General features: G+C 39.6%; 1 protein-coding gene across 1 annotated transcript; it reads right to left on the bottom strand.

Annotated features, from left to right (window-relative positions):
• Positions 1-17,244: 17,244 nt before the first annotated feature.
• LOC149209329 (uncharacterized) lies at positions 17,245-22,543 on the bottom strand. Its single transcript, XM_089398580.1, has 2 exons — positions 18,101-22,543; positions 17,245-17,994 (listed from the first exon to the last, which is right to left on the bottom strand). Exons 1-2 carry the CDS (start codon positions 22,541-22,543, stop codon positions 17,245-17,247), a joined length of 5,193 nt encoding a protein of 1,730 aa, XP_089254706.1.
• Positions 22,544-72,089: the final 49,546 nt, after the last annotated feature.

The raw sequence follows: 72,089 nt of genomic DNA, 5'->3' as shown, positions 1-72,089 counted from the left end.
CATAAAATATATTATGTTACTTCCCTTGGCCTAGGAGGGGCCAAGACCCGAGGCCCAAAAAGACTCTCATATCTAGATAAATTTTGATGATGCACACTAATATATTGTATTGTATATTCACATCAAATAAGGTTACATATAACTATATTTATTGTTGTCTCAAGATAGGTAGACTATCTTGGACACAAAATAACTTGGTTGAGAGAATATCTCAACGACACACCAATCTACGAAACATCTAGATATAACAACCCTAAGGAATAAGAGCAGAATCTTATATATAGAATGAACCAAAACTATGACAAGTAGGAATTACAATTTCCAAGTGGAATGTAGCACCACTCTACCCTCCCATCTTGTCGATGTGGTGAAGACTCTGCATCAGGAGATAGTACAACTCCAAAATAGTAATGTGAGGCTTTTGAAAGCTAGCTCAGAACATGAAAAGCTAATTAGGGATTGGACTAAGAATTCTAGCCATAAAAATGTGGACATAGAAGGAATGAAGAAGATAGAATCTGAAAAGTTGGAGAGTGGAGAATATTTTGATCGTGAGTCACTAAAAGTAAGTAAGAGAAGGATGAAAGCGGAGTTACAAGGAGAATTTAGGAAGATCAAACCCCCTGTGTTTGATGGAGAAAAAGAGGAAGATGTTGAAGCATGGTTGCTAAACATGATTAAGTACATTCAAGTATATGAATACGAAAGTAACTTAAAGGCACATTTGACAATCTATCAATTGCAGGGAAAAGCTACCGTGTGGTGGGAAGAGAGGAAAAGTGTTCATATGTTAGAAGAAAATCGATTTCATGGGAAGAATTCTAGAAGCAATTAATGCCGCGCTACCTTAGTGAACATTACTATGATGATCAGGCTAAGGAATTCCACGAATTGAAATTGGGACAGTTGACCATGGACAAGTTCATGAATAAATTCATGAAATTATTGAGGTATGTGCCCTACCTTAAGGAGGAGAAAGCCAAAATTGAATGGTTTTTAGACTGCCCACCAGTCTCCTATAAGGAGAGAATTGAGTTTGATAACCCAAAGACCATGGAGGAGGTGGTAAGGAAGGTCAAATTATGCTATCAACAACTTAAAATTAAGAATGAAAGTGGTAAGTCATGGAGGAGTAAAGACGACGCTAGAGTGGGAGGGAGCATAAAAGATAGAAATCACTTTCCCTCAAGAACTTTGGCAAGGATCACCAAAGAAAGAATGTGATCAAAGGGGAGGTACCCATACCTACACAATCTTATACTGACTCAAGAATCACTGACAAAAATAGCAAAAAAATAGCAATGCTAAGGAAAAATAGTCATTCAGATGTTGGGGATGTGGGGATCTACATCTGCTGAGGGATTTTCGACACGATCCTAGGTCTATCCAAAATATACAGGCATTTCATATGGAAACCATCATCGATGATATTGCGAGTAACATTTTGATGACAGTCTGGTTACAGGAAGGAGTGACAATCTCCCAAACTATGAGATTATATCTTCTTCCTCCGTTTTCGGGTGTAATTGCTCGTTCAATGGACTCTCTGTCATCCACCGATAACCTTTAGAGCTTCACTAAGTTAGCGGGCTTCCAAAAAATCGTTGAGTTTCAGTAAACTATCACCATACTGGACTAGACGACAATACAAACCTTAGTTTAATAAAATTTGAGGTTCTTTTTTTTTAAAACTGGAACCACACAACTTAATCAATTTTCTTTATAAATCAGGATTAGAACCCTTTAGCAGAAATAGATAGAATTACATGGAAAACAACATGCCAACACAAAAGTCTAGATTTCAAATATTATATACCTGCATCTATAATTGTCGTCGGCTCTTTCTACACCGTTGATCTTATCCGAGATCCAATGGTTACAATGCTCCCCAACCTCGAACCTGCTCCACCTCTGTCAACCTTTGATCTTACATCAGCAGATCTAATGGGCCACACGCATATCGGCCAGCTAACCTGTGCACTGGAAACCCACCCAATAAGCGGTTTCTCTCTCTCTCTCCTCTCTGCTACATGGCACAATATGTATGGAATCGGAGCCGAAGGGGAAATACGCTTACGGTCTTTCATCCGCCTAAAATCCGACCGCGGTTTCTTCAAACCTCTTCGGCTTGTTAACTATTGGTTTACCTCCACGCCCGAACACCGTTGATCTAACTCCGCCTCTGTCTCTGGTCTTCCTCCACAATATCGACCTTCCGCTTAATATACTCAAGGTTTACGATAAACTCAATTAAAATCAAAACCACAAAATTTACCACAATCAACACAATTCCATCCAGTTTCACAAAACACCATCTAAACCTCGAATTTCACAATATAACAAAGATTTCAAAGGAGATTATCCTTTGGGATTTGACAAAGAATTTACCATTCACATACATAGAACTAAATCTTCCAAAACTACTGAATTCGCTCCAAGGAAGCCAAATTTCTTCAACAGTCAAAATCCCTTTACAATAGCGTGAAAATTACATAAGTACTGGTTCTTCCTAACAACTAGATCCTAATTCAAAGGCTAAAATTTATTAATCCTATCTGTTTTGCGAGGCATTCTCCTTAAGAATCTCCACTACAGCTAACTAACTAAAACTTATTACATCATGATCAAATCCTATATTCTAGCTCTATTCTTAACTAGAACAAACATGGAAATTGATGGCTAAAGGAACCCACTCCTTTGCCTGTAGATTTCCTTTTATTTTTGGAATAATTCTTCGAATTTGTCTTCAAGCCTTATGCTCCTGCATCAGACTCCCAAGGACAAAATTCTTCATGGGCTCCTATCCATGAGCTCTTCTACAGAACTGCCCAATTTCTATAGCATGTTTTCTATTACCCAAGTAGCTTCACCAATTGCCTAATCCTTCCATTTGACCAAATACTGAAAGTACTCCTATCCTCTGGTTTTTTTTATCACTTTCTTGTCTAAAATCCTTTCTGGATGCAATTCCTTTGCTATAGGTAACTATTTTACCTAGTCAATTTCTTGTGCCTCTTGGTCTTCTTCTGTTTCATTTGCAATTTCACCTTCATACTTGTAAAAAACAACAACATTCAAAATTGGAGATATTCCAACATTAGGGGGTAATTCAATTTCATATGCATTTGCAGAAAATTTCCTTAATGCTTTGCATGGTCCAACTTTCTTGAACATCAATTTGTTATACTCCCTGTTTGGAAATATTTCCTTCCTTAGGTGTGCTACAACCAAATCTTCAACTTCAAAGTTCACTTCTCTTCTTCTCATGTCTACTATGTTTTTGTACTTGATGTTGCTATCCTGTAGCTATTGTTTCACCTGTTCATGTATTGCTTGTATTTCTGAAGCAAAATCTTCTCCCTCTACACTTCTCATCTCATATTTTCCCAAGTTTCTTAACTCAGATACTCCTCTTGGATGCATTCCATAAACTATATGGAATGGACTCTGCCCTGTACTCCTGTTAGGTGAGTCATTATATGCATATTCAGCCTGTGCCAATACTTGATCCCACTGCTTTGGATTTTCTACAGTAAGACTCCTTAAAAGATTACCCAAACTCCTGTTCACAACTTCATTCTGTCCATTACTCTGTGGATGATAGGTAAAACTAAAATTCAGTTTAGTTCCCAACTTTTTCCATAGTGTCCTCTAGAAATGTTCAACAAATTTGGCATCCCTGTCTGAGACAATACTCTTAGGCAGCCCATGCAATATTACAATCTCCTTGAAAAAAAAATAGCAATGTGAGTAGCATCACTAGTTTTATAACATGGAATGAAATGTGCCATTTTTGAAAATTTGTCCACTACAACAAAAATTGAATCATTTCCTCTTTGAGTCTTTGGTAAGCCCAAAACAAAATCCATACTTCCATATCCCAAGGTCTATCTGGAATTGGTAGTGGAACATACAATCCTGTGTTTTGGCTTCTTCCCTTTGCATATTGACAGACTTTGCATGTTTTCACATATTTTTCCACTTCAGATCTCATTTTCGGCTAGAAATAAAATCTGTTCAACTGTTCCTAAGTCTTATCTATACCAAAATGTCCTGCAAGTCCACCACTATGTTTCTATTTGATTAAGTTCTCCCTCATAGAACAATTTGGTATGCATAGCTGATTTCTCTTAAACAACAATTCAATTTGTAAGAAATAATCCGACCATTTATTCCTATCCATCAAAACATGATTCTTACAAGCTTCAAATGCCTCTTTAAAATCTAAATTTGTCTCATACAATTCTTTAAGAAAATCAAAACCCAACACTTGAATTTGGCTCTCTAGAAGTAATGTATTTCTCCTACTTAAAGCATCTACAACTTTGTTTGATTGGCCATTTATGTGCTTCAAGACAAAAAGGAAACCTTGAAGATACTCTACCCATTTGGCACATTTTTGGTTAAGCTTTGGTTGCTGCATAATATAATGCAATGCATGGTTATCTGAATAAAGTATGAACTCTTTTGACATTAGATAATGTCTCCACTTCTTCAATGACTGCACAACTGCATAAAACTCTTTATCATAAGAAGAATACTTCTTCTTTGAATCATTCAGCTTTTCACTAAAATAAGCTATAGGTATGTCTTCCTGACTTAAAGGACCTCCAATAGCTTCTCCACTTGCATAACATTTCACTTGGAAAGGTTTACTAAAATCAGGTAGAACCAAAATAGGGTTTTCAGTGATCTTCTTCTTCAACAGCTGAAAATTATTTTCTACTTCAGCAGTCCATCTAAATGGTTTTTTATCCTTCTTTATAGTCTGATGATAGGAGCATTGATCTTACTAAAATTCCTTATGAATTTCCTATAAAAATAGCGAGACCATGAAAACTTATTACCTCAAAAGTACTTTTAGGTGAAGGCCACTCCATGATTGCCCTGATCTTCTCTGGATCCATCTTCAATCCTTCAGCAGAAACAACAAAACCCAAATACACTAATTCCTCTTTCATGAATGAACATTTCTTCAGATTCAACAATAATTTCTCTTGTTGTAACCTTTGTAAGACATAATTCAGATGTCTCATGTGCTCCTCCTTAGACATGCTGTAAATTAATATATTATCCAGATATACTATTACAAATTTACCAATAAAAGCTTTTAGGAACTTCATTCATGAGTCTCATAAACGTACTTGGTGCATTTGACAACTCAAAAGGCATTACTCTCCATTCATAGAATCCTTCATTTGTCTTAAAAGCAATTTTCCACTCATCCCCTTCTCTTATCCTTATCTGATGATACCCACTATCAAGATCTAGTTTTGTAAAATACTTTTCTCCACTCAAACAATCCATCAAATCTTCAATTCTAGGTAAAGGAAATCTGTACCTGATTGTGATTTTATTGATGGCTCTTGAATCAGTACACATTCTCCACCCTCCATCTTTCTTTGGACTCAACACTTCTGGTACTGCACAAGGACTCAAACTTTCTCTGATTAGTATTTTGTCAAGCAGCTTCTGAACCTGCTTTCTAACCTCTTCATTTTCTGTGGGAGTCATTCTGTAAGATGCTTTGTTTGGTATATTTGCTCGAGGAATCAAATCTATATGATGGCTAATTCTTCTAATGGGTGGTAACTCATTAGGCAAATCATCAACAATTGTATCACAATAGTTGTCCAACATTTCTTGAATTTCAATGTGTAAATCAAAAACTTTAGTAGAAGTCATTATTACTTTGGGCTTGAAAACTACAACAAAATTTACCTCATTTTCTTCAATCTGTTGTAAGTATTCCTTTCCTCCTAGTAATAGAGTTTTTGGATCAGTCTTCTTTCCTGATGCATCCTCTTCTCCCATAGGCAGCACTGTATGATTGACACCATCCTTACCAAAGTTGTGGGTGCTTCTTTTCCCATCATGCATATCTCCTATTCCATATTGCTAAGGTCTCCCAAGCAATATGTGACACACATCCATAGGCATCACATCACATACAATTTTATCCTTATATTTGCCCAACAGCAACTCCACTTCATACTATTCATTCACTAACAACTCATGTCCCTTTTGTAACCATGACACCTTGTAAGGTGTTGGATGTCTCATTGTCTTCAGCTTCAATTACTCCACCACTTCTGTAGAGACAAAATTATCAGTGCTGCCACTATCAATGATCATCTGACAGCATTTCCCTTGAACCTTACACAGTGTTCTGAACAAAGTCTTTCTTTGTGATGGTTCAACTATCTCCTTTGCTGGCTTGAGAAAAACTTTATTGACTACCAAAGATTCTCCTCTCTCTGGTTCATTTTCTTCTTCTGTCACTTTTTCTTCTTCTTCCTCAACTTGAGAAACAATTACATTTCTTTGACTTGTTCTTGCATTCTCTGGGCACTCAAAAGCTTCGTGTCTCAGTTTGTTACACATGTAACATCTTAATTCTCTTCCTTTGGCAGACTGCTTCCTCATGAGTCTTTCTTCAGCTTTCAGTACCATATGTTAAGCTTGTTCTACTGTTTTAGGAGACCGTATACTTATCTCATATTCAAGATCCATCCTAAGACCATTCACATATCTAGCAACCTTCTCATCTGTATCCTAAGTTTGTCCGGCTCTTATACTTACCTTATAGAATTCCTCTGTATATTCTCTCACTGTCATAGACCTCTGTCTAAGATTTTGCATCTGTCTGAACAAGATTTGTTGATAATTACTTGGTAGAAGCTTACCTCTTAGCTTTGAAACCATTCTATTCCAATTTCTGATTAGCTTTTTGCCAAGGCTCTTTCTTTCTACCTGCACTCCATCCCACTAAAGTGCTGTGTGTCCTTTTAGTTTGGTGACAACAAACTTTACTTTCTTCTCATCTTCTGTTTATTCATAATCAAAGAATTTCTCCATGCCATTAATCCAGTCTACCAATTCTTCTGGATTCAATCCTCCTTCATATATTGAAACCTTAGTTTTTGGCCTAGCTGTGGATCTCAACACTGATTGGAAGAATCTCATCTCAGAAGTAACTGCTACAGTTTCCTCCTCTTCTTCAGTTTCAACCTCAGGCTCACTAACATCCCCATCATCTACATTTCTCCCTGCTGTTAATGCTTCTAATCTAGCCTGCATCTGTTACATAGCTTCCATGACCTCAGTATTTCAAATTGGTCGTCCTCTTCTACCACTTCCTCATCCTCTTCCAACTCTGAAAGCCATATTAAATTTCCTTCTCTTGCTTCTGAGATTCAATTCAGTGTCAATAGGTTGCTCTGATACCACTAATGATGGCAGTCTGGTTATAGGAAGGAGTAATAATCTCACAAACTGTGAGATTATATCTTCTTCTTCTTTTTCGGGTGTAATTGCTCGTTCGATGGACTCTCTGTCATCCAATGATAACCTTTAGAGCTTCGCTAAGTTAGTGGGATTCCAAAAAATTGTCGAGTTTCACTAAACTATCACCATACCAGACCCGAAGGCAATACAAACCTTAGTTTAATAAAATTTGAGGTCCGTTTTCTTTTTAAAACCCGGAACCACATGACTTAATTGATTTTCTTCATAAATCGAGATCACAACCCTTTAGAGGAAATACATAGAATTACACGGAAAACAACGCGCCAACACAAAAGGTCGGATTTCAAATATTATATACCCGCGTTTATAATTATCGTGTCTCTTTCTACACCGTTGATCTTATCCAAGATCCAACGGTTACAACGCTCCCTGACCTCAAACCTGCTCCACCTCTATCAACTGTTGATCTCACATCAACAGATCTAACGGGCCACATGCATATCGGTCGGCTAACCTACGTACTGGAAACCCGGTCGATAAGTAATTTCTCTCTCTCTCTCCTCTCCGCTACATGGCACAATATGTATGGAATCGGAGCCCAAGGGGCAATATCACTTATGGTCTTTCATCCGCCCAAAATCGGCCCGTGGTTTCATGAAATCTCTTTGGCTTGCTAACTATCGGTTAGCCTCTGCGCCCGAACACCGTTGATCTACCTCTGTCTGTGGTCTTCCTCCACAATCTCAACCTTCCGCTTAATATACTCAAGGTTTACGATAAACTCAATTAAAAAGAAAACCACAGAATTTACCACAATCAACACAATTCCATCCAATTTCACAAAACACCATCTAAACCTCGAATTTCACAATATAACAGAGATTTTGAAGGAGATTATCCTTCGGGATTTGACAGAGAATTTACCATTCACATACACAGAACTAAATCTTCCAAAACTACTAAATTCGCTCCAAGGAAGCCAAATTTCTTCAACAGTCAAAATCCTTTTACAATAGCGTGAAAATTACATAAGTACTGGTTCATCTTAACATCCAGATCCTAATTAAAAGTCTAAAGTTTATTAATCCTATCTGTTCTGCGAGGCATTCTCCTCGAGAATCTCCACTACAGCTAACTAAATAAAACTTATTACATCATGATCAAATCCTATATTCTAGCTCTATTCTTAACTAGAAAGAACATGGAAATTGATGGCTAAAGGACCCCACTCCTTTGCTTGTAGATTTTTTTGTATTTTTGGAATAATTTTTCAAATTTGTCTTCAAGCCTTATGCTCCTGCATCACATTCATAGGATCACCATAACATTGGAGAACCGACAAGCTTAGGATCAGACTACCATGCTAGAAATTGCAGGTAATATCCTAAACCAACATGTGTCCATTTTAATAGATTCGGGGGCTAGCTTAAGCTATATTATCCCTTAAATTGTAGAAAGGTACAATTTGAAAATAGAAAAGTTTAGAAATGCATGGTTGGTTCAGCGAGAAGCAGGAACCAACTGAAAAGTAACCATACAAGTGAAGCAGTGTCTAGTTAATTTAATTGGGTATTCTTCAGTGGTGGATTTAAAAATTCTTCCACTCAAGTCATACGATTTGTTGATAGGCATGGATTGGTTAGAAAGACAAGCGACTATTATAAATTTTTTAGAAAAAACAGTGGAATGTCTCATTCCTTATGGAGCCACTAAAATAATTAAAGGAAAATAAAAACCAGTGCCAGTTCAGTAGATTCCCACGTAACAACTGAGAAGAAGTGCCAGAAAAGGCTCTCAACTCTATTTAGGATAGGTGGAAATTAGTAGATAGTTGACTGAAAAAAAAAAAAAGTATGGAAACGATACAAGTCATTAAGGAATTTCCATATGTGTTTCTAGAAGAGATTCTGGGATTACCCTCATCATGGGATATAGATTTTACTATCGACTTAGTACTTGGATTTGTTCCCATGTACAGAGCTCCATATTGTATGAGTACCCTGGAGTTACTGGAATTGAAGATGCAACTACAAGAGATGTTTCATAAGGGTTATATCAAACCCAACGTTTACCCCTCCGGGGCACTGGTGTTGTTTGTAAAAAAGAAGCACAGTATGTTCAAAATGTGTGTTGACTACCGTCAACTAAACAAATGAACAGTTAAAAGCAGATACCCTCTACCAAGGATAGAGAATTTATTTGATAAAGTGAGGGGAGAAACTGTGTTCTCAAAGATTGGTTTGAGAATGGGTTACCATCAGTTGTGCATAAAATAGGAAGATGTTGAGAAAACAACATTTAGAATGTTGTATGGGCATTACAAGTTTGTGGTGCTCCCGTTTCGTCTCACTAATGCACCTACAACTTTCATGTGTCTTATGAATAGCACACCTCACAAGTATTTATATTGCTTTGTATTAGTTTTCATTGATGACATCCTTGTATATTTCAAAAACAAGGAAGAACATTAGGAGCATCCTAGGCTGGTGTTGTAGACATTAAGGGAACATAAATTGTACGCAGAAGGGAGTAAGTGTGAGTTTTTTAAACCCATAATTCAATACTTAGGTCATATCATCTCCAAAGAGGGGTTGACAGTTGATCTGGAGAAAGGTAAAGCCATCCTAAACTAGCTAGTGCTAAAGGATGTATCTGCAGTTTGCTCCTTTATGGGAATTGCTAGGTACTATCGAAGATTTTTTGAGGGATTTTCAACATTGGCCTATGCCATAACTTACCTACAGAAAAAGGGAGTAATGTTTGAACAGATGGAAAAATGCCAAGAGAGCTTAAATAAGCTGATGAAAATGTTGACCACAGCTCATGTATCATAGATAAGAGACCCAAATAAATAATTTATGGTGTACACAGACGTTTTTTTAGAGGGTTTGGGTGGTGTACTTCTGCATGACAATGCTGTTATACCATATGAGTTCAGGAAATTGAAAAAACATTAAAAGAATTATGCTGTTTATCATTTAGAACTAGTTGTTGTGATTCATGCCTTAAAATTGTGTAGGAATTATCTTTTAGGGAAGAAGTTTGTGTTGATGACCGATCACGTCAGTATGAAATATTTTTTTAGTCAACCTGATCTAAATGCAAGGCAAGCTAGATGGTTAGCCTTAACGATTTTGAATTTGAAATTAAACATATTAAAGGGAAAGAGAATAAGATTTCTGATGCCTTAAGCAAGAATGCTCATTTTCTAGTAGCATATAGAGGAACAAACATAAGGACAAATTTTGAGGAGCGGGTGAGGTTTCCAGGGCAAGAAGGCTGGAAATATTAAGAATTGAAAAATAAAATAAAGCAAGGAGAGAAAACAGGGTATGGTATTAACGAGCAATGATTGGTTACCTATCACGACATACGGTTTATTCCCAATGTGGTGACACTAAAACAAATGATTTTTGATGAACAACATAAGAAACCATATGTTGGTAACCTAGGGTACCAACAAATGATACCATCTTTGCGAAAACATCTTTTTGGCTAGGTATTAAAAATGAGCTAGCTGATATTTTGCAAAGTGTCTAGAATGTCAAGAGGTGAAAGTTGAACACCGACATTTGGCGGGGTTACTAAATCCATTACCCATTCCTAAATGGAAATGGAAAGTGATTTTCATAGACTTCATAACAGGATTGCCAAGAACTAGGTACCAATATGATTCAAATATGGTAGTAGTAGTAGACACACTGACTAAGGCAACACACTTTATTATAGTACAATATACTTTTGGAACCGCACAAAATTGCAAACATTTTCATGAAGGACATTTTTAGATTGCATGGTATACCAAAAATGATAATGTCAGATAGGGATGCGAAATTTACCTCCAATTTCTGGCAGGCACTATTCGGAAATTTTTATACTAAATTGAACTTTGGTACTGCATATAATCTGCAAACATATTGGAAATGTGAAAGAACGAATTAGATTCTAGAGGATGCTTCGAATGTATGTGATGGATAGACCCACAAAATGGGAAGACTTTCTACAACTAACTGAGTTTTCCTACAACAACAACTATCAAGAATCCATTAAAATGAGCCCCCTTGAAGCTCCTTACGACACAAAATCCATACTCCACTCAGTTGGAGTCAACTAGAGGATAGACTGGTCCTCGGGCCAGATGTTTTGCATGCAATGGAGGAGATAGTATGAAAAATTCAACAGAACATTAAAACCGCCCAAAACTATCAGAAGATCTATGTAGATGAAAAGAGGATTCCTAAAGATTTCCAAATTGGGGAACATGTGTATTTAAGAGTCAAACCTCTGAAAATCACCCTCAATAGAGGAAGTTGTAATAAGTTAGCACCATGATTTTGCAGGCTGTTTGAGGTGTCGAACAAAGTTGGTCCAGAAGCCTACCAATTGGCTTTACCTGCTCATGTTAAAGTACATAACATATTTAATGTGTCATTATTAGAAAAATATGTGCATGACAGCGCTCATATGATTGATTGGAATCTGTTACAGATAGAACCTGAAGGAGACTTTCTTCTCGAACTACTCCGCATTCTGGAGTGGAGAGAAACCATACTGCAGAATCGGGTCATCTCTTAGGTTAAGGTGCAGTGAAGACACTTTACGCTTGTGGAAGAAACTTGGGAAAACGAAGAAGTTATGAAGGAAGCATATTTGGGATTGTTCCAATAAGAATAATAAACACTGAGGATGGTGTTAATTTGAAGGGGGGGAAGATGTAATACCCTTGCTGTGATTAAAACAATTGCGTTTTAATTTGAAGGGGGGGAAGATGTAATACCCTTGCTGTGATTAAAACAATTTTTTTCGGTTACTATTACTAGTGGTTTAACTAGAGATTGAGGTGAATTGATTGTGGTTGGAAAAACAAAGAAATTTTAAATTAATAAATAAAGTTTGTTGTTTCCATGGATGGAAATCATAATGGCTAACACCAGAGTAAATGATACTTGCCAGAGGAATCAGATTGAAATTAAATTTCCTTAATTAAAAAAATATATGGATATATATTACACCCTCACTGGGAGATAAACACAGAGGATAAAAGCACTACCAAGAAGAAAGTTGACTTTTTCATTAAGGAAAAAAGAAAAGAGAAAAGGATAAAAAATCCTAGGCCTAGTGGATGCAGATTACCAAAAGGCAGGACGCTACCAAGGAAAAATCTATGAAAAAGATAATGTTAAATAGACATTTTCAAGGCTCAGGAGGGGCTACTGAAACCTGAAAAAGCTATCATAGCTCAGGGGAATCAGAGGTGATTCAAGGTTGGGTAGATCAATGTTGCAAGCCACATATTTTGAGGAACTGTAGTGTTGGATATAGGTTTTTGTACTTTTTGTACTTAATGTGAATTAAAATGTTCATAGTAATTATGCTATTTACTTTTGAAATTTCTCATTAAGTTGAAGTTAATGTTAGTGTTCCTAGTAATTACGCTATTTACTTTTGAAATTTCTCATTAAGTTGAAGTTAATGTTAGAAGCTACCTATCTTGGTAACTCTGGCTGACAGTCGTATTATATATTTGAATAGTAGGGATGGATTGTATGATAATTGCTTGTTTAAAATTATTGGATTTTCGACATTCTGTTGCTATTATGCAGAATTAATGGTAGATAAATCTGTGCTAAATATTGAGGTAAATCAATAAAGAGCATTCACGCCATACAAACTCATAACTATGATAAGTATGAAACTGTGCATTCATCTTCTAGAGTGCATTAAAATTGGATGCATGCATGCAGCTAGACATATTACATCAAAAAACGAGGAAAATGTATATAAGGAAAATGTATAAATTTATATAGGTGAGTCTGTTAAGACTGCTTGCATGTCACCCTTGTGAAAGGTGGGGTCAGATGGTGGAATTGTTCCCGTTGTATGGGTGGACATAATTCCATAAGTTCACAAGTAGCTCCAAAGGGTAATCTCTCAGAGACGCTTATGTCACATCTATGAGTTCAGAATAGATAATTGTTATAGCAAGGTAATTTCAATTATTAAGCAAATTAAAATACTTTCATATAAACTACTTCTATAACATAGTTGACAAACATGCGAGAGGCAGATTGATATTCTTTTCGAATTAAATACATGGGAGTATGAATAGAAAGATACATCTACAGTGACCCTAATAATAAATATTTCTTTCGAATTAAATACTTGCGAGTATGCATAGAGAGTTACATCTACAGTGACTCCAATAAAAAATTCAGTCTAGAGTAATCTGGAAGGGAAAGCATATAAACAAAAAAACCCAGATATGTTGACAACACTGATAATGTGGTTGATATTATTCTAACAGAAATTAAAATCATACATAGAACTTAAACGAGTTGCATGAGGCAGAAAATGTTGAAGGAACCATTCCTGATAATTCACAGCAAATTACTTAATACCCAAAACTCGAGTCAGATGACTTTTGTATGAAGGAACCAAAAATATTTACATGGTAAGAAGATGCCTTATCAAACAGTAGTAAAGCTCACGGATTAATGTCGTGATAGGAAACCACTATGTACATATACATACATCGAAATAATTCCTGGACCGAGCCTGGATTAACATAAATACCCAGTGTTAGTTTCATGGAGATCATAAGCATAATGAAAAACAAGCACGGGAATCGCAATGCCTCAGGCATATAAACACAAGCAATAGTCAACCTTAAAACAACCGGAGACAGTTATGACTGTAAAAATGGTATGTATGTTTGGACAATAGGTATCTAGGAAAAAAAATTACAGGAAGGCACACTGTAGCCTTTCCTGGAACCAGCAACGACTCAATGAACTAGAAAACAAACGATTATGCAACAAGAACATTGTAATGCGAACCCAAATTCAGGAAAGGTTGAGTGAGGATAAGTCGTCTATACGATAGTGCGGGGTCCATAACCCAGCAGGTGACCCAGCCTATCTCTTACGGGGAGGGGAAACGCGAGTCATTTATATGAGTGACCTACGTTGAACTGACTCACAGTTAAGAAACGAATTCACTTCATCGTCTTGGATCGATATTAACAAAGGGAAAATTAAGGCTATTTATCTCTTCTCCAAAACAAATTAAAAATTTATAATTTTTATAATTTTAATTAATTAATATATTATAATAATTTTTATTTTTATTTCATTTATTTATTATTTATTATTTTTATTTTTATTTCACTATTTAATATATAAGAGATGTTGTAATGTCAAGTTTTATAGACATTTTAAGTTAAAATAAAATAAAATAAAAAATAAAAATGATTTTTCTTTAAATGCGATTTTTTGGAGTTTCTGATTGGTCCAAAAAAAATTGTGGCCAAATCTTGATTTATGTTGTTTAAACTAGATTGTGATAAGTTCACCTGTCAAACTTGTGACTTTCAATGAATCTCTCTAGCATTGTAGAAAAATTATATTAAAAAAATATAATGAAAAACATTCCAAAAAGTCACTTAAAGAATACTAGTAAAAATATTGCTATCTTGACATAAAAATTCTACATTGTTATTTTTTTAATTAATTTTTGTTGGGTAGTGAAGATAAACTTGAAATAAAACTAAAAATCACCCTATGTTAAAATAAAAATTCTACTTTATTATTATTTTTTTATTAATTTTTGTTAGGTAGTTAAGGTAAAATTGACTTGGTCAAGTTAATGGTGGTTTTTGGGCTCTAGGTTTATGAGAGCATCGTATTTCCCATAGTATCCATGTGGAATATAACCTATTTAAAGGGCGAATTAAAGTAGCCTATATACATATTAAAGTTAGATCTACCAAGCTCCGAGAGGAACCAAATCTCAAGCTATAAATATGCTAAAATGCGAAAATATCTCTTAGCACTTGATAGATCTAGAATTAAGATTGATCTAGGTTGGTTATTATAAGTTTATTTTCTATATAAATTAAAAACTTATTAAATTTGTTTTAAATATTTTATATTAAAAAATATTATATCTATGATTGCATTTACCCTAAAACAAAAGTATAAATTAATTATTATAAACTTTTATTTTCTATTTTTTATTTCTTATGGATAGATTTTTTTTTAAATTTATGAATTCTATGATAGAGATTTGCTAGAATAGTAGGTTTAAACTACATAATCTTTAGAATCAAATACTCTAATAAATTTTAGGAGCACCGAATTCATTTATGTAATAAAAATTATAATTTGATAAATTAAAAAAATATAAGCTCAAATAGAATTATATCATTAGATTCAAACGTAAAAAAATTAAACTAAGCCCAAAATCAATAAATTTATCATTTATTAATTTTTGATTTTTTTTTAATTATATTCCATTATTAATTTAAGAATTAAAATTAAAAAAAATTAACCATAATACTTTTATAAAAAATATCATACCTATCTTATAAAACTCAAGACTTTTAACATGTTCGTAAAAAAATTCCAACATTTACATCATACTCCAAAAACTAATCAATCAATTCCAACTTGATATAATTAGTAATAGTTATAAATACCCATCCATAATAAATATCGAAACAATTACTTTGTGATGTGTATCACCCCTCGTCTTGTAAACAACTCTCTTTAACTTTTTTGTTTACTATGTAAAACTCGGTAATTCATTTGATGAAGGCGGTGAAAGAATTTAAAAATTAAAAATGTACTTATTATTAATTAAGTTAAAAGAAGGTTATATTAGTGAGAAAAATGACTAGAAAAAGATTCCAAGAAAAAAGAAAAAGAGAAAACCTTGAGTTTTCAGACAGACGGTTAGACAATTACTTCCTTCCGAGGAGAGAACAAGAAAAAACTCAGTTGGGAAAGGCCACAAGTGGCTAAGAGAGGAAGTAAGAGGAAAATAAATGAATTTATAAGACATTGTCAAGACAGACTGTTAGACAGTTACTTCCTTCCGAGGAGAGAACAGGAAAAAACTCAGTTGGGAGAGGCCACAAGTGGCTAAGAGAGGAAGTAAGAGGAAAATAAATGAATTTATAAGACATTGTCAAGAAGATATTATACTGTTGTAGGGTCTTGTGGAGTTTGTAGGGTCTTCTTGAGTTAGTTATAACAAGTGGAAACCCTTGTAAAGGAGAGAATTTTGGACTACAATGGTGGTTTTGAGGTCCCGGAATGATTGTTATCTCAGACTGCTTTGGAAACCAAGAGTCTTGGGGATGATTTGGACGTAATTGCCACTCTCACAGGTTGGTGGATAAAATAAGTCTCTTATGGCCTTATTCTTTGACCTAGCTAAACCAGATAGATAAGTATTGTGTTAATTGAGCTTCACTTTATTTGTTTACTAAATGTTTATTTAGAAAATTCTTTGACATAGCTAAACCAGATAGATAAGTATTGTGTTAATTGAGCTTCACTTTATTTGTTTACTAAATGTTTATTTAGAAAAAAAACTGGAACTCTCAACAATTGAGGGAAGTTGTTTTGTTGTTTTTCAAGACAAAAAATCTTATTATTATGGATAGACAACGGAACGAAAGAGTAGCATATTAGATAGATATTGTAGAGAGAAGAGTATCAGACTAGATAGATACTGTAGAGAGCAAATATTTGAAATATCTCTCATTTTTTTTTTTTCTAAGCAACACTACCTACTTTTGTATTAATATTTACAGCTGAAACTTTACATTCGAGATTTCTTGCTGCCCATGTCCATTTGTGGCTCCGTGGGCAGCTGTGGCATAGTCCAAAAACCAATTACACCTGGTAATGTATCCAGTTTTAACCAGTGCAACCACCAACAAAAAGTCCCTAAACATCTCTGTAAAACCCACGCAGGGGCAGAGTTTGCCAATTGGATTACTCAGACATCTACAGGGCATGTGGTTATGGCCCAAAACAAAAAAGCTACTATCCATATTAGAAGAGAAAACAAGTAACAGCAGTAGACACATGAGACCCAGTAACATCATTGAACAGAAAACACTAGAAAGACACAAGACAACAGGAGAGATAACAGAACCGTCCACGATCCCACACGCGTCCAGGCAGAATGCGGGAGAGCCACCTGGGCCTAGTCCTCGGTTGCATCTTCCTCCGGCTCGTCCTCTAGCTCAGCCTCACGAATCCAAGCCCATCCATGTCCCTCTGGTAAGCCGTCCATGAAGGCTGGCAATTCAGGTTCGCGCATATGGCTGGATGGGTGGTGGTGCTCCCGTGATGCAGTGCCCCTTGAGCTTGAAGCCTCACCCTGTGGCCGCTTACCTTTGTCAACCACCCGACATTCTTCCGCCAGAGCCTGTGGCAATCTTCCTTCTTGCTCCAGGGTAATTCCCCCCTCGTTGTCCAAGGGATTTTCCATTGCAGGTGGCCGAGGCAAGCCATCCTCATTCTCCTCAGGGATCCTGGTGAATAACACAGATATGTGGGCATTGATACCCAAATTTTCTCTGGAATTGCCCAGTGTGAAAATGACCGAGCCAAACGCAGGTAGCCTTGGCTCGCCATTGTTGGACCCTCCAGCTTCCACAAATTGGCTAGCCTGCACAGGAGGAGCTCCCACACGTCGATGGCAGTAACAGCAGCAGCAGTGGTGATGTGAATCAGCTGCAGGCCCGCGAGAGGATCTGGCTCGCCCTGAACCTCTGCCTCTTCGACATGGCATTCTTTCCCGCAACATTCTTCCAGTAACTTCTTCCTCAGACAGAGTTCCCTTCCAATTCAGCTCCGGGTAGCACACAAATGAACGCAGGCAAGAACCAGGGAGGACCAGCAGTCGGCCGGCCTCCCCCAAATCAACAATAACCCCGTAATTCTCAGAGTTCTGAGCATGAACACCATCGCTTTGGGTATCAACTGCCCCCAAATCGCAATTCTTATCGTCCCCCTCATTCTTTCGAAGTTCTTCCGCATTGAATGCGGCCATCAACCTCAGCTATGGTCCCTGCGCCTTCATTAAGGCTGATATGCTGCATTGCTTGGCGAAGGGAGGTGGCGGCGAGGAGCCTTAATGAGCTCCGTCCGTCGCGTGTCCTATCGGCCGTGGCAAGTGGCTCTTCCTGGCTATGCGAGGTGGCACCCGCATCCGGGGCAGCAGCCTCCTCTTGGATTAAGCTTTCACATTCCTGGAGCTGCTGCCTGTTAGAAATGGTATTTGTGTTGCCCGAGATTAGGGGAGTGCTGGTCTCAACACCAATATTGGCCAGTAGATCTGCAATTTTGTTTCCCTCCCGTCGAGTGTGTTTGAAGGAGATGGCCCTTGCATTGTCAATCCTGTGCGCGATTTCATTTAATCTTGCCTCAAGTCTCCAGCTGGGAGCTATCTTCCTTGCTTGTGAACCATTATGTATACGAGTTACCATGTTGATGAGAATTTGAGAGTCCCCTTCTACAATTAAGGGTTGGAGGTTGAGGTTCCAGGCAATTTGAAGGCCCTGCCAGAGCCCCTCCAACTCTGCTGAGTTGTTGGTGTCCCATCCAATACTTCCAAAGTAGATTTGTAGAGGAATGCCTTCATGATTCCTGATAATGCCTCCAAACCCTGCTGCTCCTGGGTTGCCTTTGGAGGCCCCGTCAAAGTTTAGCTTATAAGAGTTTTCAGGGGGAGCAATCCAATGACAATCTTTTCGAATGCTGCTATTGGGAAGGTTGCTTCTTTGGGGATCATGAGGTATCTGCAGCTGCCAATTTCTTAGAATATTCTGCTCACTGTCCACAGACGGCCAATCTTCTTTGGTCCAACTTTGGAGCGCCATAGTTTCTTGAATGTTTCTTTGAATCTTGTTCCATATTACATCTAGCGGCGATCTTTTGTTCTTGAAGATACGCTGATTTCTTTCCTTCCAAATATTCCAGAGGACAATCCCTGGGATAATGCACCACAGATAATTGAGAAGTGAACTTTTGTAAGGTTGCCTGGGCCATAGCCTTATGGAATTGATTATGTCTTCCTCCTCTATGCCTTGTCTTTGACATTTGAATCTGACCCTGTTCCAGAGAAGCTTGGCTAAGGGGCAGGAATTCAATAGATGCTGGAGGGTTTCCTCCTCCTGAAGGCAATTGTGACAGATCGAGGGGCCATGGAAGTTTCTCTTTCTGAGCTTGTCCCAGGTGAGAATCTTTTTGTGCCCGGTCAGCCAGAGAAAGTAGGAGATCTTTGGCCAAGGACCAAGCTCCCATATTTTCTTCCATAGAGGGTCGGGGTTAGCTGCGAAGTTACATAGAATTTTATAGGCTTCTGCTGTGGTATAGGTTCCTTTGGGCAGGTATCCCCATCGGAGAATGTCCTCGCCATTATCCTGTCTTATTCTTCTTTTCCGTAACTCGCTATCCAGCTCCATGTTCATCCTGTCATCTTCTCTGCTGAGGATTTGGCCGCTTGATTTCCATTTTCTGAAGCCCACTTCTAGTTCTGGTTGCCAGTAATGTTGGACCTTTTCCTGTTGCTGTTCCTGCCTCTCCGGAATCATTGAAGGGTGGAGAATGTTCGTAAGTCTGGGCAATTGATTCCAGGCGTCCATCCAAAATCTTGCGCTACAACCGTTCCTGATTTCCCAGAAGCTGTGCTGTTGGATAATGTGATGGTGTTGCTTTGCTACGTTCCATATCAAAGAGCCTTTTTCAGTGGGAGTGAATCTGATGAGTTCCTCGGGGGGTCTGTTGTCTGCATATTTCGCTGTCCATATCGTTCCCCATGGTTTGTCTAGGTTGGTGAGCCACTGCCACCAGATCTTGGCATTCATGATGGCGTTACTGTGTTCAGGGTCTCTTAGCCCAATTCCTCCTTTGTCCTTGGGCATGCAGACTTTTGTCCATCGAACCAAGGCCCATTTTCGATTGGTGGCTGAGCTGCTCCATAAGAAATTTCGCTGCATGTTCCTGAGGCTTTTTAAAACCCATTTTGGGGCGGCTAAAGAAGAGAACAAGTAAAGAGGCATTGCTTGCAGAATCGATTTGATGAGTACAATTCGGCTGGCCAAATTTAGCGTCCTGTGAGTCCAGAGGTTGAGGCGACTTTCGATTTTATCCAGTAGGGTGCGCCAGGCAGAGTGCTTGATTGCTGAAGCAGTGAGAGGGGCACCTAAGTACTTGGAGGGAAGAGACGCAGAGGGAAAGCCTAAAATGCGAGAGACAGCAGATTTGACAGACGGGGGAGTGTGAAAAAAGAAAATTTGCGATTTGGTGCAGTTGATAGTCATGCCAGACGCCAGAGAGAAGTCCTGGAGGAGGCCTTTGAGTCTACGGGCTTCTTGAGCCGAGGGATAACCAAACAGCATTGTATCATCAACGAATTGCTGATGGGAGAGGGCAGGGGAGTTGTGCACAGAGATACCCTTGATTTGCTGCAAGCGAAGAGCTTGCTTGATGTGCCTCCCCAGCCCTTCGGCCATCAAAACGAAAAGAAAGGGGGAGAGGGGGTCTCCTTGCCGGATGCCCCTGGAGGGATTGAAAGAACGGGAGGGAATGCCATTAACCAGGATGGAGAAATGAGTAGAGTTAATCATGTTCAGGATCCATCTAATCCAAGGAGGACAAAAACCAAAGGCTTTAAGCATATGATGGATATAGTTCCAGTTCAATTTGTCAAATGCTTTTGAAAGATCTAGTTTGAGTAGCATACCTGCTTGCTTAGAGTTCTTGAGAGAGTGGATGATTTCGTGAGAGAGGAGGATACCATCCATTATGTGTCGTCCCTCCACGTAGCCTGACTGCTCCTTGGATATAAGTGCTGGCAGAAGCGGTTTGAGCCGATTAGCTATGACCTTTGAGATTACTTTGTAAATGACATTGCATAATGCAATGGGACGGAATTTATCTGGAGTGATGGATTCTTCCTCCTTGGGAATGAGAGCGATGAAGGTAGCGTTGAGAGAGGGAAGAAGCCAACGTGTTGCTCTGGATTCTTCAACTATCTGCCAGACTTCCTCTTTTAACATATCCCAGAAGGCATGGAAGAAAGTAGTTGTGAACCCGTCGGGACCTGGGGCTTTACCCTCTTTGAGTTGTTTCATGGCATCATCCACTTCCTCTATGCTGATGGGGCGCATTAAGAGTTCATTTTGTTCCTCTGTAATAATTTTTGGAATATTGCTGGTAATTTTGTTTATGGCTTGTTGCCTGTCTTCTCCCTGCTCTTGATGGACTTGTTGGAAATGATTGAGGAGCTCAGCTTCAATCCCTTCATGTGTTTCTACCTTGTCACCTGCTTGGTTTTGGATGAAGGGGATATTATTGTACATTCTCCTTTGAACTGTTGTTCGATGGAAGAATTTAGTGTTGCGCTCCCCCTCTTTCAACCATCGAACTCTTGACTTTTGCTTCCAATAGATTTCTTCCTGCTTCCCCCTTTCGTCCAATAAGTTGTGAATGTGGCGTTCCTTCTCCAGCGTTGCTTCCGTGTGCCCCTCCGTGATGATCTGCTGATGAAGGTTTTCCAAGTCCTGCATGAGCTTTTTCTTCTCCTCGAAAATGTTGCCAAAAGTTTCTTTATTCCATGTTTTCAGATGGCTTTTGAGAAATATTAGTTTCTTCTGAAATTGGTACATTTTCGCTCCTTCTGGAGGGATGTATGAGGCCCAGATGGTCTTAACAAGCTCCTTGAAGTTAGGATGAGTGAGCCAGAAACCTTCGAACCTGAAAGGTCTTTTGGTCATGTTGCCGGGTCTTTGCCATTGAAGAGCTATTGGCCAATGGTCTGAACCTGTATGAGCAAGTATGGTTGCTGAGAAATCCCCTCCTAAGTGGACCGCGTTGTCCGAGAGGAGGAAGCGATCCAACTTGGAGGCGATTTGATGCTTGCCTGCCCTGCGATTGCTCCAAGTATATGTACCATTGCAGAACGGCATATCTATAAGGGAAGCCGAGTTTATGAACTCTTTGAATCGATCAATCTCAGGCTCCAATCTGCTTCTTCCTCCAAGCTTTTCTTCCGATTTGGTAATCATGTTGAAATCCCCAGCAGCGATCCAGAGCGGGAATTTCCTGCTATTACTTAGGACTTCGATAGTGTCCAAAAGCTCTACCTTACTGCTAGTTTCTTGCGGGAAGTAGACATTTGACAAGTTGCCATGAATGTTAGTCCCCAGAATATGGAAGGTGGCCTGTATCAGATGATGCGCTGGATGAAAGTCGGTTAGGAAGACCGCTTGAGTATTCCAAGCTATAGCCAGTCCTCCCGAGGCGCCAGAAGCATCGACCGCTACTGAACGACATCCTGGCCAGGCTTTTGATAGGAAGCTGTCTAACATAGAGCTATTACATTTGGTCTCCTGAAGAAAGCAAATTTGGGGCTTTTCCTTTTTTATCATGTTTCTCAACATCCTGAGTTTTCCGGGGCTGTTAAGCCCTCTTATATTCCAGGATACAAGCTTCATGTTTAACCGCTGACAGAGGGCTTGAAGTACTTAGTCAATTTGGCGTATCTGCCTGAGTCGACTAAGATTTTCCCAATCTCTATCGTTCTTTGCAAATCTGTCTTTCGGCCCCTTTTCTTCGAGTCCTTATGGCGCTGAGTGCCGTCCCATTGGCTGCCTGGCTGAATCCCTAGTTGGTTTTGGTAGTAGGCGCGAGAGATGACCAATTCGAGCTTATCAAGTTGAAACTCTGGGATGGCATCATATGCTTTCCTTCTACATGCAGCCTCCATTTCTAGGAGATCTAGGCCATGTAGGTCTATGCTTTCCGGTTCCTCATCCATTATATGCACTTGATTGCTGTCTTCGTTGCCAGAATCTTGATTCTGGGGAATGTCATTTTTGCCATCAACCTCCATATCTTTGAGATTTTCGGCTGAGTTGGTCTGATCCTTTTGCAGAATGATGGGGCTAGAGATGGGGGCTGAGGTTTTGGGAGGGGAGAAGGAGGTAGGGGGAGGGGAGGAGGAGGAGGGATGATCAGGAGCGGCATCCTTGTTGAAGGGGGGATCTTCCGAGGATTGACCAAGAATGTCGAAGCTGTTCTTGGTTACTGGGCCATGCGGCTTGCGGGGCTGGGGTTTGTGACCATTGGAGGGCTTTTTATGCGCACGCTTCCTGCCTGAGACTTTAGTAAATCCATCCTGAGCAGGGGAACCTGAGGAATCTGGAGGACTAGATTGAATATTCAGAGGGTAATCCCTGAAAAGATGACCTAGGGTATGACATTTCCTGCATCGGAAAGGAACATGCTCGTAGTCGAGAGGCTGAATCCACTCTTCATCACGATGGGCAAGCATGACTGACTCGGGGAGAGCCTCATTAAGGCGAATGAAGACACAAATCCGGGCATAGGAGGTGTACTTACGAGATAGGGTTTCTTCTGCTACTTTGATGAAATCGCCGACTCCATTGCCAATCTTTTTGAGGAGCTCCTCCCCCCAGTATTCGTCCGGGAGCGAATACAGCCTGATCCAAACAGGAGCCCATGTTAGGTCCTCTTTATCCGGGTTAAATTTGGGGATCCAGTCGCGTAAATATAGCCCAGCCGAGTTGAAAAAATAGGGCCCTCCTACTAGAATCCTGTGTTTATCCTCCGGACAGTAGAATATAGCAGTGAAGAATCCTTTCGGCCCTAGCTGTAGCGTGACATCCCCTTTAGGTTTCCATTTTGCAGCTATCCAGCCATATAGGGCCCTTTCAGTTGGCCAGAAACCGATGAACTTGCCAATGAGGGCATGGTCCTTCATGAACTCTATTCTCTCATCGATCTTGTCTCCAGGCAGCTCGATCCTTGGTCTGACCTTGGCTGCTGGTCGACATGTGCTTGAGGTGATTTGCGGGCTTTCTCCAGGCATTCCAGCTTCTTCTTGCGATGCGCTATCGCCTTCTTTGCGATTACCATCATTGTTGAGGTCTTTTTGAGGTTTTTTGCCCCTGTTCAAGATTTCTTCGTCCACGGATCCAAAGATCACTTGATGCTCAGGATCTGACTGCGGTGGGGAGGGCTCCGACGCCCCCCCCTGGGGATGAGCCATCCCTGGCCCGAATGCGCTGCAGGACTGGGTGCTACAGCAGCTTACGCAGTATCTGAGAAGGTATTTTCTTCACTGTTTGTCGGCGCCGTTTGCAGGGATTCGCAGAACCCTAGCAGAGCCAAACGCCAAACTTCCGGTTGGAATATCTCTCATTATACTACATGTAAATTCTTTTTTTTTCTTATGCATGACATAAATCTCTTTTCTGTAGTGGTCTGTCGAGTTAGTCTTTTCTGTGTTGATTATCTGAGAAAAAGCATATGAAGAAAAGAAAATAATAGCCGACCCTCGCTTGGTACTAACAGGAGAATGTTACATCCACTATGGTTAAATAAAAGAATCGACCCATAGATAGTCTATGCGTGATTTAACAGTTGGAGCCAAATGGGTTGGTATTCATAAAGCAAAAAAAAGGGAGTACTAGATAAAATTAAGTAGTATGAATATATCTAACAGTGTGGGAATAGGTTAGTTTCTCCTGTGAGCCTGAGGACCACTGGGGAAACGATCGTTATTTCTGTGGGCCCAGAGATAAGGTAAAAGTTATGTGGCTAGAAATCACACCCATGTCAGTACTTTGGGCAACCACTAACAATGTAATGTACCAATAAACATCAACCACGTCTCAAATAAAAGATGACTTTGAACATAGCCTGTAACACAAACTTACAACAAACAAGTCTATAAAGATGAGTTGGAGCAATAATGACATGCATTTGAAAATAGTGGACTCTTTACGAACCTCAGTTTAACCCAAAAAAATGGTAGTAAATTGACATATACAAGTCTATAAAGCTGAGTTGGAGCAATATTGACATGCATTTGAAAACAGTGGACGCTTTTTACGAACTTCAATTTAACCCAAAACAATGGTATTAAATTGACATGTAAATAACATGAAACTAACGTACAAAAGCAACCACGACACAAGATAGTATTTTAACATAATAACCTCATCCGAGGAATAAACAGTAGTAAACTTAGAAAATTAAACCATTGTTAATATTTCCTTCAATCTAATACAATAACGTTATCCCAGAGCATTAAGTTACAGAGAGAAGTTAAGCTAAGGGGAAAAGAAACCCCTTTACTGATTGAAAGAGAAAAGGAAGGACTCAGTGCACAAAATAAACCCTAGTCTTTACGTAAAACTCTCAGTGAGACATTTCCCAGAGCAAATTCTTAAATATGTTCAAGCTCAGGAATTCAATACAAAATTATAGGAGATAAATTATATTCCTATGTATATGACAGAACAAGATAAATAGGGTAATCCTAGCTCCTAACTTCAGATAATTGAAGTTGACAGGGAAATTGATAAGAACCCGATATGAGAGAAACCATTTCGGAAGAAGCCTCAAAACACGGAGATTGAGTCCAGAAGTCGTAAATAAAAAATATAACAATAATAAAAAACCCGAAATCTCGCACCTGTAAGTAAACGAAAGAACCATGAGATTCTGAGAAAATTATAATTATGCAAAAGTCAACCGTATTGAAACATGCAATGACCCCTCACAACCTATTGTGAAAGAAAATACTTGAACTTGAAGCGTAGTAGCGTTAAAGTCATAGTTACCTTAACATATTGCAAAAAGACTGGACGCAGATGATAACCATGACACCCGAGTAATAAATTAGAATCTGGGGTATGAGGGTTTTGCTAAGAACCTTTCTAGCAACTGAATAATAACATACAAAACAGCACCTACCTAGAAATGTGAGGATGGCCTCGTGTCCTCAGACCAAAAATTTTGGAGTCAAGTTGTAATCTACCATGGCACCTGAGCGTCACGACAAGCAGAGCAGCACCGTAAAACTAAACAAGTGGGTATAAGAAATAAAATGACACAATGAAGGGATTGGGTAAGCATAGCTACAAACCTTGACTCACTAGAAGGATGGTAACAAGAGTTAAAAGCATAGAACGCCTTGATGTAGTAGTTGTAGAGGCACAACGTCAAGAGGCATAATGGCAGTGTGGGTGAGGAGTCGGAAGAAGGCATAATTACCATCAACCACCCCTCTACAACCCATATCGTCTGATGAAAACCCTAGCACGTGGACGGTGAGGATCAACACATCTGTAGGAACCATTAACTTCAAATACAGTGAAGGGTTGTCTCTAGAGACTTATTAACTCTTGCAGGGTTAATTATTGACCTGAGATAATAAACTGGTGTGCCAGATCATAGGTTATATCCACGTGCGGGATGCATTATAATTGCAATACAAGACTTTAATACATGTATATGTAACAAAGGTTGGGTCCTTATTAATAATCAATATAAATTTTCAATGTTAAGTGCACAGTCCAGGGACTATGTAAGTTAATTGTTATTACCCTTGTGTAAGGGATGTAAACAAAATTGGGTAGCTGGCTATTCCAAATTAAACTGGGAAATCAATATTTTACAGTTTAAAATAAGCAGGAGGCCATACCGTTGGCATAGCTATGAAGAACTAAATCAAAGAATCCTTGTATTTCTATAATACTATACTAACGTACTCACCATATTGGATACATGTGGGCGGATAAAATGTCTGTTGTATACACGTGAAAATTAAGAAGAACCTATTCAATATTTGTACAAAGGTGCTAAGAGAGGAATATGACCGAAGAATAAGGAATCATGGAAGAAAGATGATGAAAAGTAGAAAATATTATCTAGCCAGAATTTCAAATAAAAAAAGGAGAGAGAACCAGGTGGCATATAGTGTGAAATAGATTATGTTGATAACTACTGAACAATGAAATATAGGTTGACTACCAGCATGGGTAACGATGAAAAATTAAGAATGGACATAGTTGAGTCCACTCGTAGGTTATTTCAATCATAACATAACAGTTCAAAACAAAAATAGCTAAAATAGTAGTTGCACAAGTAATAAAAACATAGCTAAATTATAACATGCTACAAATAGATCCTTGCGAGGTGTTATTTTACCTTGAGAAATGTGCAAACCAAGATACAGTTGTGTATCTTGAATTTTATAAATGAGCCATACTTATGGTAATGTGTATGGCCTCGGGTCTATTAAAGAAATATATATTAATGATGGTAGTAACCTTATTGGTTGTATGTGAATAATGTGTTGAAAGCAGGTGGAAATCAATAAATATATATATATATATATATATATATATATATATATATATATATATATTCAACATCCATGGTGGACAAAGGGCATGGAATTAATTTGAACTTATGTGTGTGTCCTAGTTGAGTCGTCAATCCAAGCAAAAGAAGATTATTGCAAGCATGAAAAACAATGGAAAACAAGAAGTAACTACCTTTTGGGTTATGAGAAAATGAAGTTTTGTTAAGAGAGGATGAAATTTATTTGACACTGCGAAGGGGTTTCGCAGAATACTAAGATTGCTCCGAACCAACAAAATTTCCGTTGTAGCATACCAATTAGTATTGTTTAGTCATTTAAAAAAAATGTTGTGTTTTCATATATATAGTTACTTACAAAACAAATACATGATAATTTACCAATGACTGATTTGAAATTATTACAGATAATGTCAAGGGTGATCTTTAGGCAAAACCCGTGGTATTTTGAACTGGGAAAAATTCCAACTTTGGAATCAAACTGTTACTCAGGATAAAAGCGCGATGAGAGCATTTATTTTTGAAGATGCAATAGGGGAACAAAACCATGAAAAGGTAAAAGTTACCAAGCAAAGTTGAGGAAAAAGGAACATGATAACAAACAACAAGGAAAATTTTAATAAAAGGGGAGGAGAATGTAATATCCCTCCATTGCCGTAAAATCGATCTGGTTAGGTTTAGTTGGGTGAGAAAGAATGGCAGAAAATACAAAGAAGAATACTGATTTAATTATGTAAATGGTTATTTATTAATAAATGAATGGATGAGATGTATGCACTTGGGAATGAGAAACCCAAAAACGATATTCTTACCAAAATCAAATAAGGATAAAATCTCGTAGATAAAGGCGATTTTATAATCCTTTCATGATAAGTACTCTAGAATAAAATTCTAGATAAATTTAATGGATGGGAGAAAATTATCCATTAAGTTGCTTAACTGGAGAAAGATGCTAATATTAGAAAATCCTAAGAGCATCGTAGGAGAGAAAGACAAGCTTTTATGGAAAATCCTAGGCATATGGATAAAATGATCCACAAAAGCGAGACACTATTAAAGGAAATATTATCATGAAGGAAAGGTATTAAATGCCTGTTAAAGGGATAAAAAAGGGGGTTGTTGATGCCAAGGATGGCAAGAGCTTCTCAGATCGGGGATGAAATGGAGGAAATCAGTTGTAGGTTGGGTGGTAAAAGTGTCTCATTTCGAAATCTACTCATATACATCGAATTCTAGTTAGACTCTTTACTGTCTGATTTAATTTTATAATGTAGAAATTTCATATGGGTGCTGCAATAATTCTGTTTTTCTTGAGAATTGATATTATGGATATAGTGTGAAAAGTATTATTAGGATCTTACATGTAGATATTGTTGACCCTCAATTTTGGTCATTTTTTCCTATCCTAAATCCATTCATTCACCGCCATGTTCCATCTTATTTCACTTAAATATGATTCATTTTAGTCCTATTTTTCATATTCAAATAACTAAATTAAGTTTTTCAATTTTTAGAAATTTTTGTAAAAATTGGGTTTCAAGAGTAAATTTGGACTGCATTAAAAATTCCTGTAATAGCTCCATTAAAGTCATATGTGCAGGACACCTGGGTGAGATCTGATTGCATATTTGGAAAGCTTGGGAACCACAAATGAAGGAACCCATATTGGTTTAGTCAAACTGAGCAAACACAGAATCGGTAAACGTTGGTCAAACTTGACCTTTCATTCAGAAATCCCTAGTAAAAAGGGGTAGATTTCTTATTTTGTTGGATTTTCCTAATTTTGTGAACTAGACATAATGAGTTCAACTTATATGGATGGATTAGGATAGATAAGGATGTTAGAGCCATTATAGAAAATTTTGTTTATGATTTTCCTATTTAAACACACTTCATAAACCATTCAAAGTGTGTAATTTTGTATTGAGACTATTGGAGATTGTGGAGATAATTTGAAGAATCAGTTCTATTGTTATATTGTTTTTCATGATTTGAGTGTTTTATAAAATTAGTTATATCTGAAGAGTTCTTCAGGTGTACAAGGCAAGGTTGGAGGGCCCCCATACCAAGTTAAGTACACTTTGGTTAAATTTTGTATAAATTACATCATTTTGATTAAGTATTTATTGTTTTAGTTTTATGATTCAACTGCTTAGATGTGTTATGACGTCTTTATGGTTTTTGGATGATTTTGGTTTAACATATAATTTTCATACGAAAGGACAACCAAGGATTTAAGTTAAATTCTCTTTCTATTAAATTACGAATTACAACTAAAAATCATCCTTCTGAATTTTTTTGAATTGTTTCTTGAATTCCAGTTTATGATTTGATGCAAACGTAATGTTGTTGGAGTATAACTTTGAGGAAGGACGACCAGGACCTCCTAAGTTAGGAGCCTCTTCTCTTGCTAACTACACATCACAAACTGTTGCTCTTTAGTTTCTCTTCTTGGGGACAATACTGTGAGGAACGACAACCAGGACATCCTAAGTTAGGAGCCTCTTCCTTTTCTTACTACATCTTGAACAAAGACCTTTTAGTTTCTTTAAATTTAGAACTTATTTGTAATATCCACTTCCATTAACCTTTGAGTCTTGCCTTCTGAAGTTGATTTAACCTAAAATCCATATATTTTGGACATGCTTCAAGTCTACAAACCCATATTGACAAGTAAAACACCTGTGTTACTTTACTTAGTAAATTGAACCAACATTTTTGGCGCCGTTGTCGGGGAAGCATATTCATATTTAATCAAAATAGGAAGATCATTTAGAAAACATAAGAAAAACATAAAAAAATTTAATTAGGATTTTTCATTATGGTCATTTATGCCTAGACAAAGAGATGAAAAGGGTAGATACACAAAACAAGATCCCCCAATTAATAAACCATTGATAGAAGTAGGACTACCTCCATTTGAATTAACTACACCAATTTCTAGAAAACCAACTTTGGAAGAGTTAGAGGAAAAACAAAGTTCAGGACAAAGGTTAACTCTTGTTGAAAGACAAACTTTGTTATCTTATGAAGTGAAGAGAAAACAAAAACACATAGGAACATCTTCCATAGGAAAACAAAGAGAGACAAGAAAACCAATTGATCAGCCTATTCTTGAACAAATAGGTCAGCCTATCTTTGAACAAATAAAACAAGTTGAATCTCAAATTGTTACTGAAACATTTGAAACTACTGAAAAATATATGGCAGAAGAAGGGCAAGGATCTAACATCCTCACTCTAGAACAAAGGTTACAATATGAAAAGCAACAAAAAGAATGGCAAAGAAGAAGATAAGAAGAGGCAAGAAGAGAAGTAGAAAGGAAAAGAGAAGAAGATGTCAAAAGAGAATATGATCATAAAATAAGACAAGATGTAGAAATAGAAAAATGAGAAAGAAGATACTTTTGGGTTTTCAATTGTAGATACTAGAGCAATTCTAGGAGAAGAGGTAAAAATGAAGAATATTCCACCTTCAGTTTTACCAAATTTCTATGGAATGTCTTATGAAGATCCTGACTCATTCATGTTTTAATTTGATATCATATGTCGAACTTATGGTTATACTGATGATACAGATAAGCTTCTTCCTTTTCCTGCTACTCTTAAAGAAGCTCCATTAAAATGGTTCATGGGATTGCGAGAAGACTCCATTAATTCTTGTGAAGAAATGAAGAAAATTTTTCTTAAGTAATATCAAGCCTATCTTAGGCCTAGAGATTCAAAAGAAGATATGTTTAGGATGTCTCAACAAGAAGACGAAAGTTTGGGAGAATACATAGAATGATTTCTTTAGAACCTGCAAAAATCCAAACAACATTATCTAAATCCCAATACCAATAGAACAATTTTTCTCAAAGGAATATGAGATGAGTATCTTGCTATTCTCAATGTGATGGGTAAAAGAGATATATCATACTTAGCATTCGATGAAATTGTTGAATTATATCAAAAGTACTCTAGAGGTAGATCCAAAATAGGAAAAAGAGATATAACTTCAAGAGCTTCTAAATAAAAAAACAAGAGTAACAAGAGCATAAATAGGGATTTTGTTAGAAAAATTTAAAACAGATCTTTTGAGCACCTTAGGAACACAAGTTGATAGATTGAAAGAAAATAAGAAACAACAAGAATAAGAACAAATACTATCAATATTTTGTCCTAAGTGTATGAAGAAGGATCCTCTACGAGAATTTCCTTTGGATAATATACATGTTTGTGGAATTTGTACAAAAAATCATGTTACAAATGATTGTCCAACATTAAAAGAGTTGAAAGTAGGCCAATTAGAAGAAACTCAAGGATTTTATTATTTGGCAACAAGAAGAGCTTGGAACCCACATTTTTCAGGTAAATCTCAATAGCTTCCTCAACAAATTCCCCATAATTTTCAGTATAAAAATTCATGGAAGACTCATATGTCATGGTAGGTTTGGCCTCCTAAGGAAAACCAAAACCATCCTTCACAAAGTTGGTGAGGATATGATTATGGAACCCAACCTCCCCAACAATTTTACCCTTGACAAAAATTTCAATCTTGTCCTCAACAATCATATCAACGACCATATCCTCAACAACCATTTCTGTATCAGCAATTCCAGCAATCCCCTCAGTGAAATCCATTCACACAACAATCAATTCTTTTACTAACTCAACCTTAGAAACTTTAGCTACCTTCTAACCAACCACCACCCAGACGAACTCAATTACCAGCTCAGCGAATAACAAATCTGAGTAATAGAGTGCAAAGGCTAGCCTATAATGTGGAAGAAACAACATTATTTCCAACATATTCTATTCTTCCTATTCAAGACATCCACTTGAGGTCTGGAAAATTTATACAAAAATATTCTCCACCAATCATAGAATAACAAATTAAAGAAGGTGAACAATCTAAAAAATCTAATCCAAGGAATCAAATTCAGAAGAGTACAACTATTATGACTCAATCACCACCTTTCCCAAAATGGTTAGTGGATTATAAAATGTCAATTTCTCTTCCTGAATTTGATATCATAAATGAATTAAAGAATTCTTATCTCAAAATTCCTTTGTTTTAATCTATCAAAGATATTCTAATTTATACAAAAACAATAAAGGAATTATGTATTAAGAAAACTGGCAGAAAGAAAATAGATCCACCCACAATTCAAGTCATTCGAAAATTAGCTAGTCTCACATCTGCAAAAACAAAAATTGAAAAGTATATTGATCCTGGAATACCTATGGTTACCATTTCAATCAATAACTTTTCAGTTCCTAAAACTTTAATGGACCTAGGAGCTGCTATAAATGTCATGACAATAGAAACTATGAAGTATTTAAAACTGCCAAATATCTTACCTACTACTACAATTTTAGAACTAGCAGATAGATCTAAAGTTGTACCAGAAGGAATACTTGAAGACATCATTGTTTATTTGGATTCATGGGAATACCCTGTAGACTTTCTAATATTTCAACCAAAAAAAAATTAGGATGCCATCATTTAGTTCTTGGCAGACCATGGTTAGCCATAGTAGATGCCTTCATTGGATGCAGATTAGGAAGCATGATCATAGCACATGGAGATGAAAGGAAACATATCACACTCTATCCTCCTACTCAATCTCTTTCTTTACTATCATGGTCTGATAACCAACAGGAATAAACTATAAATTTTTTAAGCATTAACCAAGCCTTTAATTTTAGAAAAGAAGAAGAAAATGAGGATTTAATAGACCTTTTTATCTCCGAACCTGGTATTTCTGAGAAACTATCAATAACACAATATGAAGTTGCAAATAATCTTCTAAATCAATGTTTTAAGGAAAATTGTACTATTCAATCATTGTAGAATTCATTTGAAAGCAATTTTCCTGTCAACTCAATTACCAATTCTCAAAGAAAAATCATTGAAACCAATCCTGGAAAGAATTTAAATATTGGTAGTAATCTACAATCATCACAAGAATAGCATGTAATTGCATTGCTACAGAAATGTTCAAAATATTTTCCCTGGGACTATACAGATATGGAAGGAATCCATCGAAAAAAAATTATCCATCACATTTATGCAGATGAAACAATCAAACTAGTGAGACAACCACAAAGAAGAATGAATCCAATAATGAAAGAGATAGCGAAAGAGAAATTGCAACAACTATTATAAGTAGGATCTATATACCCTATCTCTGATAGTCAATGGGTTTCTACCCTAGTTGTGGTACCAAAGAAAAATGGCAAATGGAGAATATGTGTAGACTATAGGGAACTAAACAAGGCAACATTGAATGATCATTTCCCACTACCATTCATTGATCAAGTACTAGACTCATTGGCAGGGAAAATGTTATTTTCCTTTATTGATGGATTTAGTGGTTATAACTAGATCAAGATAACATTGGAGGATCACGATAAAACTGCATTTACTTGTCCATGGGGTACATATGCTTACAATTTTTTAGCTTTTGGATTATGTAATGCACCTGCTACATTTCAAAGAGTAGTCCTAGCTATGTTTGCAGATCTTATACATGAGTGTGTTGAAGTCTACATGGATGATTTTACTATTTATGGAAGTACATTTGATGATTGTTAAATAACCTTGAAAAAGTTATAAAGATATGCATAGAGACTAACTTATCCCTTAGCAATGAGAAATGTTTTATGATGTTAACTAAGGGAATAGTGTTGGGAAACCACATTTCCTCTTCTGAAATTAAGATAGATCTAGTAAAGATACAAGTCATTGTAAAATTAATGCCACCAAAAACACAGAAAGAAGTAAGAAGTTTATTGGGATATTCAGGGTACTACAAAAGATTCATTGAAAACTTCAGTAAAATAGCTTTACCCTTGTTCAAATTACTTGCAAAATACATTGAGTTTCAATGGACTACAAATGGTCAAAATGCATTTGAAAAACTGAAGGAAAAATTGTCTATAGCACCCATTCTCAGAGGACCAAATTGTTCATGACCATTCCACATATCTACTGATGCATCAAACATGACTATAGGAGCATCTCTAGGACACAAATAAAATCAGAGCAACTATGCAATTTATTTCATAAGCAAAAATTTAACTCCGACAGCATTAAACTATACAGTAACTGAAAAAGAAAAGCTAGTTGTTGTGCTTGCGGTCAATAAATTTAGGAATTTTATAATAGGATATCATGTATTTATTCATAACGATCATTCATCCATTAAATATTTAATGAAAAAAACAATTACCAGTGGCAGAATTACTAGATGGTTGTTACTAATGCAAGAATTCAATATTATTGTTCTAGATCAACCAGGAAAAGATAATCAAGTGGCATATTTTATGTCAAGACTTAATTCTCTTGGTGATCTTATCCGTGTTTCAGACAATTTTCGTGATGAGCATCTATTTTCTATGACAGCTAAAACCCCATGGTTTTCATATGTAGCAAATTATTTATCATCTGGAATATTACCATCCCATTTCACTAGCAAGAAGAAAAGAAAAATAATCAGAGAAAATGCGAGATATACTTGGGTCAATGGTGACCTATTCTATACTAGTCTCGATATTTTAATAAGAAAATTTGTAAGAAAATATGAAATTCTGGATATTCTAAAATTATTTCATGATGAACCATGTGGTGTCCATTTTGCAGATAAACAAACATCATACAAGGTGCTCAAGATTGGCTACTGCTGGCCAGCAATCTTCAAGGACTTAAAGAGCTATTTCAAAAGATGTGATGGCTGCCAAAGAACTAGAAGACCTGTAGTATCAGATGAAATGCCATTAGAACAACAAGTACTATAGAACCATTTGAACAATGGGATCTAGACTTTGTGGAGCCTATTAACCCAAATTTAGATGGAAAGAAGTACATCTTAGTATGTACAAAATATGTTACAAAATGGGTAGAAGCAAAAGCAGTGGCACGAGCAAAAGAAGAAATAGTGGTTTCTTTCCTCTTTGAAGAAATCTTTGTAAGATTTGGAGTTCCAAGACAGATTGTTACAGACCAGGGAACATAGTTCAATTCTAAACTTGTATGAGATCTTACAGAAAAATACAAAACCAAACATAGAAAGTCTACTCTGTATCATTCACAAGAAAATGGACAAGTGGAATCTACTAATAAGGTTCTGGAAAACGTCATGGAAAAGACAATGAAAATGAACATAAAAGATTGGTCAGACAAATTAAATGATTCATTATATGCATACAGAATCACAGGGAAAAATACTACTAGATGCAGTCCATATTAACTAGTATATGGTAAAGAAATTATGTTACGAATTGAATTTCAAATTCGTACATTCAAACTTACAAAATAATTAGGATTAGACCTGTCAGAAGCTCAAAAGAAGAGACTAATTCAGCTAAATGAATTAGACGAGTTTAGACAACAAGCAGTTGACCATACATCACTAGTAAAGAAATAGAGAATCAAATGGCATGACAAATTTATCAAAAACAAAATTTTTCATAAGGGAGACAGGCACCTCTTTTCGACTCCATGTACAAAGATTTCAAAGCTAAGTTCACTACTTATTGGCTTGGACCATATGAAATAGAAGAAATATTTGGCAATGGAGGAGTCAAGATTAAGACAATTGATGAAACAACTATTTCATTTCTAGTTAATGATCATAGAATCAAAGTTTATAACAAACCTATCAATAAAGAAGACTTTTAGAATAGAGTCTCAGCAGAAAACAATATGGAATTATTGGAACAACATAGAAATATGCCTTCCCTACTTCCAGAATAAATAAATAAAAAGAAATTTAAAAAATAATAAAGGAGTTTGGTTGTGAAAATCCAGGATACTGGCACAATAAAAACTCGAATTCATATTGGAAACCCAACTTGTTTGGCCAATATGAATTTTCTTTTATGTTTTTCAAATTTCACTTTTCAGAATCAACTTCCAAAATTCAAATATTTGAGGATAAGTCTCAAGTTCAGTCAAGGGGAAGCTTCAAAATAAACCAACAAACTATGTAGCTGGTTTGTTGAAGGGACCTGAGACATTATAATCAAAATTCATCAGTAAGGGACCTAAATAAGATCAATATCATATATTATTGCAGAAGGGACTTGATTATTCATTTTAAATCAACATCAGAGGGACCTGAAGAGCAACCAGAAGCATCTATAATCCAACAAAAATCATTCAGCAGAATTCATTTTGAAGTCAAAGTATTGTCATCATTAGCATAAGGCCAAGTATTGACAAAAGAGCAAAGGTCATCATCAACAGAAGAAAATCATTGACAATGAGCTATCAAGTGAAATGAAAGTACCGTAAGTTTAAAATATTCTTAATGCCTTCGATTTTGAAATTTTTTCCAAGATTGATAACCTAGTTTAAACTTGAATATGCAATACTCCTAGCCATGTATATATCATCTTACATTATCATACATTACCCTGCATTGTATACATTCATTCATCTCATCATCAATCACATCACTTGCAATTTTGAACCAAAATTTTCAGCCACTTCTCATTTTTGAGGAATTTTTTTTTTTTCTCATGGAAAAGATTGTCTACACAACAAAGAAGGATTAGTTTATGTCCCTACAACACAAGAATAGAGAGGGTTAGTATCATTAGATATATACTTAATCTTTCAAAAAGAATTTGATTTGAAATGACCCAAGATTATGGTCATTTCAAAATAAATATCAACACATAAGCATATGATGAAAAGGGGCAAATGTGCAATGATAAAGTCATGAATATGCAACATGAAAACAAGTATGGTGGATATAAGAAAACATAGTGCATGAAATGGAAAAATCATAAGCTAAAGTCCTAATGGAATGTGTATTACAAACTATAATCTAAAAACTATTATGCAACATAAAACAAGTGTCGAAGGAGTGTACAAAGGGTAGCACGGTCATAAGTAAATGAATCGTGATGCATTAAATAACACAAGTGGCAACCAAAATCGAAAAATGAAAGTCCAGCTAGTCAAATCAAGAAGCAAGCAAAAAATCAAAAACTTTTTCAAAGGATTGAACATTTTCTGTGTACGATATCCTTCATCATCATATCTTAACCTAGCTCAGAATTGAGGACAATATTGTGTATTCATCCATAGCTCAAGAAAATGAAAAGAACCCTGACTGAAAGAGAAATACGTAGAGAGAAAAATGCAAAAGTGAAGGGAATTATGTGGGAGAGAAGAACCCTGTGTAGTGGAGGAATTGTGTGAAAAATTGTGTGGAATTGTGGTGAGCTCTAGTATTTTAGCAATAATGCTACAACTCTTGGAGCTTCCTTCTCTAATTTTATCAACCCGGTAGTTCGTAACAAACCTGGAAGCGACGGTGCTGTATGCACAAGTACTAGCTCTTGCTGCAGCTGTCACTTGGTCAGCTGGCACAAGTCCGCTAGGAGCTTAAGCCAACTTCTATGAGCTCTTAGAAGAAGCTTTTTAATTGATGGATGAAAGCTAACTCGAAGGAAGCTAATCTAATTGCGAAAAGAAACTGAAAGACAAAAAGAAATGCAAACCCTAGCAAACCCTAATTCTACCAACTAGTCCTACTGATGAAAAAATGAGAATGCAAACTACGAGAAGAGATGCCATTACTTCTATGAAGGTCAAATGCATGTGTCTACACTGCCTCTAGCTGAAGAAAACATCTTTTTGTATTTTTGACTAAGTTATGAGAATTATCATGCATGTGCTTTTAACTAGCTTTTCACTGTGCAGAGGTGGATCAAGGAGGAGAAATGCTTGGGAAAGGTTGGGAAGGTTCAGAGAGGGTCTAAGGGGTCCCTAACACCCTTCCAAAGAGTCTCACAAAGTTTGGCTGCCATGAAACCGCGTTTATGAGCTTCTACAGGAAGTCTACAGGGGTTCTACAGGATGTTCAGGATTTCTACACGATGTTCTGTAATTCTTCTACAGGATGTTTCGAAATGGGATTTTGGAGCATGGATGGAGGGAAAAAGATGGAGGAATGAGTATGGAGGTGAAATAGGGGTGTGAAGAGGCCTAGGACTTGGTGGATGAGGCTAAGGAGCGATTGGATTTGTTCAAGGATGGAGGAAGCGATGATGCACAAGAATGTAGGAATTAGGGCAAGGTGGGGAAAGTATGGCAAATGAGGGTACGAATCATGGACTAAGGGTTGGAGCAGATTATCAGATGGATTATGGGTAGATAGAGAAGGATAACAGGTACTCTGCAAGTGGTTTTTCAAACTTAACAAACAAAGACATGCAAGAAAACAAAGATCTAGTTATGCTACCCTAATATGATCTAGCTAACAGTAACAAGAATGGACAGCAGCTTTATTTATAACAAGAACCACGTACAACACGTGAGCAAGAACATTCCAAAATATCTGAATGCATGACTAACTCCTACCAATCTATTCTAAACATAAAAAGATACTTTAACCATCAAGAGCAACCTAAATAACAAAGCAAGAGTTAAATTTAAAGAGCAGATTTTATTTTAAGAACGCAACAAACACACATAAAGATAAACAAAGGAGGTACTGGGCACTTGAGATGGGCCCAACCCCAAGAGCTACAGCCTCCTAAGAGATATTTAGAGCTGGTGCAAAGCTGGATTCATCTTTATTGATCAAGAAATGAAGAGTTACATCAAAACTGTCCAGAAGGAGAACTTGAAAATGAGCTGACAGCAAAACTAATCTATTACCTAAAAATCGAACTACAAAATGACTACAACAAGACTATGAAATGACTAACTACCAGCTACAAAATGACTAACCACTAGCTAACCAAAATGAGGCCCTAAGCCTTCTTATTTATACAAATTGAGGATCCCAACAGTCCTCCTAAAATTTAGGGACTCGACTGCCCAAAACTTGTAGTTAACAGCAGTCCTACTTGACTTGCTTGGCTGCCCTTGTGCTAATTGATTTGGTGGCCTTTGAACTCTGAGCTGATGGTGGAGAATTCGAGGTAAGGGCCCATAAATGAAGGGGACACCTTCCTACAAATCCTCTCCCTTGTTCTCCCACGAATTTGGCTGCCAAGTGCTCATTAAGACCTTCAATTTTGTCTCCAAATTGACCAAAACGGCTACACAAAGCACCCATTAGACCTCTTGGCATAATGACTAACCAAATTCACTCTATTAGCATAAATATAATAAAAAACATGCAATAAACTAATGAGAATGGTGGATTAAGTCAAATTAGGAGGTTAAATGAGCTCAAATAACTATCCATTTTTGGGGCTCATCAAATTGCAGGGATAGATTGGAGGAACTCCGTGGAGAATAAGGAGAAGATTTTTTAAAGAAGGAGAGAGCAATCGTTTCCTTTTTGCCGAGCTAACATTTATCTCCAAAAAATTCTGAAAATGATGCAGTGATCAGGTAAGAGTCAATTCCGGGGTCTCCTCAACAACTATAAGATTTCGAAAAAAAAGGGTTTAACTTAAGATTTTGTTCATATGTGTCATAATGTGAGAAAAACAAGACTCTAGTTATGGATTTGCAATGCTCTGTCACCTTTAATATACTCTTCCACCTATAGAAACCATGATTTTTTGAGATGTTGTAGGAGAGTTTGATTAAAAATATATGTTTACACAGGAAGGACAAAACCATTAACAAGAGATTTCTACAAGTTTTCTACATGTCACTTGCAGTTCAAGTATCAAAACAACGATTTCCTCATGCAATTTTTGTGAAAAAAATTTCACATAAAAATGAAGCTATCGTTATTTCAAATACACAGTACACAGTTTTTGAAACAGAGAGGGCTTTTCATAAAGTTTTATGAAAAAATTTTGCAAAAGAAGAGAGATTTAAATACGATTTGCAAAACAATGAGATATTTTTCTTAGGGTGGAGATTTTTTCTTTGGGTCTTTTACACAGTAAGATTTTTTATTCAGTTTACAAACAGAGGATTTTGTTTGGATACCATTTGCAGTAGAAGACAGGGAAATTGAAGATTTAAAGGCAGAGGAACTAATCTCATTTTTTCAAAGTGGTGAGCTCCAGTATTGCAGCAATAATGCTACAACTCCTGGGACTCCCTTCTTTACTTTTATCAACCCGGTAGTTCGTAACAAACTTGGAAGCGACGGTGCTGTATGCGCAAGTACTAGCTCTTGCCGCAGCTGTCACTTGGTCAGCTGGCACAAGTCTGCTAGGGGCTCAAGCCAACTTCTATGAGCTCTGAGAAGAAGCTTTTTAACCGATGGATGAAAGCTACTCTAAAGAAGGCTAATCTATTTGCAGAAAGAACTGGAAAGCAAAAAGGAAACATAAACCCTAGCAAACCCTAATTCTACCAGTTAACCCTACTGATGCAAGAAGGAGGATGCAAGCTACTGAAAGAAATCCCATTGACTTCTAGGAAGGTAAATACATGTAACTAAGCTACTTCTATAGTGACATCTGAAAAAAAACTCTTTTTGTATTTTTGAATAAGTTGCCAAAGTTAGTATGCATATGGTTTGACTGTTTTTGGGCTGTGCAGAGGTGGATATGCAAGAAGAAATGCTTGGGAAAGGTCAAGAAGGTTCAGAGAGGGCCAAAGGGGTCCCTAACACCCTTCCATAGAGTTTCACCGAGTTTGGATATCAAGAAACCTCATTCGTGAGCCTCTACAGGAAGTCTGCAGGGGTTCTACAGGATGTTTGTGATTTTCTACAGGATGTCTGCAATTTTTTACAGGATGTTCAGAAGTGAGGTTTTTGGTGGATGAATGGAGAGGGAAAGGTGAAGGAGTGAGTGTGGAGGTAGGGTGAGGGTTGGAGATGGTCTAGAACTCGGTGGATGGAGTTTTGGACAGGTGGGGATGGTTGTATTTGGTTCAAAGAATACTAAAGCAATGTTACAAACAAAACTAGGGTTATGGGAGCAAATGGTGAACTGGAGGCAAGGATTCTAAGCAGAGGGTGGAGTGGATGGTGCTGATGGAGAATGAATAGATGAAGGAGTGGTACAGGTGCTCTACAAGGCATTTCTTCCAACCGATCAAACGAAGACCTGTAAATTCAAAATCCTAATTACGATGACCTAAATCTGCTAACTGCCAGCAAAGAGAATGAATCAGAAGTGTGACCTGCAAAGAAACCATGTATTTTAGCTCATGCAACTAAGAAAACGAAAGTCTGAACTTGTAACCAACTTCTACACATGGAAATCAAACACTAGCGATTGCATGGCAAAGCAAAATCAGTGTTTTTGTGGGCAGCAAAGTTATCCTGATCCCAGCTCCAGATCCTACTGAAGGAGAGGTGAAACTAGAGATGTTTGATGGCCCTTTTCTTGAAGCTTTTCTGTTAACAACCTATCAACTAAGTATGAGCATTCAAAAAGTCTATCTAACCATTAACAGTGACCTAGTTAATCAGCAAACTTTAACCTACTTAACAGAAATGTTTTTGCAAATGCATAAAGAACAAATAACAATACATAGAGGAGGCCTTAGCACTCGGGTTGGGCCCAACCCCAAGAGCTGCAGGCTCCTATAAAGAACTCAGATCTGACACCATGTAAAGCTGCTTATCATTATTCAAAAATAACCATCATAAGAAAGTTGTACAACAATAAAATAGGCTGAGCAAAATGACAGCACTATAGTGCAAAAATAACAATAGTTCCAAAAGTAAACTACGAAGGTTGAGGCCTTCTTATTTGTACAATACGAGGGGGCTAGCAGCCCTCCTAGATTCAAGGGACTCGGCTATCCCAACTGCTGGTGAACAGTCACTCCTCCAAAATCTACTTGGCTGCCTTTAGAACTCGTTTTGGTGGCCTGTGGAGCTCGGTGTTGAGGGTGGAGATTTCGAGGAAGGCCATTTAATGCAAGAGACAACCTCCCTACGAATCCTCACCTCCAGCTTGGCTGTCATCTGACCCATGATTGCTTGGTTTTGCTCCAAAATTTGTCCAAAAATCCTGAAATAACGATGTATTAGCCTCCTAGGTAGAGTGACCACCCTTATTCGTTCAAATAACATAAACATACTAGGAAAACATGAATAATCTATGAAAAATGGAGCATTGAACAAGGATAATTAGGCAAAATGAGCCCAATAAGTTACCCAATTTGGGGGCTCATCATCACCCCCCTGCTAAATCGGTTGCTCATCCTCTGAGCAACTAGTCCAGCTCATCATCCTTTATGGCTTTAATCGTCTCCCTCATGTCCCAAGCCTCTGCTGTGATATCCTCTTCATGATTGTGGAATCCTGCCTTCCTTTCCACCTCCTCCCATTGTCTACCTTCCTCCTCTTCCTTTACTCCTTTTAGCAATCCCAAAAGTAAAGGAGGACTGAATTTCAAGCCAATCCAATTGGCCTGCAAGTTCTGGATCAACTATTTGTAGAGAGGTACCCTTGCCAAGGCCTCCCTCATCCTAGTGGGAGAGTGGTATTCCCTTATCTTCAGGCTGTGTGGCAGTGTGTTCCACCGCCTTGTGCAGGCATGCATACAGTTTTCTCCCAACAGCCTCTCCATGTCCTCAAAATGGGCAATGGCTTGAGCCTGTTGCTCAATGTATTCCGGTAGATACTGAGGACTATTGGCCAAGTGCTGGTGGGCGCTTATCACTGCCGATGGGTCATCTGGCTCTGCTCTAATCATGAGAGGCTCACTGAGCTCTCTGCCTATGATACTACGGACCTTTGCTGCTCTCTTCTCCTCATGGCTCATCCAAGAGGCCATGGCCATCAGCTGGACATCTCCCATCACCATGTTAGGATGCCATGCATTCATGTCCGGAAGGGCGAAGTTGTGCAAGTATAACTCTGCCAATTTGGCCCTATCCTCAGATGAATTGATGCCACATAAAGCTGCAAACTGATGATAATTTTGGAAAGGGGTGATGCCCCTTTGAGCCAAGGTATTGATTTGAAACTGTAACCATTGGTCCTTGAGGTAAAGGGCATAGGATTTGGCAGGCTGCCTGCACTGCAGAGCTTCCATTGCCCAGCTGGCCATGTAGGCCAGTTGGGCCTCCTTTTCTTGCAGCTGCTGTTTTAGAGAATGTATCTGTAATTCTTGTTCCTGTAGCTGCTGGTTCAGTGCCTCAATTTCAGTCTGTGTCCCTTCCCTCCTTTGCTGTTCATAAGGGGTATCTATGACTGTTGTGGGCCCCTCCTGTTGCTCTTGTTCCCCCATGATGTGAGGCCTGTCTTCCTTCCTCTGTCCCTGTAATTGTAGCTGCTGTCTAAGTAGCTCATTTTCTTCCTGTAGCCTGACTCGCTGGCAATTTCCCACATGTTTTTCCATAGCTAACTCTCTTCTTTCCTCCTCGAGTTGTTCCTCCAGGGGACCTATATCTGCTACTCCCTTAGACTTGGCAATTTTCATCCATGTGTGGGTCCTCACTCTTTCTTCCTCTAGTGCAAAGAAAAGTGGCACTGTGAATTTCTAAGGAATGATCCTTCCGGCCTCCAAGCAGTTATAATACGAGCCCAAGCTGGGCCGGGGGCTAGGTTCCATAATGTGCTCTACCTCTTCTTCCTTTTGTGGTGATTGGGCTGCCTTACCTTCCATTTCTTCGGTCTCCTTGAGCCTGGCCAATGTTTCCTGTAGAATTGTTTCAGCATCCTGTAGAGAGGCTTTTGTGTCCAATGTTTTCATCCTCTCCCTCCAGGTGGATGTCTTCAGGCTTCCCCGTTCATAAGTGATGGCTGCCTTAGAGGGGGACCTCTCCTTTGGTGTGGTAGGGGTGTCGACAATGGTGATTGGTTCTTTGGACGGAGGTTGGGGTCTGTCGGTTTTAATTCTTACACTTCTTCTTGCCTTAAAGTACAGGGGAGGCTCCCTCTTTCGCTTTTCCTTCTGCTTGGGGGATGTGCTTAGGGTGGCCAGCACAGCTGCTGCCTCCCTAGCTAAAATCTCGGACGATTTCTCCTTCTGCTGCCCTTTCCCTGGACTTCCTGTAGAAAGTCCTGTAGTGGTCGTTTTCTGGCTTCCTGTAGAAGCAGTTTTCTGACTTCCTGTAGAAATAGCCTGCTAGCTTCCTGTAGAACCAGTTTTGTCTGATTTGGCTTGCTTGGCTGAGGGTGCCTTCTCTTTGACTTGTGCTGTGGTTGCCTCGAGTGTTGTTTGCATCCTTTCAGTCTTCTCTGCCCGAGTTTGCAACCGTTTCTCCCTTGGTGTTGGTGTTTTTATTTTACTCCCAGCTTTGGCCTCAGCAGCTTGTCCTTTTTCTTGCTTTTCCTTTTGCTTTTCTTGTGGCTTTTCTTGTGATGGTCTGCCCTAGGTTTTCTTACCCTTAGCTTCCTTACCCTTAGTTTTCTTCTCTGCCTCAATATGCTCCTTCTCCTCACTGCTGGATGAAGTGAGTTTTTCTGCCAAAGTCCGGATATCATCATTCTTGGGGTGAGTTTCAAGGTCAGTCCCCTGAAATTTACAGTTGCCAATGTTTTTTATTTGGGCTACAGGGACCTTAGGAACTCCTCTGTTATTTCATCATCGTGACCTTGGATTTTATCACAGAAGGTCATCCACTTTGCACGGGTAAACAAGTCTACCACCTCAGGAGTTTCTCTCAATTTCTTGGAATCCGAGGGTTCCTTTCTGATAAACCCTCCAGGCATGGTGAAAATACCCTGTTTTTGGCTTGAGCTCTGGTTATAATGGAAATTTGGATGTGGTTTTCCTCCTTGGTTCTCAGGACAGGGTTTCTCCGCTGTTTGTATCTCCCCTTTCACCAATTCTCTGGTTAAAATACTGCTGCCGCCCAAGACTTCGACTTGTAAAAAGGAATGAAGCTCTCACAGACAGAGTGCAGAGAAAATTTTCATACCAATCATATAACAATCACAAAAAAATTGATACGTGCACAGGTGAGCCTTACAGCGGTTTGTCATTATAATGGGGAGAGTTTGTTAACAGGAACCATGGAGGTGAGTACGACGCAGCACCATTCAAAAGAAATTCTATGTTTTATATAAGAAAACCACCGTTCTTGACCACAGGCAGACTGGTTTCAAATTTCCCCACTTCAAACAAGTTAATTCAGCACCTTTCAAAGATTAAGCATGGGGATGGCATGTTCGAGCCTACCTCTCCTTGAGATTTCCAATTCCGACGCATAGACACGGGTTTTTCTGTTCCGGTAGCTTTCACTCTGCTTCCTGTAGAGCTCCTTCCTGTAGAGAGCTTCTGCTGCTTTTGGAGGACGTCGCGGCACTGCGGAGCAATTCTGGGACGCGGGAAGAGTTTGAACTGAGCCGAAAAACTTGGGCTAATGAACTGTAGAGGAGGAGGACGCTCACGTTGCTGAAAAACCGGTTGTGGCGTAAATGACAGTGGTTGAGGTGCGTGCTCTGGCCGAATGATTTTGAAATAGGGCGCAATTCATGCCGCAGGGGTGAGGTGTCCAGGCCGAGCCGTTAAACAATGTCACTGCCATCATTACCCGACGTGTCTCTGACCGCCAATATGTAACTCCACCATTACCCGTCGTCATCCCTGTCACTCCGCCGATTTGACTGCAAATCTGTTGATTTCCCCGACTTGACACTTCCCACGTGTCGGCTCCACGTCTTTCTGGCATAATCGAGCGTAACCATGCTCGTTCGGATCCCACGAGACAGTTCTACTGGCTGTGGGTGGCCAGTTGACTGACCATTGCATTTGTTCAATCCGCACATTCAAAGACATGCAAGTTTCATAGCATAGTTCATGTTAATTTGACGAAATAAGGTTGAGCACTTACCTGGGGTGACCACGGACGTGTTTCGCAGGTTTTTGGACGTGAAGCAATGGTTTTGCTCACTGCTGCTTCATGCACAGGCGTGGTAATTCCCTCGTTCATTTGCTGGTGTCAGATGCAAGGCTTTCAGGAACCGGTCCTCTGGTGGTGAACGTTGCATGCACGGCCCCGTCTGCTCTCAGCTATTGAGGAGGTGTTCATCTTTACGCGGAGCTGGTTGCATGCCTCCTGTGCTGATCTCAACTGCTCCTGACTCCATAGTGTGTATTCCAGGCGGATCAGCTGCTACAGGATTCCTATAGGACATCCTGTAGCTGCTTCTCCTCCTGGGCTGCATGCTGAAATGGGCACAGCTATAGTCACGGATGAAGGGTCCTCTTTGAGCTTTTGATAGGTATAGTATGCGGGCCTTCATGTATTTGATTTTTCCCCTGGGAAAAAATGGCGATCTGAGGAAAACAGGACTTTTTTTTTTTTTACATGACTGTGCACGGGTACAGGACCAATTGGTGGTAATGGCAGTGGAAAGAGAGGAAACAGATGAGGAATGGGACAAAGGGGTGGCTGCAGGCCTCACCAACAACCTTCAAGTCTTAAATCCTCCTCCAGAATTGATTTTGGCTCGTCCAAAGGTTCTACAGGATGTTTCCTGTAGAAAGGCAGAACTTCCTGTAGAAAGCCCTGAAACTTTCTGTAGGAGGTTGAATCTTGACCCGAATGTGTCGAAATCCTGGAAAAAGTGTGTGGCCATGGAGGGAGTGTTGGTGAGGATGCCTGGTAACTTGGGATGGACCCCTATCCTTGATTTGCGTGACCCTATTTATCTGCATTATATCCCTGCAACCTGCAATAATTTCAAAGATCAGACCTGTTTTTTCTTCTTTTTCTCTTTTTTTTTTTTTTTTTGAAAGACAGCAGGGGCGCCTCTATGAGGTTTTCACCCCCACTATCTGCCCTGGTCGCCTCAAAGAGGTTTTCACCCAAGGATTTTTTTTTATTCGATTTCTTTATTTTTTTGAGAGACAGCAGGGGCGCCTCCATGAGGTTTTCACCCTCACTGCCTGCCCTGGCCGCCTCAGAGAGGTTTTCGTCCAGGGATATTTGTATTCACTTTTTTTTTTTTTTAAATGATCAAGGTGTGGCCGAAACAGGGGCAGAACCCTGCTCCATTACCAGCACTGATTTTTCCACAGTTTCAATGAACTCCTGCCTTGAAAGGGTTTTCTTGTAAATTTTCAGTCGATGCCCATTGACAAGCATGGGGATGGCCTCTTCATCAATGCTCCTGATAAGGACTGAACCATTTTTGTTACATTTCTCCACTGTATATGGTCCTAACCATCTTGTCCTCATCTTCCCTTTGGAATCCTTGTATCTTGAGCCATACAGCAGCGCCCAATCTCCCAGGTGGAATTGCTTTTCATTAAGGTGCCGGTCATGCCATATCTTCCTCTGGAGTTGAACTACTTCTGAGTGGAGGAGGGCCTGCATTATTTGTTCATCTAATCCATTCAGCTGTAATAATCTCTCACCTTGAGCATGGCTAAGATCTAGGTCCAGCTGAGTTGCCACCCTCAGTGTATTGTACTCGAACTCTATGGACAACAAAGCTTTCTTCCCGTAGACCAGCTCATAAGGTGTGAAACCAGTTGTGGTCTTCCAAGTGGTGTTGTAGGCCGAGGTGGTCTCAACCAGGCGATCTGCCCAATCCTTTCTGCTGTTGCTCACAACCTTGTTCAAAATCCCTTCCAATGCTCGATTAGTGACTTCCACCTTCCCATCTGCTTGAGGATGATAGGGGGTGGAAGTCTTGTGCTTGATCTTGTGATGAGCGAGCAAATCTTCAATCAGGTTGGAGGTGAACTGGCTTCCTTGATCTGTGACTAACTCTCTTGGGTAGCCAAACTTGTAGAAGATATTTTCCCTCAGGAACTCAGCCACCTTTTCTTCTGTTGTTGCTTTGATTACCTTTGTTTCTGTCCACTTGGTCAGATAGTCGGTGCACACAATGATGTAAGACCGTTGCTTTGAAGGAGGGTTGATAGGACCCACAAAATCCATGCCCACTTCTCAAATGGCTCAAAGGTCACTTGAGGTTGGAGAGGCATTTCATCTCTTGGAGTCGGTTTCCCCATCATCTTACATTGGTCACACTGGCTGATGTATCTTCTGACATCCTGATGAAGAGTAGGCCAATAGTAGCCTGCCTGTAGAATTTTGAAGGCAGTCCTTTTTGATGCAAAGTGGCCTCCACAAGGTCCATCATGACAGGTTAGGAGGATGTCAAAGACTTCCTCCTCCCTAACACAACATCTCAAGATCTGATCTGGGCCAAGCTTAAACACGTTGCCCCCAATCCACGTGAACGGGGCACTATTCCTTACAATTCTGCTCTTCTCCTTTAAGGACAGATGCAGAGGGAACTGTGCTGAGACCAAGTAATTTGCTATATCAGCAAACGATGGGGAGAGTACTGAGATAGAAAATAGATGTTCATCTGGCATCTGGTCATCCACTATTTCTTCCTCACCTGCAGGCAACTCCAATCTAGATAAGAAGTCAGCAACAACATTTTCCTTACCTGACTTGTCGACAATCGTCAAATCAAATTGCTGTAACAAAAGTAACCATCTAATAATACGAGCATTGACATCAAGCTTATTCATTAAATATCTAATCGCAGCAAGATCAGTGTGCACAAATGTTTGATAGCCAGTGATGTAGTGTCTAAACTTGTTTAGGGAATGGACTACGGCCAGGAACTCTTTCTCGGTTACAGTATAGTTCATTTCTGCCTTGGACAGGTTTTTGCTAACGAAGTATATGGCATATGTGAGTTTCTCCTCAATTTGTCCTAAGGCTACTCCTATGGCTTTGTTCGAGGCATCAGTGTGGATGTGGAAAGGTAGGGCCCAGTTTGGACCTCTCAAGATCGGGGCAGACACCAGCTTTTCTTTCAACTCATCCAGTGCCCATTGACAGTTGTTAGTCCATTTAAACTCAACATCTTTCCCTAAGAGTCCAAACAAAGGCGAGGCTAGCTTGCTGAAGTCTTTAATGAATCTTCGATAATATCATGTTAAGCCTAGGAAACTCCGAACATCTCTTACATTTTGAGGAGGTGGGACCTTTTGGATGATAGAAATTTTATTAGGATCCACCTGTAATCCTTGGCGAGAAATGGTATGTCCTAGCACGGTCCCTTCAGTCATAAAAAATTCACATTTTTCAGGACTGAGGGACATGTTCATCTCAATGGACTTGGTTAGAACTTTTCCCAGATTGGTCAATGCTTCTTGGAAGTTGGACCCATAAGGAGTGAAGTCATCCATGTAGATTTCTACCGAATCATGGACCAACTCAGAAAAGATGCTCAATACTACTCTCTGGAAAGTGGCAGCAGTGTTGCATAGCCCAAAGGGAAGGACTCGATAGGCAAAGGTACCCCAAGGACAGGTGAAGGTGGTTTTATCTTGGTCTTTCGGGCTGATTTGGATCTGGTTATACCCGCTGAACCCATCTAGGAAAGAGAAGAACTTCTTCCCTGCCAATCCATCCAACACCTGATCTATGAAAGGTAAAGGGAAATGGTCTTTCTTAGTGGCTTTGTTAAGTTCTCGGTAATCTACACAGATTCTCCGCTTCCCGTTCTTCTTGGGCACAAGCACTAGAGGCGAAACCCACTCACTATTGGAGATAGGATAGATGAATCCTGCATCCAACAATTTTTTCAATTCTTCTTTGACAATGTCCTTAAGGGCTGGATTCATTCTCCTCTGAGGTTGCCTAACTGGTTTACAATCTTCTTTAATGTAGATGTGATGGGTACAGACCAAAGGATGGACTCCTTTCATCTCCTTATAGCTCCAGGCGAAAGCATCTAAATGTTTGTTCAGTAAGCTACACAACTCCTTCTCCTGGGAAGGAGATAGGGAGGAGCTGATCTTCAAAGTTCTCTCAGGGCCAAACTCCACATTCTTAACTCTGGGAGAGGTTGGATCAGTCACACAGAGGTCCACTAAGGTGCTGGCTTGGGTATCCTCCACCAATTCCTCTAAGGACAATGCACTAGGAGGTGGATTCTGAATCAAGGTCTCAATCAAATAATCCTGGGTTTGAGGGCCTCCCCTAGTGGTTTCTATGGTGCACAAGGGTGCAAAGTATACCTCATCCTCATCTCCTTCTTCCAGCCAGAGCGGTAAGTCATGTTCTAGCACAGGCTGGGTAGGAGGGTATAGGACTAGCTGCTTGGACATAGGACCATTTTTGATGGTCATGTTTCCCGCTCGGCAACTGATGTAAGCATCCGGAGTCGCTAACCAAGGCCTTCCCAAGATGAGGGGTAATCCAGTAAGCTTTGCCTTTGGTTGAAGGACCAAGAAGTCCGCAGGATACTCCCAAGAGTCAACAGAGACCAAGACATCCTCCACAATCCCTTCGGGAGTCACGGTGGAGCGATCTGCCAACTGCAGGAATGTCGAGGTCTTCCTTAAGGAACTCTGAAGGTTTAGTTTAAGCATGGTGTCCCTGGTCATCACATTAATGGCAGCCCCTAGATCAATCAAGGTATGGGGGATAATGGTGCCATTGATGTGGACATCAACTACAGGGCTCCCAGGGTCCAAATACTTTGGACAGATTACTTGGCCCAACATTAGATCAGAGAGTTGTCCTATGACATTGAGAGTCGAGGCATCTCTCTTTCTCCTGCCTGGGTGCTTGAAACACTTCTCCTTAATCAATTTTTTGTATATCGGTACATCTTTGATGACCTGGAGAAGGGGTATCTTCACACACAACTATTTTAGTTCCCCGAGAAGTTCAGTCTCCTTTGGGTTTGGTTGTGTGGCTACTGTTAGTCGCTCAGGAAAGGGTGGAATGGCTTTGGGTTTGTTATCACCCCAAGAAACTCACCTAGGTTGCATATCGGTGATGCTCGGGAACATTACAAATTCAACAAATATGTTGGATAAATGATGGATGAATGAAACAAATGCTGCATATTCAAGCCAGATAACCACTTCTACTATGATTGACCCCAGACATGGGTGAACACCCCCAGACTACAAGGCTTTTAACCACCAACTACTCACAGTTTGAGGATAAGGTGATAATGGAGAAGACTGACCACACCAGCAGATGCACAGGACCCTGTGATGGCCGGCTGCAACCAGTTAGGAGGTCTATAAATCTATTATCTAATACCCAGACAGGATGACAGCTCTCTGGTATTGAAACAACAGAAACCTGCATGCACATTCAATGATACAACTAAATCCTAACACAGAGGTGGGATGACAGCCCCTCTAATGCTAAACATTAACAGAACATGAATTAATTCAAACAGGCACAGCCTGGAACAAGAAAGAGAAGTGGAAAGTGAGAAATTAACAACAAAAGAAGCTTGTATTAGCTGGAAATGAAGACCAGACGCTGCAGGTTACAAAGTATTTACAGTCTCCAGAAGTTGAACCTTACAACAGAGTCACCTTCATCTAACACTAATCAATCCATTACATCTCTGTTCTAGGTATATATGGTGTTACATTACAAAATATCTCTGCTACCCATGCGTGGAGGAGCCCATAAATGGTCACGAACCGCATTTACATTTAGAAATGGGCCTCTGATACAAATCTGGCTGTGTTTAAATGGATTTGACCCTCTTTGGCAGTTGGAGTATTAACTGAAAGACGCCCCATAACTGATAAATGCAGTGATCTGCTCGAGGCTATCCTTTTCAATCTTCGGCCACTCTGTTAGTTAAATGTGGTTGCTGGAGAATCATTGAGCCAGGTGTAGGTAGCTGGCTGTCATTTTCCTTCGGCGGCAGTGAACAGTCGGGAGTGGTACAGGCAACATGGCAGAGGTGTGCATAACTTTTTCTATCGGGTCCGCCTTTCGGGTCGCAATTGCATATCAGAGCCGACTTCTCTGCTTTTCTTTATATTTGAAAATACATTGAGAAATGCTGCAAAACATGAGAAATTTGCCATCGGCGGACTAGAAAACATATATATTCCACTTCCCGGACCCTTTCGGGTCCGGGCTTCATCGCTATCAGCGCTCGCCCAAGACCTCCATATATTTCATTATATAGCGAAAATGCGCCAAAAACCATTGAAAACGGTTTTAGCGCGGACCCGAAAATATATCGAAAATGACTTATAATCGCCATCAGGTCCGACCCATCGGGTCGCAAGCATGCCTTAAATAAAAGCCCGTCCCTTTGGTTTTGCCGATAGTGAAAAGCCGACGCGACCTGGACCATTGATCTGTGCACGCGATTAACGGCCCAGATCGAATCGCTATATCGCAATCGCAATGCCACTGCCGATACCGCCAATACCGCCCAGCCGCCGATGCTTCGATGCGATATGACCCGTCGATGCGATATCGGCGATCGCTAATCGACGGCGTCTTGTGCCCTGACCCTTGATGAAGTGCCGATGCGATATCCTCCGATCTGCCTCCGCCGATTGCGACCCTCCGATGCGATCTGGACCGTTGATCGGCCAGATCGAACGGCTGTCGCTCATTTGAACTGCTAGGCCTGCGCTTCTGATTTTTGACTGTTTTGGAGTGTTTTAGGCCTCCCGATAGTGTATTTCCGCCCTCCCAAGGGCTTTTCCTCTTGCGATAGTTTAGATCGGTGAAGGCCTTAAGAGGATTTTGAAGGCTTTTGGGGCACTTTTGTAATCATTTTTGGGCATCCTTCAGCGCGCAATCAACCTGATTGGGACTGTATTTGATCCTCAAATGTTGGATTATATAGCAGAGCTAACACTGGCTCCTTCTGGGGATGAGATCCTCCCTGTGAGGTCTCAAGAACCTGCAGACCGATGCCTTCATACAAAAAATAGCTATAAAAACATTTGCCTAGTGTCCATTGGGCATGGAGTCAACTAAGCATACAACATAAAACTGTAAAAGAACTTAATTACAAACATAAAAGCCTGAAAACTTAAACTTCAAAATTTGCCCATTTGCAAGGCAACCAAACTATTTCTCCTGCTCTCAGCCTGGTTCATCATAGATCAGTAGGACTGGATTGATTTTATACTCTACCTCAAAGAGTTTAGGACATCTGAGCTTGACAGGTAGGTAGGGATCAAATTTCACTCCCTTTTTGTGTATTTTCCTCCTTGGATGTTCTTCATGGGAGCCTTTGTATACCAGCTGAATATTCGTTTCTGGTGTATACTTTTCTGTGTTATCTGTGGCCTGCACAACTAATATGAATGGTGAACCACAGTGTTCTTGTGCAGGGGACACAAAGACATCATCTGCTCCAACATCTTTCATAGAACAATCCTCATCCAAGGAGGAGTCCCATGACTACGCATTTTCTTCCTCTGTCATCTGACAAGCTGCCCTTTCAATTTGTGTGGGGACCCACTGAGCAGGTATTAAAACATCAAAACTGAGGTGATCAGTCTCAGCCTTGAGCACTGAATTATGTTCTGCCTCAGTGTTCAAGGGGCAGCAATGAGGGCTTTCCTTTTGAGCAGACAAGGAAATAAAAGATGATGGGGGACATTCTTCTCCCTTCTTGATTACTAGGTTGGGGACCAAAGCAGGCTGTAAAATTGGCAGATCTGCATAGTCATGGGAAGTTAAGCTAGCTTCGGGCTCAGATTCTTTGAGGATGAAGGGATCTGCTGCCATCTCCTACTGCTAATTAGCTTGTTGTTCTGCAGCTACAACAAGCTCACGGGTAGTTCCTCTAGCTATTGCTTCTTCATATGTAGCTCTGGTTAGGAAAGGAGCACCTCCCAAACCATAGACCTCCTTCTCTTCTTCAAACAGATCTTCTTTCATGACTATATTCTGACAAAGGGTATTCACCCTTTGATCCTCGTTTGCATCCCTGTTTCTCTGCAAAATATGCAATTGCTCCTGTGCTCCTTTATATAGATTTGGAGCTGGAAGAGAAATGGAACAAGGAGCTCCTGCTTCCTTAGAATACTGCTCAGCCTTTAATTTGGAAACTTCAGAGGTCAAAAGCTTGATCATCCTAGCTAATTTATCAATCTCAGGCTCTGAGGATGATGAGGATTCACCTCCCTGACTTTTGCACTCGGCATCATCTTCAAGTCTCTCTGCAGCTAGAATGTTCGATTCAACTTCAAAAGTTGCATCTTGCATATCAGCTAGAGAAGCACATCTCCTTTCTCTTAAATTCAGGCAGAACTGAGAATCGAAGGCATTTGCATATGTGAGCATGGCAGAAGAAGGGGTAGGTTTTATTTCAGCTGGTATTCTGCTATACATTTGATTGAATCTGATATTGAAATCAGACAACAGTTCACCATCTTCTCTCTGCAAGTTCCCAAATTCAGTATGATAATAGAGCAGATCTTTATTACTTCCCCAGTGCTTTAAAAATACATCATCTAGGGCTCCAATATCTGCAATAGACCTAGGGGGTAATTCTCTAAACCATTTTCTAGCCTCCCCATCTAGGCTTTGGACAAAAACCCTCATCCATACATCCTCTTCATTGATATCTAGGTTATCAGCGTAACAATAGAAAGATTCGAGGTGCTCTTCAGCTGATACTCCTTCTGCACCAGTAAACTTAGGCATATATTCCATATAATCTCCTACAGGCATGGCATTCAAAGGGGTAGGCAAAACTAATGGCCCATACCTAGCAGCAACTATTCTTTCTATCTTTGTAAGAGCTTGCTGGCTTGCCATGACTGAGGTAAGGTAAAAAGATACTGGTGGACTGAGTAGAATGAATCAATGAATGGAATGGCAGAAACAGAGGAATGCGATAGACAGCATGGATGCTTCTTTCAACTGAGGTCTGAAAAGGAAATGAATAAACGGGAGTTGTATGAATCTCTGAAGGTGAACTACACTAACCTCTCATAAAAATTCTTTAAGGCTTACCTGATCCTGATGCTCCCTTCCACAAAGTTTCTTCTGCTTATCGATCTTCTCAGGATCAGGCACTGGCCAGCTAGTGATTTCTGAAGATTTCTCCGAGCATGCTTCACGAACTAGACTAGAACCTCAATGTGGAGTCGCCAAAGGATGGCCTTCCTCCAGTGGAGTTGCCAGATAGATGATTACAACCAAAATCTGTGTTCAAACCTTGTCTGTCATCAAAGTTTGAAGCGGTGTCGTTCTCCCAGCAAAGCTGAGCTTCGATTCTCCTCTCCCCGGCAACGGCGCCATTTAATGTTATCACCCCAAGAAAATCACCTAGGTTGCATATCGGTGATGCTCGGGAACATTACAAATTCAACAAATATGTTGGATAAATGATGGATGAATGAAACAAATGCTACATATTCAAGCCAGATAACCACTTCTACTATGATTGACCCCAGACATGGGTGAACACCCCCAGACTACAAGGCTTTTAACCACCAACTACTCACAGTTTGAGGATAAGGTGATAATGGAGAAGACTGACCACACCAGCAGATGCACAGGACCCTGTGATGGCCGGCTGCAACCAGTTAGGAGGTCTGTAAATCTATTATCTAATACCCAGATAGGATGACAGCTCTCTGGTATTGAAACAATAGAAACTTGCATGCACATTAAATGATACAGCTAAATCCTAACACAGAGGTTGGATGATAGCCCCTCTAATGCTAAACATTAACAAAACATGAATTAATGCAAACAGGCACAGCCTGGAACAAGAAAGAGAAGTGGAAAGTGAGCAATTAACAGCAAAAGAAGCTTGTATTAGCTGGAAATGAAGACCAGATGCTGCAGGTTACAAAGTAGTTACAGTCTCCAGAAGTTGAACCTTACAACAGAGTCACCTTCATCTAACACTCATCAATCCATTACATCTCTGTTCTGGGTATATATGGTGTTACATTACAAAATATCTCTGCTACCAATGCATGGAGGAGCCCATAAATGGTCACGAACCGCATTTACATTTAGAAATGGGCCTCTGATACAAATCTGGCTGTGTTTAAATGGATTTGACCCTCTCTGGCAGTTGGAGTATTAACTGAAAGATGCCCCATAACTGATAAATGCAGTGATCTGCTCGAGGCTATCCTTTTCAATCTTCGGCCACTCTGTTAGTTAAATGTGCTTGCTGGAGAATCATTGAGCCAGGTGTAGGTAGTTGGCTGTCATTTTCCTTCGGCGGTAGTGAACAGTCGGGAGTGGTACAGGCAACATGGCAGAGGCGTGCATAACTTTTTCTATCGGGTCCGCCTTTCGGGTCGCAATTGCATATTAGAGCCGGCTTCTCTGCTTTTCTTTATATTTGAAAATACATTGAGAAATACTGCAAAACATGAGAAATTTGTCATCGGCGGACTAGAAAACATATATATTCCACTTCCCAGACCCTTTCAGGTCCGGGCTTCATTGCTATCAGCGCTCGCCCAAGACCTCCATATATTTCATTATATAGCGAAAATGCACCGAAAACCATTGAAAACGGTTTTAGCGCGGACCCGAAAATATATCGAAAATGACTTATAATCGCCATCGGGTCTGACCCATCGGGTCGCAAGCATGCCTTAAATAAAAGCCCGTCCCTTTGGTTTTTCTGATAGTGAAAAGCCGACGCGACTTGGACCATTGATTTGTGCACGCGATTAGCCATCCAAATCAAATCGCTATATCGCAATCGAAATGCCACTGCCGATACCGCCGATACCGCGCAGCCGCCGATGCTCCGATGCGATATGACCCGCCGATGCGATATCGGCAATCGCTGATCGGCGGTGTCTTGTGCCCTGACCCTTGATGAAGCGCTGATGCGATATCCGCCGATCTGCCTCCGCCGATTGCGATTCGCCGATGCGATCTGGACCGTTGATCGGCCAGATCGAACGGCTATCGCTCATTTGAACTGCTAGGCCTGCGCTTCTGATTTTTTACTATTTTGGAGTGTTTTAGGCCTCCCGATAGTGTATTTCTGCCCTCCCAAGGGCTTTTCCTCTTGCGATAGTTTAGATCGGTGAAGGCCTTAAGAGGATTTTGAAGGCTTTTGGGGCACTTTTGTATCCATTTTTGGGCATCCTTCGGCGCGCAAATAACCTGATTGGGACTGTATTCGATCCTCAAATGTTGGATTATATAGCAGAGCTAACAGGGTTCACTTTCCTAGTTCCCTTCCTCGTCCTCTGGGAAAGGAGGTTGGTGATTTGGAAGGGTCTTTCCGGATCACAGGTTGATCTCCTGGATCTCCACAACATAGGTAGGACATGTTGTCTCCCCAGTGTATACCTATTGGGCCTGTCGGTTGTTGGGGTTCGGGTTCGGTTGGGCAGGCATCTGGGGTTGTCTTGGAGGAGCAGGAGGTAATGGTTGTGGTTGAGCCAGTGGTGGAGGAAGAATGGCGGGAGGAGAGTTTTAATGGGGCCTCCACCCCAGTTGAGGTGCATTCCACTGAGGCTATGGCTGGACATGTGAGTGAAATGAATGAGCAGTGGGTTGAGAATGGTATTGAGGTGGATAAGACCACGGAGGAGGTGCAGACCAGGACGGATGAGCAGGGGGACCCTAAGAAGGCATGTGAAAAGATTGTTTGGGGCTATAATAAGCTTGGGATGTCCCTTGCATCCCCTGCTGGTAAGGTCTAGGTCCATGCGGTCTCCTTTGGTTGAGGAAGTAGAGAGGTTCAGTGGGTGCCTCAGTCCCTTGGTACATGGCTTTGAATCCGGGCAAGGTTGGGCATTGGTTTGAAGGGTGGTTCTCCTCACAAACGAAACATACCTCCACTGAGTGCAATGGACACTCGTTCTTAGGGTGCTTCCTAATACATCTGGGACAGAAAATGGCCAAAGCCCTCTCACCTTCCTCTTTCTTTTGTTGGATTCAGAAAGTGTCAAGTTGCATGGCAATGGTCTGTCTCATCTCACTTTTGAGGTCTTCCATCTGATTAGCAAACTCATGCTTGGAGAAGGTAGTACTAGCTGAAAGTGGATTCCCCCTACCTCTTTTCCGGGCTGCCCTAGAGTGGTTTCTAAACACAGTCTCTATGTCCTCATAACGTAGTTGGTAAATATCTCCTCCAGCTAGCATGTGAAGGGTATCTAGAAGGTCTTCAGGGACTCCTAAGAGCAGGACTAGCTTTAGAGATTCAGGGTCAAGTGTGCACCTGGCCCATTTATAGCTAAGTTGGAACCTTTCCTCATAGTCCTCTAGAGACTCATCATTTCCCATGGTCATCCGAAAGATTTCCCCCTTGGTTTCTTTTGACCTACAGTAATCCCGGTATTTGTTGTTAAATGCTTGCTGCATCTGAGCCCAAGTAGTGATACCGTTTCCAGGTAACCCCATGACCAAGCGTAATGTTGCATCCTTGAGGGTAGAGGGAAAAAGTTTCAACTTTTGCTCATCTTCTGTATAGTCATAAGTTCGACAAAGGACAACGAACTCAAACATGAAGGTATCAGGGCTTTCTACAAGAAGTTCTGCATTTCTATAGGAAACATCCTGTAGAACCTTTGGACGAGCCAAAATCGATTCTAGAGGAGGATTTAAGACTTGAAGGTTGTTGGTGAGGCCTGCAGCCACCCCTTTGTCCCATCCATCACCTGTTTCCTCTCTTTCCACTGCCATTACCACCATTTGGTCCTGTACCCCTGCACAGTCATGTAAAAACAAAAAAAAAAAAGGTCTTGTTTTCCTCAGATCGCCATTTTTTTCCAGGGGACAAATCAAATACATGAAGGCCCGCATACTATACCTGTCAAAAGCTCAAAGAGGACCCCAGCAACGGCGCCAAAAAGAGTGGTGAGCTCCAGTATTGCAGCAATGATGCTACAACTCCTGTGACTCCCTTCTTTACTTTTATCAACCCGGTAGTTTGTAACAAACTTGGAAGCGACGGTGCTGTATGCACAAGTACTAGCTCTTTCCATAGCTGTCACTTGGTTAGCTGGCACAAGTCCGCTAGGGGCTCAAGCCAACTTCTATGAGCTTTGAGAAGAAGCTTTTTAACCGATGGACGAAAGCTACTCTAAAGAAGGCTGATCTATTTGCAGAAAGAACTGGAAAGCAAAAAGGAAACATAAACCCTAGCAAACCCTAATTCTACCAGCTAACCCTACTGATGCAAGAAAAAGGATGCAAGCTACTGAAAGAAATTCCATTGAATTCTAGGAAGGTAAATACATGTATCTAAGCTACTTCTACAGTAACATCTGAAAAAGACCTCTTTTTGTATTTTTGAATAAGTTGCCAAAGTTATTATGCATATGGTTTGACTGTTTTTGGGCTGTGCAGAGGTGGATATGCAAGAAGAAATGCTTGGGAAAGGTCAAGAAGGTTTAGAGAGGGCCAAAGGGGTCCCTAACACCCTTCCATAGAGTTTCACCGAGCTTGGCTGTCAAGAAACCTCATTCGTGAGCCTCTACAGGAAGTCTGCAAGGGTACTACAGGATGTCTGTGATTTTCTACAGGATGTCTGGAATTTTCTACAGGATGTTCAGAAGTGAGGTTTTTGCTGGATGAATGGAGAGGGAAAGGTGAAGGAGTGAGTGTGGAGGTAGGGTGAGGGTTTGAGATGGTCAAGAACTCGGTGGATAGAGTTGTGGACAGGTGGGGATGGATGTATTTGGTTCAAAGAATTCTAAAGCACTGTTACGCACAAAACTAGGGTTATGGGAGCAAATGGCGAACTGGAGGCAAGGATTCTAAGCAGAGGGTGGAGTGGATGGTGCTGATCGAGAATGAACAGATGAAGGAGTGGTAAAGGTGCTCTGCAAGGCGTTTCTTCCAACCGATCAAACGAAGACCTGTAAATTCAAAATCCTAATTACGATGACCTAAATCTGCTAACTGCCAGCAAAGAGAATGAATCAGAAGTGTGACCTGCAATGAAACCGTGTATTTTAGCTCATGCAACTAAGCAAATGAAAGTCTGAACTTGTAACCAACTTCTACACTTGGAAATCAAACACTAGTGATTGCATGGGAAAGAAAAATCAGTGTTTTTGTGGGCAACAAAGTTATCCTGATCCCAGCTCCAGATCCTACTGAAGGAGAGGTGAAACCAGAGATGTTTGATGGCCCTTTTCTTGAAGCTTTTCTATTAACAACCTATCAACTAAGTCTGAGCATTCAAAAAGTCTATCTAACCATTAACAGTGACCTAGTTAATCAGTAAACTTTAACCTACTTAACAGAAATGTTTTTGCAAATGCATAAAGAACAACTAACAATACATAGAGGAGGCCTTAGCACTCGGGTTGGACCCAACCCCAAGAGCTTCAGGCTCCTATAAACAACTCAGATCTGATACCAAGTAAAGCTGCTTATCATTATTCAAAAATAACCATCATAAGAAAGTTGTAAAACAATAAAATAGGCTGAGCAAAATGACAGCACTATAGTGCAAAAATAACAATAGTTCCAAAAGTAAACTACGAAGGTTGAGGCCTTCCTATTTGTACAATACGAGGCGGCTAGCAGCCATCCTAGATTCAAGGGACTTGGCTGTCCCAACTACTAGTGAACAGTCACTCCTCCAAAATCTGCTTGGCTGCCTTTAGAACTCGTTTTGGTGGCCTGTGGAGCTCAGTGTTGAGGGTGGAGATTTCGAGGAAGGCCATTTAATGCAAGAGACAACCTCCCCATGAATCCTCACCTCCAGCTTGGCTGTTAGCTAACCCATGATTGCTTGGTTTTGCTCCAAAATTTGTCCAAAAATCCTGAAATAACCACGTATTAGCCTCCTAGGTAGAGTGACCACCCTTATTCGTTCAAATAACATAAACATACTAGGAAAACATGCATAATCTATGAAAAATGGAGGATTGAACAAGGATAATTAGGCAAAATGAGCCCAATAAGTTACCCAATTTGGGGGCTCATCACAAAGCTACAGAGATCTGTTAAGTACATTCACCATGATTTATCCAAGGATTGCATGAATAAGAAGGTGAAAATTATATATTTTGTTTGCTATATTCATAATGAGGTTATTTACTGGACAAGGCCATAATAATTGGTACACATAGGAGATGAAAATGGCGACCAAAATGGAACCTAAAGACTTCAATATAGAAAGTTGGAGTAAGGATATAGTGGAGAAATTATACCACGTAGGGCTAGTGGAGTTTCGTAGGAATTTCAATGGTCATAATGATAAAAATCACGCAGGAGTTCATAGGCAATTTTGAACATGGACAAACTAGCATTGGTGAACTCTCTATACCATTGAATAAAACCTTTCTTTCTCAAGCATTAGATCTTCCTCTGATAGTAGAAGAGTATCACAACGGTTTGCATTTTAAGGAGAAGGCATGTACCTTTTTCTTGGAGAAACCATGGAAGGGATCCTTTGCAAGAAAAAAAGGGATTCAAACATATTTGTTTAGAGAACCATGGTTAGAATTAGTTTTGATTATCTAGAAGTATTTCACTTGTGATAATCGATATAGTATGGTATATCTCTATCATATTAAATTTCTTCAACATATAAAAGGAGATTGTAAAATCAACTTACCTTACTATTTTTCGAAGAGCTTAACTAAAATGATAGAGAATGTCAAAAACAAAACAAAAGCTAAAGAAGCCAATATCTATCATTGTGGGTTAATAAAGATACTTGTTGAGTATTAGGAAAGGAAAAAAGGAATACTTTGGAAGTATTTTTTGGTTGCACATCATTTTGAAGAACAAACAAGTAATGATGAGAAGTTTGAACAATTACATGTCACAAGAAGTACTATGAATTCCCCGTTGTATCCTAGGATGAGATTGAAGAAAAAGCAAGATGATACTATGATAGAGAAATAAAAATCCTCTTTGTCCATTCCTAGGAGGTCTAGATGAAAATCACAAGAAGAACCAACCAATGAAGGAAAAGACCCAGAAATTGAAATTATTGAAATTTAACCTCCACAAACATCAAAGCAAATTGATGAGATTATACAAAGATTAGAGGAGGAGGCTTGGGAAGAGCCCATAGAGAAAGACTCCCATTTTGAGGATGCTTGGGTAGGAGCCACTTCATCTCATTCATATGCCAAAGAGGCAAGGGAAGAATCTAAAGAATTTCACAATGAAGAATATCTTAAGAAAATAGCAGAATTGACAAGTGAGCTGGAAGACAACAAGATCATGGAAAGACACTTGAAAAGGAAAACAAAATGTACAAAGAAAAAAAACAATATAGCCAAGGAGAACAAGAAACTGAGCGAGCAGATCAAGTATCTTGAGACTCAGAATATGCTCATCTCAAAACAAGCCTACAAATGGCTAAATGATAAAAAGTTATGGCCGTACAAATATGAGAAACAAAAAAGTAAAAATTTCCATCTACAAATTAGAATAACATGAGCGTATTGATATTCTCCTTCGAGCGGAACCTTTTGATAAAGTAAAGAGACCTGTGTGCTACGTGGAAGTGAGCCAAACCAGGGTTTGCTATAAGGTTTCAGAGCTGGTCACCATGGAGGGGCGAGGAGGGGGGAGTTCCACTCCCTCCTACAGTCATGCAGTTTTGAGCCGCTTCAAGAAACCATTGGAGGCAGAAACTGGGAGTATCAACAGAGAAAAACAGGAAAATATCAGATCACAGGAACAGGAGGAGAATCAGGAGGAAGTCAGAGGAGAGAAGAGTACAGGAGGAGGCAGGCAGAGAACTGAGCACAATAATTTGATAGGACTCTGTAAATCTAGGTCTACCATCACACCCTACGTTGTATTGAGTGATCCAGTGCTACAGGTGCACAGGGATCACATGGTGGCTTATGCAGTAATATGAAAATTTATGGGGATATGGCCAATGGAGAAGGATTTTCATGCTTGGATAAAGAACCACTGGAAACCTAAGGGGGAAATAAATCTTCACCTTGGGTCCAAGGGTTTCTTCACAATAGTGTTCACAAACCTAGAGGACAAAGACAGAGTGTTCGAAGGAGGACCATATTTTTATGTTGCGGCAAGCCTCTACATGTGACCATGGGTGATGAATTTTGTCCCAGAACGCAAGACATTCATATCAGGACCAGTATGGATAAGACTCTACTCCCTACCTTTAGATTATTGGCTGCCAAAATCCTTAAAGGCCATAGGCAATAAACTAGGTCACTTTTTAAAGATATCAGATGCGACTCTGCGAGGAAAATATACCTCCTTTGCCCGAATATGTGTAGAAATTGACCTTTCTGGAGCACTTCCGGACGAAATAATTCTAGAAGTATATGATGAATGGGTGCAGTCGGTGGACTATGAACATGTCCCATTCAGATGTCCCAAATGTCATGAACACGGGCACCTCTTCAGAGACTACCCATTAAACAAAATGGAGAGTAATATCAAAACCAACACAGGCAAAGATATCGAAGGCTTTACCAAGGTGGGAGGCAAAGGGAAAGGAGGGAAAAAGAACCAAAAGAAAATCAATGAGGAGAAGCAACCAAGTCATAACAGATTCAAGATATTAGAAGAAGAAGATGGGAACAATTGGATGAACCAGGTATTGGAGGATAGTCCAGCAGAGAAGGAAAAAGATGATAGAATGGAGGATGTTCCTATAAACAACAAACTATAGGAGGATCAACCAAGCACTATGGAACTCGACAGGGACCATGTGATGACCCCAACCGAGGTTGGAACGGAGGACTACGACCTGCAAGAAATTATTGAAATGGAGAATCTCGATCTAGAAAAGTTCCTAGAGCAGGGAACCACCAAAGGGGTTCATTATCTACCACAAGAGGAGTTTGACAGAGTACAACAGCTCTTCCTTTGGAGATCTCAAGCAAAAGTGTTCTGGAGTCAAAAGAAACCATGATAGGCAGGAAAACAGAGGAGTAAAAATGATGGAGGCAACATCAAGACATGCTCCCAAGAACCCAGGAAGGAAAAGAGGAAGAAAAAGACATAATGAGCTACTGATAGAGTGTGGGAAACTCACGATCAACTCAGGTAAGATGAAAGATCTCACTAGTTACTCATTTACAAACCTTTCTTAATGAAGCTTACAACCTAGAATATTAGGGTTCTAGGAAGTAAATGGAAAAAGAGAAATCTTAGAAACAAAATAAAAGAAGAAAAACCAGATATGGTGTTCATCCAGGAAACAAAATGTGCAATAGATAAAATAAGAGAGATATATAGCAAATGGCTCATCAAGTATGATTATCTAGAAGTTAAAGCAGACAACACAGCAGGAGGGATTCTCACACTTTGGAACCCCTAGAAACTTGGAATCCTAGATGTTGAAGCATCTACGAATTACCTATCTATGGTGATCCAACCTTTAGGTGATAAGGAAGCCTATTTGATCACAAATGTTTATGGTCCTAGAGAAACTTGAAGACAAACTCAGGCTTCTTATCTCACTGGAGGAGCTAAGAGAAAGATACCTTATTATGCCCTCGACTCTAGGAGGAGACTTTAATATGATTAGATCTCTTACAAAAAAAAAAGGTGGGACCAGAATACTAGGCAGAGACTCCATATCCTTTCAAAATTTCCTAAACAGCATGAGGCTAGTAGATATTAAGACCAGAAATGGTACCTTGACCTGGAATAATAACCGGGGAGGGGATTCTCAAGTTGCCTCTAAACTAGATAGATTCATAATATTCGAAGACATCATTCTCACAGGCCTCGACTTATCTGTGTTAATCCTGCCTTTTGGAGGCTCAGATCACTGGCCTATCCAACTTGAAGCTTCTTTTATAGGCACTCCGAGAAATAGACCATTCAGGTTTGAAAACATTTGGCTCGCCCACCCTGACTTCATCAGCAATATAAGTTAATGGTGGGCAAAAGATATGCCCTTTCAGGGAAGTAATATGTTCCTTCTACGTCAAAGACTGAAACACATCAAACTCAGGCTCAAAGATTGGAACAAAAATGAGTTTGGCAATATCTTCAAAGCCAAAAAAGAAGTTGAACAGAAACTACAAGGAATTAACCAGGTCCTCATCACAGATGTCTTTATCGAGGAAAGGAAAGTACAAGATGACTCTCTTCAACATGAATGGGAAGAAAAATGCAAGCAAGAGGAGATCTTCTGGAGACAGAAATTGAGAGTGCAATTGATAAAAGAAGGAGAAAGAAACACAAAGTTTTTTCACAAGTCAACCATGGATCACAGATCTCATAACAGGATTTCAATACTCAGAGATACTCATGGAAAACAATTCAGCATCCTGTTGTGGCCAACAACAACCCCCCTTCTTATTTAGTTTTATCACTAATACTAAATAAGTGGGGACCCTTATTCAAAAATTTAAAAAATCGATTAATGCTTGTATTTACTTTTTATAAAACTTACTATCATAAACTTAGGAGAATACCCTCGAAAAATCTAAAAAAAACTTAAGTTTTATGATAAGCTGGAATAAAATCACTCCTTAAAGCGCGTCGCATCACAAAAAGGGTAATGGATGCCTTCCTACAAGCGGAATTCTAAGATTGTGAAATCACGATGCGAAATCATGCATCAAAAGACCCTCATCGCATCGCATGCCTCAAACATCACTTACGCTGAAATGCCTTAAACCACCGATATGCGATGGCACATCTCGCAAATTGCATTTCAGAGAAAACACATTGACGGATGATTACCACACGCAACGGATTTTTGATACTGTGATTTGCGATATTGCGAAGCAAATCGCAAAATCGCCTTATCGCAGATCTTCAGGGCTCGTTGTTCAAAAAATCTTTTTCCATAAACCGAGCCTCGGTTATGCGCGTTAATGTTAATCAATGAGTTAGTTGGCAATCATTAATGAAATATGGTTTTGATCTGATCAAAGAGCCATTTCACGTAAGATGGTATATTTTATATGTTTTCCGCATTTAAAGCTTTCCCGTCACCTTTTTCTTATCATTATACTCACCTCATCTGTAAACTGCAGGAGTGAAGAGTAGAGAAGTATACATAGCAATGTTTAGGATATTATGGGAAACAAGGGTAAAGATCCGACTTCTGAAGATAAAGAAATGACGCCCTTATACACAGACACCACCTGTAACAAAGATGCCAGTATTACTATTTAGGAAGGCATGTACAGTCTACTTGAGGAAGAAAATCCCAAGGTAATGGAGTTTACGGCTACTGCAGGCTCACACGGGTCTTCTAAGGTGTCTATTACAGAACTAGCATGTTTGTTCTTGCACAGGATAGTGGCGAGGCCCAAAATTCTTCCATACATGGACATGGTTAAATGGGTACTAGATAACGTTAATATCATGTATAGAGAATTTAAAGCTCAAAACCACGAACTCACAGAATCGTTATTTTCACAAAATTTAAGCTTTATATCCTCTAACAAAAAGTGCGTAAGAGGTGAAAATCACACCAGGGAAGCTCAGATCGAGAAACGGAGGCAGTTTCTGATGCGCGATTAGTGCCAAAACTCCTCAAGATGGAAAGCTTCTAATTGCTCAGTCGCCTATAAGCCCAGAAATTTGTAGGAAAAAGTGCTAAAGGCAAAAGGCAAAACATGAACTCTAGACCAGTGGTATTTATTAGATATATCATCAAGTGGTATGTAGATATCTACCGAATGTACAACATCTACAGACAAACTGGAGACAGAAGGCTCAAGAAAGGGCAGAGTCAATCAAAAGGTTAACCAAGTTGAATTGGGATTCTTACTGGGCATACTTGGTAAAACCACACAGCCAGTGCATGACTCTCAAATGTATCATCAATTCTACCGAGAAGATGGTGCCAGCACTTGCCGATTCCATTTTCGCAGGACAGCTAAAATCGGAAGTCGGCCAGCCAACTCTCCTCAAGCAAATGCTGAATTCTTGCGATTACAAGGAACAAATACACAGATAGTTAGTTGTTAGTTTTAGTTTTAGATTTAGTTTTAGTTTTAATTTTGCTTTACTTTTGCCTGAAATGAGGACAGTCATTTAAACCGCATCCTACATTTTTGTAATAAATTATATATATATTTAGTTAGTAGTATTTAAACCCTTCTCATGCATTTAGAGAAGGGTCTTGAAATTTGTCAAAAACTTGTCCTCAGAACATGCACTTTTGCACCCTCCGAGGAGGTTTTGATGAATGAATGGAACAGGATTTATTGATATCTGCGTTTAATATCTACTATTGATGTTGCACTTTTGTACTCTTAGTGGATGTTGGATTAAGAAGAGATAAATCATTATTGCTTGAAGCTCATGAGTAGAACTAGTTATAAATGGTACTTTTATCTCTTAACTATTTCTGCTTATGTGTTAAGGTGATATTCATGTTCAGTTATTTATATATGAATGCGTGAATGCTTGAGTTATCATTTGGCACTTTTGTACGGTGATAGCTATTTATTTATGTTTAATATATGAGTAGCTTATTATGCGATATGTTTTTCACAACTATCTCGTCTAACTTTTTATATGAAATGGTTTATCTTTATTGAATTCTTTTCTCATAGCAGTTGAATGATCTTTATTACCATCTGTTATTTGAAATCATTTTAGATCGCATAACGGAAAGATTACATCCCAGGTTAGTTTAGAATTAGATATTTTTGTTTATTAGAATACAATTGCATGTTGTTAGATTAGATTTAGAATAAAATCATTTTACTTAGGAACTATTAGAAAGGAAATATCAATTCTCAACACACACACACATATATTGGGAAACTGGTCCCATATCCCTATTCAGACCCACTATACCAAACGGAAAAGGAGCTGCTAACCAAGGTTCGGACAGGGTGGGTATCCCCCTTGTTGTAGACCCGATTTTTGGGGCTTCAACACTCCCACAAAGAAATAGAATCTGCTCTAGTACAACATTTCCAAGGCATAACTGAGGAACCTCCCATAGACAGATCACAATTTATCAATAACTTCACAAAGCACATTCCTAATCTTGTAACTAGAGAAGATAATAACAATCTTAATAGGACAGTGACTGAAGAGGAGGTCATCGAAATTGTCAAAGAGATGCAAAATGGGAAAGCTCAAGGCCCAGATGGGTTCAATGTAGACTTCTTCAAAGCATGTTGGGAAATAGTCAAACAAGATATCCTTGATGTGGTGGAGGACTCGAGGAAAAACAAAATTGTTTTAAGGGCGCTTAATGCCTCTTTCATAACTTTGATTCCAAATAAGGAAAGAGCTGTGACACTAGATAGATTCAGACCCATATCTTTATGAAATGTGGTGTACAAAATTATATCCAAAGTAATTGCAAACAGGCTGAAGCCCCTTCTTCCAACTCTTGTGTCTGAGGAGCAAACTGGATATCTGGAAGGAAGACAGATTCTAAATAACATCATTTAAGCTCACGAGGTGGTACATTCTCTGAAGAGCAATAAGCAAGTAGGTATGATCATGCAACTTGACCTAGCGAAGGCTTATGATAAGCTAAGCTGGGCATACATCAAGGAAGTACTAAAATCTTATGGCTTTGACCATAACTAGATATGATGGGTAATGGCCCTTGTCACCACAGCTAGTTTTTCAATCCTGCTTAATGGCTGACCTTCCAGAACCTTTAGGCCTTCGAGAGGCCTCAGATAAGGAGATCCGCTCTCCCCCTTCCTCTTTATCCTCATGATGGAAGTTTTAGGAAATACGATCAAATCAGCCAAAGTAGAAGGAAACATCTAGGGTTTCAAACTCACCTGGAATGGAGATGCCTTGACTCATCAACAATTTGTGGATGACACTATGTTGCAGGGTACCCCCACGGTCAAGGAAGCTAAAGCTTTCAAGAAAATCCTAAACGACTTTGCTATGGCTGCTGGTACAGAGGTAAGCCTTACCAAATCTAAGATTTTCTTTTTTAATACTGACATTGCTATTCAGAGGAACCTCACCAAAATTCTCAGCTTTCAAAGAGAACAGCTACCCTCCAAATATCTGGGAATACCTCTAATAGACAAACCCCTGAGGAAGGCAGTTTGGGAGCCAATCACTAATAAACTCCAGGACAAAGTCCGGAATTGGACAAGTAGGTCTTTGAATTTAGCAAGACGGCTAGTGCTAACAAAGGCTGTCCTACAAACTGTTCCCATCTTCATGTTCTCAGTCCTTCATGCTCCTAAAGGAGTTGTGCAACACATCAGAAATATCTAAAGGGAATTTCTATGGGGCAAAGGGGAAGAGAAAAGGAAATGGGCTTTGGTAGCATGGGATAAGATCTATAAACCCAAGACACATGGAGGTTTGGGGCTTCATGACCCTGAAACCCTAAGCAATGTTTTGGGGGATAAACTATGGTGGAGATGGCTAAAGGAATCGGTAACCCCTTGGGCAAAGGCATGGAAATAGAAGTATGCAAATAATCGCTAAGAAAGCGACTACATTCGAATGTCTGGGCTCATCAAAGGCTCCAACATTTGGAACAAATCATGGGAGAATAGAGCTATTGTTCAGGAACACAGTTTCTGGGAGATCAGAGATGGAAACCTAGCTCGGTTCTGGGAAGACAATTGGCAAAAGGAACCTAACCTGCTAAGAGAGGAACTTTCCAATCTCAAGAATGACACTAAAAATAAAGGTTTACTCAGGGTAAATGACTTCTAGGATCAGGATAGGAACAAGGGCAAATTGAGAATATGGAAGGACCTGGTATATAGTGAAGAAACCCCTTTCAAGGCCCAGGCAAAAGCTCTTGCAGTGATCTTGGAATAGAGAAAGATTTTGACATCAACATCGTCAGACCAACTAAGATGGGGAAGAAACAACGAAGGGAACTACAACCTCAAAGAAGCCAAGAGAATGGCCCTAGGGCTTGACTTTACAAACCCATATAAGGTATGGAGGGATCTATGGCAGAGCCCACACTGGATGAAAATCAAACTGTTCATGTGGTTGGTGCAACATAATAAAATTCTAACATGGGAAAACCTTTGAAAAGGAGGTGTAGTAGGTCCATCTAGATGCCAGTTATGTGCATTACAAGAAGAGACAATGGAACACCTACTCAACCTATGCCCATTCACATCCACCTTGTGGAATTGGGTGGCTTCAATATTCAAACAAACAGATAGGGACAATTTCAGCACCACCGGCACTTTGAAGAATTGGTGGAGAAACTTCTCTAAAAATGAAATAGTCAATAAAGCTTGGGCTCTAGTTCTAGGCTTTCTAATTTGGGATGTCTGGAAAGAACACAATAATAGGATTTTCAAGAACAGAATTGGTTCATCGCAGAGCATCATAGCTTAGATCATTAGACAGCTCCAAGAGACTGTAGGCACCATTCTAAAGAAACCCCTCGAGAACCCACCTCAAAACCAGGATGCATAAATACTATTGCATTTGGGTCTACGGGTACGTTTCCCACAGGGCATAAGCAAGATGGTAAGTCATATAACAATAGGTAAGGGCTTCTGGCAACCTCCCCCTCATGGTTGTTTGAAATTCAATATAGATGGTGCCTCTAAAGGAAACACTAGGGTGGCTAGTTATGGTAGAGTCCTAAGAGATGAGTAGGGTTACATAAAAGTCATCTTTCATAGTCATTTGGGGAAGGCCACTAATAATATGGTGGAACTCATGGCCCTAGAGCAATGCCTAGAAATCTTGATTGAATCAAATTTGCATAACACCATCATTGAAGTTGACTCTGAATTGATAATTAATTCGGTCAATAAAATATGCAATGGCACAACACTGGAAAGAGTGTCGAAACGCTAGTGGTTATTGTAGGTCTATCAACGTATACAATGCCACCTGAGAGCCCTGAGAACCCTCAATTTTGTTCATGTGTGCCGAACAGCCAGTAGTTTAGCGGATCGGTTGGTGAATGAAGGAGTTCATCCGGATTTAAATAGGAACATAACAAATTACAGAGATAACCATAAACATAGAGATGCAGTGGAAATAATACTTCATTTCATTAATGTAAAATACTGAAATATGCTTACAAACAGAATTGGAAATAAACCAGCTAGGGCGATGGTAGCTTATCTCTAAGAAGAGATGTGGTGGCTACATGCCTCTGAATTGTGTTACAATGAGGCCCGAAGGCCTATTTATTGTTGAGAAATAATGGAAAACCCTTAACCTTCCAAAACCTAACCCTAGAAGATGAAAAAACAAACTGTGGGCCCTGTTTGGGTAAATTGGTACATCAACTTCCCGGGGTCGTAACTTTGGCATACGATCTCCATTTCACGCACACAGTATCTCGTTAGAAAGATCTATCTGAGAACAACAACATTGGGAACTGCAACATTGGTCCATGGACCTATGTTTCTCCCAATTTTCCCAAAAATGTTGTTTAGGGCCTCAAAACGGCTACGGAAACTCAGGACTCGAAAAGCTGCTAAAAATAGTAAACTAGGCTACAATTAAGGAAACTGAAAAGCTAAAAGAAACAATGGTGGGGGTCCAAGTGGATTTGGTAGGTGGCCACCAATATCCACCTCGATCATTCCTCTTCCCCTTAGGAAGCAATGGTCCCCATTGCGTTGAGTTCCTCCATGAGATGAGGAAACTTCTGTTGAACTTGGTCTGTGGTGAGCCACTTGCCTTGGTGAAGGAGTTGGCCTACTTTGAAAAATAGATACAATTGGATATTCTATTAGTGAGTGTGCTTGATCTGTGTGTCCATGATTCGATCAGCTGCGGCTTGTTCCATACAATCTGGATTTAACTCTGTGGGTGTGAGTTGTTCTGCAGTGTCGAATGTGTCTAGTAATGGTGGAAAGTATGGCCGAAGGCAGTCCACATTGAACACTGGGTGCAGGCCAAGGAATGGGGGAATGCTGAGCTCAAATGCATTGTCTCCCACAGCCTTGGTAATGGTGTAAGGACCATATCAGATTGGTCTCAGTTTTCGATAGGCTCCGATAAGCCGTTCCTTTTACAAATGCAACCAAACTTTGTCACCCACCTGAAACTTGTGTGGCACCCGATGTTGATCATGTCACTGTTTGTACTTGGCATTTGATTTCTCCAGAATGTCATGGACCTGCTGGTGAATATGTTGGATGTGCTCAATGAATTTGTTTGCCTTATCTGTTTTGGACTGGACATGAGCCAAATCTGTGTGAGTAGCTGCAAATGGCATGGCCACATCAATGGGACATAATGGCTGGAATCCCAAGCCCACCTGAAAAGGGATATGGCCAGTCGAGCTGTGGAGAGCCCAGTTGTAGCTGTGTTGAACATAGGGGAGCCTCTCATCCCATGTGCGTGGATGATTTGAGTTGTACATGAGCAGAATGTGTACGATCATCCTGTTGACAACCTCTGTCTGGCCATCAGTTTGAGGATGGAAGGTTGTGGACTTAGCGAGTTTGG

This window comes from Pinus tabuliformis, chromosome 1_2 (assembly GCF_031772625.1).
Source record: "Pinus tabuliformis cultivar Carrire ecotype Pingquan chromosome 1_2, CPIR1, whole genome shotgun sequence".
NCBI classification, from domain to species: Eukaryota; Viridiplantae; Streptophyta; class Pinopsida; order Pinales; family Pinaceae; genus Pinus; species Pinus tabuliformis.
The sequence above is the reverse complement of the archived record's forward strand: the minus strand, read 5'-3'. Positions and strand labels throughout refer to the sequence as shown.

Coding starts and splice junctions, on each gene's coding strand:
- LOC149209329 (XM_089398580.1), bottom strand. CDS start 22,543: ATGAAGCTTGTATCCTGGAATATAAGAGGGCTTAACAGCCCCGGAAAA. Junction 17,995..18,100: donor GCGCAGGGACCATAGCTGAG/GTTGATGGCCGC, acceptor GTTCATGCTCAG/AACTCTGAGAATTACGGGGT.